The sequence below is a fragment of the Tachyglossus aculeatus genome, unplaced genomic scaffold (genome assembly GCF_015852505.1).
Source record: "Tachyglossus aculeatus isolate mTacAcu1 unplaced genomic scaffold, mTacAcu1.pri scaffold_97_arrow_ctg1, whole genome shotgun sequence".
Taxonomy (NCBI): Eukaryota; Metazoa; Chordata; class Mammalia; order Monotremata; family Tachyglossidae; genus Tachyglossus; species Tachyglossus aculeatus.
The window spans coordinates 940,924-1,013,012 of NW_024045100.1; the positions used below are offsets into that span (position 1 = coordinate 940,924).

At 43.4% G+C, this 72,089-nt stretch overlaps 1 pseudogene; it reads right to left on the reverse strand.

The window, feature by feature from the left end:
* Positions 1 to 970: 970 nt before the first annotated feature.
* Positions 971 to 32,497, reverse strand: LOC119924358 (annotated as a pseudogene).
* Positions 32,498 to 72,089: the final 39,592 nt, after the last annotated feature.

The window sequence follows — 72,089 nt, forward strand, 5'->3', positions numbered from 1 at the left end:
CTTCCCTGCCTCCCTCACCTTTGTTCCTCTCCCTCACTCTTATTTTTTCTCTCCCCCTTCCTCTCTTCCCCTCTCCCTCTTTCTCTCATCCTCTCTCTCTCCCTGCCTCCCCCTCTTTTCCTACAAGGACGAGGATGATGCCGAATGACACTTCTGGAGAGGACTTTGTCTTGGTGAGTTTCTCTGCTCAGCCCCGCTTAGAGAAGATCCTCTTCGTGGTTGTCTTGATCTTCTACGTCCGAACTCAGGTGGGCAACACCGCCATTATTTTGTTGACCCGACTGGATCTCCATCTCCATATGCCCATGTACTTCTTCCTGTCTCACCTCTCCCTCGTGGACCTCTGCTTCACCACCAGCATCGTCCCCCCGCTTCTGCGAAACCTCCGGGGGCCCTCCAAGGCCATCGCCGTGGTCGGTTGTGCAGTGCAGCTCTATGTTTTCTTGGCCCTGGGGTCGACAGAGTGCGTCCTGCTCGCCATCATGGACTTGGACTGTCACGACACTTCTGCCGACCCTTTTACTACTCCACCGTTATGCACCCGCGGCTCTGCCGGGCCCTGGTGAACTTAGCCTGGCTGGGTGGGGTGGGGGACACTGCGATTCAAGCCACCATCATCTTCCGCCTGTCTCGCTGTGGACACCAGTGACTTCCCCACTTCCTCTGTGAGATGCCTGCCAGGCTCAAGCTGGCATGTGTGGACAACCAGACCAATGAGATCCAGCTTTTCGGGGGCACTTTGAACCTGATTCTCCTGTCCTTGAGCCTGATCACGGTTTCCTATGGGTCCATCACCCGGGCTGTGCTGAGGATCAAGTCGTCTTGTGTCTGAAGGAAGGCCCTGGGCAACCGCGGGTCCCACCTCCTGGTGGTCAAATCTATTCTGGCTCAACAGCTACTTCTCTGGGACTTTGGACAAGTTTCTGACACACTTCTATGCCGTGGTCACCCCCACCCTCAACCCCCTCATCTACACCCCGAGGAACAAGGACGTGAGGGGGACGGTGAGGAAGATTCTGGGAAAAGACCAGAGTTCAGAAAAGGGCTAACATCTTGAATCGAATTGTTCTAGAGTTATTGAGAAGGTCGGGTAAGGTAGCAGCTAAAACAGACAACCTCTCCACCGAAGGAAAATAGATATATGGACAAAAATTAGATAATGAGAATAATCGTAGTATTTGTTAAGCACTTACCATGTGCCTAGAACTGAACTTAGCGCTGGGCTAGATACAAGGTAAGCAGGTCCCACATGGGGCTCACAATCTAAGGAGGAGGAAGAACAGATATTGAGGGAACTGAGGCAAATAAAAGTTAAATGAGTTGCTTAAGGTCACACTGCCAATAAGTGGCAGAGACAGGATTAGAACCCAGGTTCTCTGACTCCCAGGCCCATGTTCTCTCCACTAGTCCAGGCTGCTTCCCTAAAATACCCCCGGGGGCACACAACCAAGGAATCCAAAGCTTTGTATCTTGAATTACACTCAGAGATTATGTATCCATTGATAAGACACTCTATACAACATGATGTGTGTTAATCAACTTTCTCACCTTCACTGTGATTAGTACCTGCTTCCCCATCTAGGCTGCAAGCTTGTTGTGGACAGGAAATGTATCTGTTATATTGTATTTTTCCAAGTGCTTAGTACATTGCTTTGCACACAGTAATCATTCAATAAATGCCATTGATGGATAGACTAATGTCTGTCTCCTCCTTTGGACTGTAAACTCAGTGTGGGCAAGGAATATGTCTATCAACTCTGTTTTATTGTACTCTTCCAAGCGCTTAGTACAGAGTAAGACCTCAAGAAATATCACTGATAGATTAATTTATGTCCGTTTCTCTCTCTAAACTGTGAGCTCCTTGTATGCTGTGGACATGTCTACCATTTGTTTTTTATTGTACGCTCTCAAATGCTTAGTACAGTGCTCTGCACAAAGAAAGCGCTCAATAAATACGATTAAGAGATCGATTGATACTGATCCCAGCCCTTCAGTACTTAATGTAAATATTCTTAATACTCTACTATCTCTCCTTTCCACAATCTATTTTTATACGTGTCTTCCCCTGAAGATTCTTCCCCTGAAGGTTCCGTGGATTTAGGAGAGTTTCAGGAAGGTGCTTTGAAGATGGGAAGCCCTGTAGTCTGGTGGATATGAAGTGAGAGGGAATTCCAAGCGAGGGAAAGGTGGTGGGGTAGGGATCTGGGGGTGGGGGAATTGAGAACGAGTGCTTGGGAGCAATGGAGAATGCAGATAGGAATTTAGTAGGGTAAAATAATGCATATCAATCGATCGATCATATTTACTGAGCTCTTACTATGTGAAGACCTTGGTACAAAGCTCTTGGGAGAATACTATATAACAATATAACAGGGTAGGTAGCCACATTCCCTGGCCATGATGAGCTTACAGTCTAGAAGGGAATGTCTAAATTGAATTGCTGCAGATTTCAGATGGCTCCAAGCCCTGGCATGGGATGAAGCTCCAAACCTCAGCGCTTAACCAGAACGCTGTTATTAATCTATTAATTTTATTAACGATGTGTATATATCTATAATTATATTTATCTATTTTGATGGAATTGACGCCTGTCTACTTCCTTTGTTTTGTTGTCTGTCTCGCCGTTCTAGACTGTGAGCCTGTTGTTGGTAGGGGTTGTCTCTATCTGTTGCTGAATTGTACTTTCCAAGTGCTTACTACAGTGCTCTGCCCACAGTAAGCACTCAGTAAATATGATTGAATGAATGAATGAATCACAGAAAGGGAATGATGATTAATCTGTTGATATTATAGGAAGGAGTCACAGAGTGGGAACCACATGGGACTGGGAAGTCACTTAGGTTGTGGGGGCTGGCACCACAGGGAGCCCACAATCCCGGCCTTCCGAGATTCCTGGACAGTCATCCATCCCAGCGGAGCCTCGGGCCCGTCCTCCCGTTGGGAATCCCACAGGAAATAACTCGGCCATCGTCTGAGGGAATGGCGCAGCCAGCCAGAGAGCCGTGAGGGGAAGGGAAGATCCTGACAGCTCTCACCCCTCTCCCAGACCTTCCTGTCACCGCCACCAGCGTCCAGGACTGATGAGATGAAATACGCAGAGCTCTCTCTAAGCAGAGGTCGATGCTCCCCAGTCCAGAAGCAGGGAAATTTCAATAGGGAACAGGGATAATCAAGGTCAGAGTCAGAGTTTCTCTAAATTAAAAGCAGTGACGGTTAGTGGAAAGAGCATGGGCCCAGGAGTCAAGAGGACCTGGGTTCTAATTCATTCATTCAGTCATTTGTATTGAGCGCTTACTGTGTGCAGAACGCTGTACTAAGCGCTTGGAAAGTACAATTTGGCAACATCTAGGGACAATCCCTACCCAACAACGGGCTCGCAGTATAGAAGGGGGAGAGAGACACCAAAACAAAACAAATAGACAGGCGTCAATACCATCAAAATAGATAAATGGAATCAGATATATGCACAGCATTAATGAAATAGAATGATATATATGTACAAATAAACACAAGTGCTGTGGGAAGGGGTAGGGGTAGAGCAGAGGGAGGGAGTAGGGGCGATGGGAAGGGGAGGAGGAGCAGACGAACGGGGGGGCTAGTCTGGTAAGGCTTCCTGGAGGAGGTGGGCTCTCAGTAGGGCTGTGAAAAGGGGAAGACAGCTAGTTTGGTGGATGTGAGGAGGGGGGGCTTTCCAGACCAGAGGTAGGACGTGGGCCAGGGGTCGACAACAGGACAGGCAAGAATGAGGCACAGTTAGGAGGTTAGCGGCAGAGGAGCAGAGTGTGCGGCCTGAGTTGTAGAAGGAGAGAAGGGAAGTGAGGTAGGAGGCGGCAAGGTGATGGAGAGGTTTGAAGCCAATATTGAGGAGTTTTTGCTTCATGCGAAGGTTAATAGGCAACCACTGGAGACTTTTGAGGAGGGGAGGGACATTCCCAGAGCGTTTCTGTAGAAAGATGATCCAGGCACCAGAGTGAAGTATAGACAGAAGCGGGGAGAGAAGGAGGATGGGAGTTCAGAAAGGAGGCTGATGCAGTAATCCAAATGGGATAGGATGAGAGATTATACCAATAAGGTAGCAGTTTGGATGGAGAGGAAAGGGCGGATCTTGGCGATGTTGTGAAGGTGAGACCGGCTGGTTTTGGTGATGGATTCATTCAATCGTATTTAATGAGCGCTTACTGTGTACAGAGCACTGCACTAAACGCTTGGGAAGTACAAGTCGGAAACATATAGAGATGGTCCCTACCCTTTTGAGACACATAGGACGGTAGTGCTGTCCACAGTGACGGGAAAGTCAGGGAGAGTACAGGGTTTGGGAGGCAAGATAAGGATCTTAGTCTTGGACATACCGAGTTTTAGATGGCAGGCAGACATCCATATGGAGATGCCCTGAAGGCAGGAGGAGATAAGAGCCTGGAGGGTGGGAGAGGGAACAGGGGAGGAGATGTAGATCATCATCATCATCATCATCAATCGTATTTATTGAGCGCTTACTATGTGCAGAGCACTGTACTAAGCGCTTGGGAAGTACAAATTGGCAACATATAGAGACAGTCCCTACCCAACAGTGGGCTCACAGTCTAAAAGGGGGAGACAGAGAACAAAACCAAACATACTAACAAAATAAAATAAATAGAATAGATATGTACAAGAAAAATAAATAAATAAATAAATAGAGTAATAAATATGTACAAACATATATACATATATACAGGTGCTGTGGGGAAGGGAAGGAGGTAAGATGGGGAGGATGGAGAGGGGGACGAGAGGGAGAGGAAGGAAGGGGCTCAGTCTGGGAAGGCCTCCTGGAGGAGGTGAGCTCTCAGCAGGGCCTTGAAGGGAGGAAGAGAGCTAGCTTGGCGGATGGGCAGAGGGAGGGCATTCCAGGCCCGGGGGATGACGTGGGCCGGGGGTCGATGGCGGGACAGGCGAGAACGAGGTACGGTGAGGAGATTAGCGGCGGAGGAGCGGAGGGTGCGGGCTGGGCTGTAGAAGGAGAGAAGGGAGGTGAGGTAGGAGCGGGCGAGATGATGGAGAGCCTTGAAGCCCAGGGTGAGGAGTTTCTGCCTGATGCGCAGATTGATTGGTAGCCACTGGAGATTTTTGAGGAGGGGAGTAATATGCCCAGAGCGTTTCTGGACAAAGATAATCCGGGCAGCAGCATGAAGTATGGATTGAAGTGGAGAGAGACACGAGGATGGGAGATCAGAGAGAAGGCTGATGCAGTAGTCCAGACGGGATAGGATGAGAGCTTGAATGAGCAGGGTAGCGGTATGGATGGAGAGGAAAGGGCGGATCTTGGCAATGTTGCGGAGCTGAGAATGGCAGGTTTTGGTGACGGCTTGGATGTGAGGGGTGAATGAGAGAGCGGAGTCGAGGATGACACCAAGCTTGCGGGCTTGTGAGATGGGAAGGATGGTAGTGCCGTCACCAGAGATGGGAAGAAGCCGTGGGAGTGAATGCGTTCACCAAGGGAGTGAGGATAGATGGAGAATAGAAGGGGACCGAGAACTGACTCTTGGGCAACCCCTACAGTTAAGGGATGGGAGGGGGAAAAAGAGCCCGCGAAGAAAACTGAGAATGTATTGCCAGAGATATGAGAGGAGAGCCAGGAGAGGACGGAATCCGTGAATCCAAGGTTCAATAACGTGTTGAGGAGAAGGGGATGGTCGATAGCGTCAAAGGCAGCTGAGAGGTGGAGAAGGATTAGGATGGAGTAGGAGCCGTTGGATGTGGCAAAAAGGAGGTCATTGGTGACCTTTGAGAGGGCAGTTTCGGTGGACTGGAGGGGACGGAAGCCAGATTGGAGGGGGTCCAGGAAAGAGTTGGAGTTGAGGAATTCGAGGCAGCAAGTGTAGATGACACGCTTTAGGAGTCTGGAAAGGAAGGATAGGAGAGAGATAAGGCGATAACTGGAGGGGGCAGTGGAGCCCACTGTCTACTTGGTTTGTTTTGTTGTGTGTCTCCCCCTTCTAGACTGTGAGCCCGTAGTTAAGTAGGAACCGTCTCTATATGTTGCCGATTTGTACACAGTGCTCTGCACACAGTTAAGTGCTCAATAAATACGATTGAATGGATGAATGAATGGAGTCAAGAGAAGGTTATTTTAGGAAGGGGGAGACGTGGGCAAGTTTGAAGGCAGAGGGAAAGCACTTTATAGCACCATAAGAGACACATTCCTTGCCCCTTATAGAAGAAAAAAGAATGGAAAGATGAATATGCAATTATTGCGTGCCATTTTACAGATGACGGAACTGAGGCCCAGGGAAATGAAGCGACTTCCCCAAGGTCCTACAGCAGCAAAGGGACAAAGACAGGATTTGAATCCCAGTCCTCTGACTCCCAGTAAGCAGTGGTTGGAAGGGTACAATAGAACAGATCTGGTAGATGTGAATGCTGCCCTCAAGGAACTCACAGTCAAGAAGAAAACTTCTGGGCCCATGCATGTTCCACTAAATGAGGATGTAAATGAGTTGATTCATGCTTGTGTAGGTTTAGAGGGCTGGGAAATGAATCGGGGAAGCTGTTTGGAAGATGGGATATTGCAGCTGTGTGTAGAATTCGGGAAAGAACTGTGCTCTGATTTTGAGTGGATAAGAAAGGGAGTTTAAGTATAGGATGGAAACAGGAGAGTCGATCATGACTAACAACTAGAAAGTTGCTTTGAGAGCTGGGAAAACAAGTTGAACGATGGAAAGGGGTATGTGCAGTCATAGGGCAAAGAGCCTTCAAAGCCGATTGTGAGTTTTTTTGTTGCTTGTGAAAAGACATAACTTGTCCTGAGAGGAAGTTGAGAAGAGGAGAAGATGTAGGCTGAGTGATGCTTTAGGAAAAGACTAGATGAATGATGAGGTATGCCTGTGTTTTTGTGTGTACAGGTGTGAATGCAGATATGTGAGCAACTGGAATCATTTTGGAGTACACGTGGGTTTTTGTTGTTGTTTTGTTGTTTTATGGTATCATTAGGTATCATTAGGTGTTCATTATGTGCCAGGTACTGTAGTAATCCTAATCCTCCTCGACCTCTCAGCTGCCTTTGACACTGTGGACCACCCCCTTCTCCTCAACACGCTATCTGACCTTCGCTTCACAGACTCCGTCCTCTCCTGGTTCTCCTCTTATCTCTCCGGTCGATCTTTCTCAGTCTCTTTTGCAGGCTCCTCCTCCCCCTCCCATCCTGTTACTGTGGGGGTTCCCCAAGGTTCAGTACTTGGTCCCCTTCTGTTCTCAATCTACACGCACTCCCTTGGTGACCTCATTCGCTCCCACGGCTTCAACTATCATCTCTACGCTGATGACACCCAGATCTACATCTCTGCCCCTGCTCTCTCCCCTTCTCTCCAGGCTCGCATCTCCTCCTGCCTTCAGGACATCTCCATCTGGATGTCTGCCCGCCACCTAAAGCTCAACATGTCCAAGACTGAACTCCTTGTCTTCCCTCCCAAACCTTGTCCTCTCCCTGACTTTCCCATCTCTGTTGACGGCACTACCATCCTTCCCGTCTCACAAGCCCTCAACCTTGGTCTCATCCTCGACTCCGCTCTCTCATTCACCCCTCACATCCAAGCCGTCACCAAAACCTGCCATTCTCAGCTCCGCAACATTGCCAAGATCCGCCCTTTCCTCTCCATCCATACCGCTACCCTGCTCATTCAAGCTCTCATCCTATCCCGTCTGGACTACTGCATCAGCCTTCTCTCTGATCTCCCATCCTCGTGTCTCTCTCCACTTCAATCCATACTTCATGCTGCTGCCCGGATTATCTTTGTCCAGAAACGCTCTGGGCATATTACTCCCCTCCTCAAAAATCTCCAGTGGCTACCAATCAATCTGCGCATCAGGCAGAAACTCCTCACCCTGGGCTTCAAGGCTCTCCATCATCTCGCCCGCTCCTACCTCACCTCCCTTCTCTCCTTCTACAGCCCACCCCGCACCCTCCGCTCCTCCGCCGCTAATCTCCTCACCGTACCTCGTTCTCGCCTGTCCCGCCATCGACCCCCGGCCCACGTCATCCCCCGGGCCTGGAATGCCCTCCCTCTGCCCATCCGCCAAGCTAGCTCTCTTCCTCCCTTCAAGGCCCTGCTGAGAGCTCACCTCCTCCAGGAGGCCTTCCCAGACTGAGCCCCTTCCTTCCTCTCCCTCTCGTCCCCCTCTCCATCCTCCCCATCTTACCTCCTTCCCTTCCCCACAGCACCTGTATATATGTATATATGTTTGTACATATTTATTACTCTATTTATTTATTTATTTTACTTGTACATATCTATTCTATTTATTTTATTTTGTTAGTATGTTTGGTTTTGTTCTCTGTCTCCCCCTTTTAGACTGTGAGCCCACTGTTGGGTAGGGACTGTCTCTATATGTTGCCAATTTGTACTTCCCAAGCGCTTAGTACAGTGCTCTGCACATAGTAAGCGCTCAATGAATACGATTGATGATGATGATGGTAGTAAGCACTGAGGTGGATACAAGCTAATCAGTTTAGAAATAGTCCATGCCCCATAGGTGGCTTCCAGTTGTAATTCCCATTTTTCAGATGAGGTAACCTCTCCTCCTTCCTCCTCAAATCTCACTACCATGACAACTACCCGCCAGACTATGGTGCTCCAGCAATGTCAGCACTGTGGACAGTCAAGTTGGCCTTCAGTGGGTCCCAGAATCCCTTGCAAAGTGTAAATGACAGGCAGGGCTGAGACAGTGTGACCGGCTTTGGACCGCCACTGGTACTGTCAGCAATTCCTCCCTGTAAGGGTTTTTCCCAAATGTTGGGAGAAGACAAATAGTGGCAAAGGTTGTAATCCCTGCCCTCATGGGATTTCCAGTCTGCAGGGCTAGGTTGACACAGTATAATTTACTATCAATCAATCTTGAATCTTATTGATTGAGCGCTTATTGGGTGTCCTAAGAACTTGGAATTCACTTGAATTCATTCATTCATTCATTCATTCAATCGTATTCATTCATTCATTCATTCAATCGTATTTATTGAGCGCTTACTGCTTGCAGAGTACTGTACTAAGCGCTTGGGAAATACAAGTTGGCAACATATAGAGACAGTCCCTACCAAACAACGGGCTCACTGTCTAGAAGGGGGAGACAGACAACAAAACAAAACATATTAACAAAATAAAATAAATAGAATAGTAAATATGTGCAAATATGGAACACTTCACGAATTTGCGTGTCATCCTTGCACAATAATAATAATAGTAGTATTTGTTCAGTTCCTATGTCCCAAGCACTGTCCTAAGCGCTGGGGTAGATACAAGTTAAGCAGTTTGGATATATTCCGGTTACACATGTGGCTCACAGTCTTAACCCCCATTTTACAGATGAGGAAACTGAGGCCCAGAGAAGAGAAGTGACTTGCTCCAGGTCACACAGCAGCAAAGGGACAGAGGCAGAATTAGAACCCAAGTCCTTTCACTTCCACTAAGCTAGGCTTGGGAAATTACAATAGAACAGAGCTGGTAGATGTGCCCGCCAGGAGCTCACAGTCAAGAAGAGAACTCCTGGGTCCATGCTTTTTCCACTAAATGAGGATGGAAATGAGTTGACTCGAGCTTGAGTTAGGTGAAGTGGGTATACAGGGCTGGGAAATGAATCAGGGTAGTTGTTTGGAGGCGGGGGGATTTTAGAGTGCTCAGAATTCGGGAAAGAACTGTGCTCTCTCTGATTTTGAGTGGGTAAGAGAGGGAGTTACAGGCAAGGATGGAAACTGGAGTCAATCTCGAGTAACAACTAGAAAGTTGTTTTGAGTGATAAGAAGACGTGCTGAACTATGGAATGGGGGTGAAGTGCTGTCATTGGGCAGAAAACCTTCAAGCCGATTGTGAGTATTTTGTTGCTTGTCAAAAGACACAACTTGTCCTGAGAGGAGGTTGAGGAGAAGAGAAGATGTAGGTTGAGTGATGCTTTAGGAAAGGACTAGGTGAATGATGAGGTATGCTTGTGTTTGAGGTAGTCCAAGTGTGAATGCAGATATTGAGCAAATCAATCAATCAATCAATCAATCGTATTTATTGAGCGCTTACTATGTGCAGAGCACTGTACTAAGCGCTTGGGAAGTACAAATTGGCAACACATAGAGACAGTCCCTACCCAACAGTGGGCTCACAGTCTAAAAGGGGGAGACAGAGAACAAAACCAAACATACCAACAAAATAAAATAAATAGAATAGAAATGTACAAGTAAAATAAATAAATAAATAGAGTAATAAATATGTACAACCATAATAAATATGTACAACCATATGGAGCAAATGGAATCAGTTTGATGTATATGTGGGTTTTATTTTTGTTGTTTGTCTTATGATATCGTTAAGTGTTTATTATATGCCAGGTACTGTACTAAGCACTGGGGTGGATACAAGCTAATCAGGTTGGACACAGTCCATGCCCTACATGGTGCCTTCAATCGTAATCCGCAATTTACAGTTGAGGGAACTGAGGCACAGAGAAGGTAAGTGACTGGCCCCAGGTCATACAGCAGACAAGTGGCGGAGACAGGACTAGAATCCAGGGCCTTATGTCTAGCAGGCACATTCTCTCTCTACTAAATCTATGAATTTATGTATAAAGACACTTTTTGTTTAACTCTAAAACCACCGAAAAAATTCACAACCATCATGTTCATATCTTTATGTTCTCTGATCTCTCCAATCCGCTATTCATTTTAGTTTCAGTTTCCTCAACCAAAAATAATTCTCTTGATATTTTTTATGTGCTTACTGTGTTCCAAGCAAAGTATTAAGTGCTGGGGGAGATTGAGGACAATCTGTAGAACACGGTCTGTGTTTTACGAGGGATTCACAGACCAAATAGGAGGTGAAACGGGTATCGAATCCTCATTTTACTATTGAGAAAACTGAGGTGTAGAGAAATTAAGTCACTTTCCCATGGCTATGCAGTCGACAAGTCGTAGAGTTGGGATTAGTATCCAGATCCTCTGACACCCAGGCCTGTCTTCATCCCTATAGTATACCCTGCTTCTACACTGTTCGAAGCTTGGTGCTTCCAATAGACTGGAAGCTCCTTGTGGGCATGATCGTATGTACCAATACCGTGTCCTCTGTAGGTATTCAATAAATAGAATTGATTGACTTAATCCTATTCCTTCACCCCTAACATCACTATCTCTAAATTGAAGACTTCCCTCCCTCTTCCTGTGCAGGGAGTCAACATCCCCCAGAAATGTTCAATGTTTCAATCAATCATTCAATCAATCGTATTTATTGAGCACTTACTGTGTGCAGAGCACTGTACTAAGCGCTTGGGAAGTACAGGTTGGCAACATATAGAGACAGTCCCTACCCAACAGTGGGCTCACAGTCTAAAAGGGGGAGACAGAGAACAAAACCAAACATACTAACAAAATAAAATAAATAGAATAGATATGTACAAGTAAAATAAATAAATAAATAAATAGAGTAATAAATATGTACAAACATATATACATATATACAGGTGCTGTGGGAAGGGAAGGAGATAAGATGGGGGGATGGAGAGGGGGACGAGGGGGAGAGGAAGGAAGAGGCTCAGTCTGGGAAGGCCTCCTGGAGGAGGTGAGCTCTCAGTAGGACCTTGAGCTCTCAGTAGGGCCTACTGAGAGAAGCAGCGTGGCTCAAGTAGAAAGAACACGGGGCTTGGAGTCAGAGGTCATGGGTTTGAATCCCGGCTCCGCCACATGTCTGCTGTGTGACCTTGGGCAAGTCACTTAACTTCTCTGGGCCTCAGTGACCTCATCTGTAAAATGGTGATGAAGACTGTGAGCCCCCTGTGCGACAACCTGATCGCCTTGTAATAGCCCCAGCGCTTAGAACAGTGCTTTGCACATAGTAAGAGCTTAATAAATGCTATCATTATTACTAAGCTCTGGGTACGTACCAGTAGGCAACATACAGAGATGGTCCCTATTCAACAACGGGTTTTATGGCAGGATGAGTGGAGTCCTCTGGTGATGTGGGGTTTCGGGATCACTTAAATCTGACAACAGAGTCTTTGGGAGCCATCAGCCGAGCCAGACTGATATTCAATAAGCCTCCCTTTCCCTGTCCCCAAACTCTTTGCCTCTCTCCACCTCTTCTCACCAACCACCACCTCTTCTCTGTCGGTCCCTCGGTCTCCTTCTGTCTCCATACCCTTTTCCCACTTTTACAATCCTGCCTCTTGGAAGCGAGACTCTATCCCACTTTGGTTTTCAAGAAGTCTGAATTCCTTCCCTATTAAATTAATCTTTTTACAGCAGACCAATCAATCAATGGTATTTATTGAGCGTTGTGTGCATAGCACTGTATTAAATGCTTGGGAGAGTAAACCTCAACAGAGTAGGTAGTCACATTCCCTGCCTACAACGAGTGTACAGTCTAGGGGAGGAGACAGACATTAATATGAATAACGAAATTGCAGATATGTACATCGCTGATGTGAGGCTGAGGGCTGAGCCTGTGGTGAATACCAAGTGCTCAAAGGGAAAAGATTCAGTACAAATGCTGCCATCCTAGCAAATCCTTCAACAACTCTTAACAGCCTAATAAATTGTTCTTAAAACAATGAAAAGTAATGATATTGGTGAACAGTACTACCTTTAAAAATGTCTTGCAAGTAGGGAATTGGTAGGCAGGGTTTCTATGGGGGCAGGCATAATGATCCAAGATTAAGAGAGGGAGAGAGAAATGGAGAAAGGGGGAGAAAGAAAAAGGGGGTTGAGGAAGAAAGGAAAGGAGAGAGAAAGGAAGAGAGAGGGAGAAAGGTGATAAAGGAAATATAGAAAGAGAGGGAAAGGTAAAGGGAAAAGTGAAGAGTAGAGGAGGTAAGAAAGGGTGAAGAAGAGGCTGAGAAAGTGGAGGGAAGGAAGGTAGAGAAGTAAACATTCTCTTTTTCTCTCTTTCTTTCTCTCTCTCTCTCTCTCTCTCACACACACACATACACTCAAACGCACCTATGCTCTCATATTCATTCACTCATATGCATATGATGTCTGCCTTAACCACACACAGCCCATAAAATTCCTTTTCCCTCAGATGTTTCATGACAAATCACCAATCTTCTTCCCATATTGTCTTTCATTTTCTCCTCCCTTCATTTTTATGACCCATAGTCTACCCAAAGCATTCAGGTTGGGATGGCCTGGATGGGTGGCTTCCTGCATTCGATGGCTCAAATTATCCTTGTATTCGGCTTACCCTTCTGTGGACCCAGTGTGATTGACCACTATTTCTTTGACCTACTCCCTCAGCCTGTGAATTGTGGCTCCCTTATTTCTGAAGGCAAATTGATTTCTCCTTTTTCTTTCTTTCTTTTTTTTTGCTCTGGGAAATGACCCTCCATGGCCCTCCATGAGACCCATAGTCTCCTCAAAGCATTTTTCATTTTGATATTTTTTAAACAGTAAATGATCAGGTTCAACACGGAGGTAATGACAGTGTAGAACATAGCCACCATTTTGTTGATAGAAAACATGGTGGAGGGCTGCATGTAGATGAAGATGCGAGGTCCAAAAAACAAGATCACCACCGTGATATGGGAGCCACAGGTCGACAGGGCTCTGCGATGTCCTCTAGAACCTCATGTCTTAAGTGGAGTAAGATAGTAACATATGAAACAACCAATAACAAGAAGCTGACTACAGACAGCACCCCACCATTAACCACAATCAGCAAGCGAGTGACAAAAGTGCCCTTGCAGGCAAGTTTCAGCAGATAGAGTAGGTCACAGAAATAGTGGTCCATCACATTGGGTCCACAGAAGGGTAAGCCGAGTACGAGGATAATTTGAACCATCGAATGCAAGAAGCCACCCATCCAGGCCATACCAACCAGAAGGCCGCACACATGTCAGGTTATGAAAGTGGTATAGTGCAGGGGCTTACAGATGACAACATAGCAATTATAGGCCATCACTGTGAGGAGGAAAATCTTGGTCCCACCAAAGAAATGAATGAAGAATAGTTGAGTCATGCAATTATTCAGGGAAATCTCTTTCTTTTGAACGCCTGAAAAGAAACTTCACATTTGTGAAGTTGAAAATTCATTCGGAGCAGTTGCAGAGGAATAACAGATCTCCGCAAAGGATAGTTAGCTGAGGAAATGATACATGGGTGAGTCAAGATTCATACTGACATTAACAGTTACTACAATGAGAAGATTTCCCAGAACAGTAGCTGTGTAAAAGAGCAGAAATCCAAGAAAACATACTTTTTACACCTCCTTATTTGGAGAAAGCCCTAGAAAAACAAATTCGGTAACATTGCAACTGCCATGAACTCCATTCCACAGGTGAGTGCACAAGGGAGTTATTAGAGATGTTGACTCTGTATTGACAAAAGATTGGGGTTTTGTAGCTCAGCAACAGTTATATGCATTCTTTTCTTCATTTACATCTTCCTTGAATTCTTTCACTGCCTGAACAAGTTTGATCTTTTGCCTTTTCCTAACTCCCTTCCCTGTTAGGGGCTTGAACAACTCAATTTTCTCCAGTGGTTTTCCCATTTTTCCAATTTGCCTCTTCAGAATCTTCTCCAGAAGACATTCCCCTCTATTTCTCACTTGTTAATCTCTCCCTGGGGCCTTTGCTCCCCTGTATTCTCCCTCTCCCTTTACCCACTTATTGACCTCATTACCATCGCCATCATCAATGGTATTTATTGAGCACTTACTAAGTGCAGAGAACTTTATTAACTGCTTAGGAGAGAACAATACAACAGAGTTGGCAGACACAGTCCCTGACCACAAAGAGCTTACACCTCTTCATAAATGACTTCTAGTCTTCTGTTCATCAAAGGGGCAAATGATCAACATATTTAGCCACCCTTCCTCCCAGATATCTTCTTGCTCTTGCTCTTCACCACTAAACCCTTTCTCTATGGGCAGGAAATGTTGTTCCCTGTTTGTTGTTGCATGGTACTCTCCCAAACACTTAGCACAGTGCTTTGCACATAGTAAGTGCTCGATAAATACGATTGAATAAATGAATGAACCCTTTCTAGTTATCTCTCACCTAGGCTTGTTTCTCACTTCTTCCTATACTGACACACTACCGTGCTCTCTAAATGTTATTGTCCATAAAGACCTCCTTCATCAATTCATTCATTCACTCATTCATTCAATCATATTTATTGAGCGCTTACTGCGTGCAGAGCACTATACTAAGTGCTAGGCAAGTACAATAAAACTTCATGGAAGGCCTGTAGGGATAGATAACACATTTGTTAAATTTGTAAGTTACATCCAGCTGGGTGGACCTACCAATGTGCTGGAAACTGGAAAAAAAATTAAAACCTTGATAAATTGATAAAGTGAGACAGTAGGATAAAATCATGGATTGGAACAGTTCAAGGAAATACATTTAGAGATGAAAGCAAAGCACCACAAAACCCGGAAAGATAAAACACTGGTAAGGGACAAGTATCAAGTATTAAAATATAATTATATTTACTGAGTGCATACTGTGTGTAGAGCACTATATAAAGGGCTTAGGGAGTAAAATATAACAGAGTTGGTAAATGATTTCCCTGTCCACAATGAACTTATTGTTTAGAATGAAGTACAAAAGTAACAGATCCAGAGGGAATAACAAAGCAACAAATGTGAGTCCCTATACTAAGTGCTTAGGGGAAGTTCAATAGCAATAGAGTTACAAGACACCATCTCAACCTTTCAGGAGCTTACAGTCTGGAAGGCGAGGCAGACGTTAAAACAAATTACAGTTAAGGGAAACAGCACAGTTTAGGGATATATGTGATAGCTGTCAGCTGTGTGACTTTGGGCAAGGTACTTCACCTCTCTGGGCCTCAGTTACGTCGTCTGTAAAATGGGGATAAAGACTATGAGCCCCACGTGGGACAGCCTGATCACCTCGTATCCCCCCAGTCCTTAGAACAATGCTTCACACATAGTAAGTGCTTAACAAATGCCATTATTATTATAATTATTATTATTATAATTATTATTATTATTATTATATATTTGACCTTGAGTAAGTCACTTCACTTCTCTGTGCCTCAGTTACCTCATCTGTAAAATGGGGATTCAGACGAGCCCCATGTGGAACAGGGACTGTGTCCAACTCGATTAGCTCGTAATGCTCCCCCCACCCCATGCTTAGTACAGTTACCAGCATATCAATACTATTATTATTATTATTATCATATGTATGTGAGAGCTTTGGGGATGGGATGAGTATCAAAGTACTTAAAGGATACAGACCCAAATGTATAACCAACACAGAAAATAGGGTGACGAGGTTGGAAAAAGAGACTTCTAGGAGGAAATATCATTTTAGTAGGGCTACTTGTGGGTCTCATTACTACTTGAAAAGTCAGAATGGTACTGGAATGTGGTTCTAGGGCTATAATGTGCATGAGGTGGGGAGTAACCCTTCCTATCTACACTAACTTAGTAAGACCCTTGAAAAAGCTCTTTGAACTTAAAAAAAATAGAGGTTGAGAAAATGGAAGAGCTCTAAGAACATTTGGAAAACAAATGCTATGAAAAATAGTTCAACGAATTAGGTTGCTTCACCTGTAGAAAAGAATGCCAAGATATATTAACTGTTGGCAAGTGCGTGCAGGATCCCAGGAGGAGAAGGATGCTGATCAGCTATTTCCCATGATCTCAAAAGCACTAAAAAGTGTAGAAAAGCAGCCTGGCCTAAAAAAAAATAGAACACAGGCTTTGGAGTCAGACGGACTTGGGTCCTAATCCTGCTTCTTCCACTTGTCTGTTGTGTGATCTTGGGTGAGTCACTTAACTTCTCTGTACCTCAGTTACTTCATCTGCAAAACGGGGATTGAGACTCTGAATCCCATGTGGGACATGGATTATGACCAACCTGATTATCTTGTCTCTACCCCAGAGCTTAATACAATAGATAGTAAGGGCTTAACAAGTACCATGAAAATAAAAAAGGGGACATGGGTCTTACAGCAGGAAAGATCAATCACTCAGTCAATAGTAAGTTTATTGTCGACAAGGACTGTGTCTGTTATACTGACGTGTTGCACTCTCCCAAGCACTTAGTACAGTGGTCCGCACATGGTAAGTGTTACAAATACAATTGATTAATAGTATTGATTGAGTGCTTACTCTTTGTAGAGCAGTATACTAAGCACTTGGGAGAATGCATTACGGTAGACATTCTCTACTATCCCTAGCCTCAGGGAGATTACATCCAGATGCTGAAACAGACACTAAAATAAAAGTAGGAGAAAGTATAGACAGAAAAGATAGGTACATAAATACAGTGGTTCCCAAGTGCTTAGATGAAGCAGAATTGCGGGAGTTGTGGAGATGATTTAAGTGATTAATCATAGAAGATGTGATAGAAGGAGATAGGAAGGGTTTTGATGATAAGGAGTTTAGTAGTATGCTTTAAATGCTAAGGAGAAAGGAGTTCCGGGCCAGAAGTGAGGTTGCAAGAAAGGGTTGGCAGAGATAGAGATGAAAATAAGGCACAATAAACAAACTGGAATGAGAAGAATGAAGTTTCCAAGATGGGATGAGGGGGAAGAGGAAATACACTATTTGTGACATCTTCCTTTCTTGAGATATTGAAGCAAAAGCTAGAAATCCATCTTAGTAATAGGGACAAAACTACTCACCAATTTAGAAGCAGGGAACAAGATCAGAAAATTGATAAAGATCCCTTCCAACTCTTAAATTTTATCAATTGATTTATCTTCTTTGCACTCCAGCAGCTGACTTGCCCTAGGACAGGGAAAATTTGAACTGCCTTTCCTCTCTTCTCCATTTGTTCTTTCTTCCTCTATATCAGTGGAATATTGCTCAAGCAAAAGAAATGGAATTGGGTCCAGACTCCAAACCACCTGACTTCTAGCCTGGTCATCAATGCTGCACTTTCATTACTAAGCCTCTTAAGTTGTTGATGACAAAATAGCGGAATCCAATTTGCTTATAATTTTCCCAATAATTCTACTAAGCATTTGGGTGAAAATAAAGTAAAATACATACTCCCTGCCTTCAAGAAGCTTACCATATAATGAGAGCCAATATAATTTGTTTAATATCTCAACTTCCAGACCCAGCCCAATGTCTTTCCTTCCCAATATTCCACCTTAGTAGAAGAAAGCTGTTGGTTGGGCTCTGTGTAGATGTATCCCCGCTGAACATTGAGATGACAATAGAAATTAATCAAATCCCTTCCTGTCTCACAATCACCTGGAATTTTCTCTTTCCTGTTTCTCTCTCTCTCTCTCAATCATCCCCTTAATTTTTAAAATAGTATTTGTCACGAACAGTTCCAAGTACTAGGGTAGATACAAGCGAGTCAAGTCGGATACAGTCCCTATTCCAAAAGGTGGTCCCAATCAAGAAGGAGAGAGAACAGATTTTGAATCCCCATTTTATAGTTGAGGAAACTGAGGCCAGAGTAATTAAGTGATTTGCTCAAGGTCACACAGCTGGTAAGTGATGGAACCATGATTAGAACCCAGGTCGTCTGACAGGTCCGGGCTCTTTCCACTAGATCATGCTCTTACCCTTAAGGCATGACCATCCAAAGTTGTCCTCTCAAACTTATTCCCTCTTTATCAGTATTTCCTTCTCTCCCTTCTCAGTTTTCTATTATTTAATTTACAACCACCCACGGAAAGGGTTAGAAATGGTTTGCGCTGAGAGTGGCTGTGAAAGAGAAAAGGTAACAAACACTGTTGCAAAGGACAAGAGGTTCAAGTAAATGAGAGCAACCATTTGACTTGGCTCTTTCTATGACTCCTTTAAGTGAGAGCCCTAGGAAAATCAATATGAAAGGCAATTTTTAGGAAGGGAACGTTAGCAAAAGCCCATCCATCTTTGCACTGTATTGCATTGTACTCTCCCAAAAGCTTAGTAAAGTGTTCTGCAGCAAGCACTCAGTGAATACCTTTGGTTAATGGATCCCTAGAAAGTCGTGGCTTGCTGTGAAATCATTAAGGACCACCCTTCATTGTCATTCTGAAAAGTGGATTTTCAAAGTATTGTTCAAAAATTTAGCTACTGGTCGGCTTAGGAAACTTACTTCTTGGTTTTGTTCTCCTAACCACAGTCCCGCTGGTAGAAACAGCACAGATTGTCCACATAATGACAAGAGTTGCTCTAGAGAAAATTTCCTCTTTAGGACACACCAGGCTAAAGAGTACCTAAAATGCAGAGCGGAGCACTGAAATGTAATCTCATCTTCTCATGTCCCATGTGGGGCAACCTGATTACCGTGTACCTACCTCAGCACTTAGCACAGAGTTTGGCACATAGTAAGCACAAAGAGCATGGATTTAGGAGTCAGACGTAATGGGTTCTAATCCTGGCTCCTCCACATGCCTGCTGTGTGACGTAGGGCAAGTCATTTAACATCTCTGAGCCTCAGTTACTTCATCTGTAAAATGGGGATTAAGACTGTGATTCCCACGGGGGACAACCTGATCACCTTGTATCCCCCCCTCCCTCAGCGCTTGGAAGAGTGTTTTGCACATAGTAAGCGCTTAACAAATGCCATCATTATTAATTAATGTCACTGGTCCCTTGCTTCACATCCTCCTTCCTCCATGGGATTCCCTCCCCCATCAAAGCTGACAGATACCCCCGCACTCTCCTCATTTTCAAAGCTTTACCGGAAATCCCTTTTCTAGAGGAGGCTTTCCCTGACTAATTGCCACCCTATTCTCCCTCCTCACTGCATCACTTTATATATTTGGGCCAAAACCATCTAAGTAGTCTGATATTCACCCCAACACCTAAATGTCATATCCTTAGAGCTGGTTGCCTCTTATTACTTGTAATTATTTTGCTTGTGTGAGCAGGGAGTGCATCTGTTATATGGTACTCTCCCAACTGCACAGTACAGTGCTCTGCACACAACAGTGTAAGCCCGGTGTGGGCAGGGATAATCTCTCGTTATTGGTGAATTGTACTTTCCAAGCGCTTAGTACAGTGCCCTGAACACAGTAAGCACTCAATAAATTAGATTGAATGAATGACTGAATAATTTGTTTAAGAGGGTGGAGCACTTCTCTTTACCCCCTTCCAGGGACAAACAAATTCACCTCCTTAGTGTCCGTTCCCCACTTGGTCAAAGAACGCCTTTCTATGAGTGTAAATGAGATGGTAGCCCACCACACCAAGCCCCTCAGAGCAACTCTTTCCCTAGAGCAGGGAGCTAGTCCCAACCCACTGTGGGCCCTGCCCTCTCCCCATTTTTGAATTTTGAATCCCCATTTGAATTTTGAATGTCAGGGTTATTTTTAAACCAAACAGGAGCCCTGAGGAAGGAGTGCTGTCAATCACCCTTCGTGAGCCCTGTGAGCCCACTGTCGGTCCCAGGCAAATATCCCCTTCATTCCCAAAGTGATTCTGGGTAAACGCTTTGTTCTCAGAGGATCACTCCTCATTCCCTTTTTTTAAAAAAATGGTATTTGCTAGGGTGCTTATTATGTGCCAGACTATGAACTAAGCACTGCGGTAGGTACAAGATAATCAGTTTGGACACAGCCAATGTTCCATATAGGGATCACAGTCTTCATCCCCATTTTACAGATGAGGTAACTGAAGGAAAGAGAAGTTAAGTGATTCAAGATCACACAGCAGACAAGTGGCAGAGCTGGGGTCTCCCCCAACCCCCACCCCACAGTAGCTCACCTGAATATCAGCTGGAATATCCAGTCTAAGCAGCTTGGCTTAGTGTGAAAAGCAGGGGCTTGGGAGTCAGAGGTCATGGGTTCTAATCCTGGCTCCTCCACTTGTCAGCTGTATGACTTTGGGCAAGTCACTTAACTTTTCTGTGACTTAGTTACCTCAGTTGTAAAAATGGAAATTAAGACAATGAGCCCCCCTTGGGACAACTTGATTACCTTTTCTCTATCCCAGCACTTAGAACAGTGCTTGGCACATAGTAAGTGCTTAACAAATACCATTATTATTATTATTATTTGCGGTCCCACTGTCTTTGGGAATGGGAGGAAAATTTGGGTTCCACTTGATGGTGCCTCTCATTCACTGGATGGGGAGAAGGAAAACTGTCTTGCATACCAGAGGCCTTGTGTGGGAAGGAGAGAACAGCCAATAGCCAAAATGGGAGAAATAATTCCTTTAGAAATCAGGCAAATGGTAACCACCACATCTAGCCAGCAGGAGAGTCAGGAAGAATGGTTTCACAGCTGAGATAATGGAACTATTTAAATAAACCCGAAATTGTTATCTCATCACTCTGCTCCCTGTGGTATTTGGAACTCCCACGTTCTGACCAAACAGAAAACTCGTGTGGGTACAGCATGTTTAATTTGCTCAGGTTTGCAGCCCAGCTGAGTTTGGACCCATTTTTATGTGTTGTAGTAGAAAGCTTCCCTTGCCACAAGATCCTGAAAAATAATATCTTCAACCTGTAGTGTGACACGGAAAGAAAGGGTGTGGATTAGATTGTCGTTAGGTAGGAGTGCAGGTGATAAAAGGGATATTGGCAGAGAATAGAGATCAATATCTCCGTATTTAGTGGGGCCCCATTAAGAATGACACTGAATGTCTATGATAGACTGAAGTTTCTAGTAACTGCTTGGATAATGAGACCCATACATTCATAGGTGAATGAGAAACAGCATTTGCTAGTGGAAAAAGCACCTCAGTTCAAATCCTGCCTCCGCCACTTGCCTACTGTGTGACCCTGGCCAAGTCACTTTCACTTCTCTGTGCCTCAGTTTCCTCGTCTGCAAAATTGGGATTCAATACCTGTTCTCGCTCCTACTTAGACTGTGGGGCCTCTGTGGAACCTGATGATCTCGTACCTCTCCCAACACTTAGTACTACACTTGACACATAGAAATGACTAAAGAAATACCACAATTATTGCTATCATTATTATTATTACTGGTGAACCTGGGTGATGCAGGGTTTCTAACATTCTGGGAATTAAGACTAGGCCTCAAAATGATTTGCCCACATTTACGAATTGCCCTTTCAAAGAGGATAAAGTTCAACATCATCCAGGAAATAAGATCATTGCAGCACAATAATATGAGAAAAAGCTCAGGAAGTCAATAGTAAGATGTCCATACCATACAACAATGGCAAATATGGGCTCTGGCACCTTCTAAACAAATTTGGCTGCCCAGTATGGTGTAGTATAGTCTGGTTAGGTAAAATGGAGATGATAAATAGGCAAAGCACTTCAGTAGTTCCTTTGGATTTCTAGAGAAAATAATTCCATATTTTTTTTCTGAGGGCTAGAAGTTTATTATATATATGTGGATGTGTACATTCACGAATTTCCTATTTGAATGTAATGATTTAATGATCATCATTTAAAACAAGACAAACACTGACAGCGTTATAACTATCTTCTTAAGGATGGCCAAAGGCAGTAATAATAATTATGATAATGGTATTTGTTAAGCATTTACTGTGTGCCAAGCACTGTTTTAATGAAGTTGGACACAGTCCCTGTCCCTCATGGGGCTCACATTCTTAATCTGCATTTTACAGATGAGGTAATTAAGGCCCAGAGAACTTAGGTTTCACATCCAAGCCGTCACCAAAACCTGCCGGTCTCAGCTCCGCAACATTGCCAAGATCCGCCCTTTCCTCTCCAACCAAGCTGCTACCCTGCTAATTCAAGCTCTCATCTTATCCCGTCTGGACTACTGCACTAGCCTTCTCTCTGATCTCCCATCCTCGTGTCTCTCTCCACTTCAATCCATACTTCATGCTGCTGCCCGGATTATCTTTGTCCAGAAACGCTCTGGACATATTACTCCCCTCCTCAAAAACCTCCAATGGCTACCGATCAATCTGCGCATAAGGCAGAAACTCCTCACCCTGGGCTTCAAGGCTCTCCATCACCTCGTCCCCTCCTACCTCACCTCCCTTCTCTCCTTCTACTGCCCAGCCCGCACCCTCCGCTCCTCCACCACTAATCTCCTCACTGTACCTCGCTCTCGCCTGTCCCGCCATCGACCCCCGGCCCACATCATCCCCCGGGCCTGGAATGCCCTCCCTCTGCCCATCCGCCAAGCTAGCTCTCTTCCTCCCTTCAAGACCCTGCTGAGAGCTCACCTCCTCCAGGAGGCCTTCCCAGACTGAGCCCCTTCTTTCCTCTCCCCCTCGTCCCCCTCTCCATCCCCCCGTCTTACCTCCTTCCCTTCCCCACAGCACCTGTATATATGTATACATGGTTGTACATATTTATTACTCTATTTATTTATTGATTTATTTATTTTACTTGTACATTTCTATCCTACTTATTTTATTTTGTTGGTATGTTTGGTTCTGTTCTCTGTCTCCCCCTTTTAGACTGTGAGCCCACTGTTGGGTAGGGACTGTCTCTATGTGATGCCAATTTGTACTTCCCAAGCGCTTAGTACAGTGCTCTGCACATAGTAAGAGCTCAATAAATACGATTGATTGATTGATTAAGTGACTTGCCTAAGGTTACAAAGCAGACCTATAGTGGAGCCCAGATTAGAGCCCAGGTGCCCCTAGGCTACAGAAATGGATTTCTAGAGAATAAAATGGAGAGCAGAGACAGAAGCAGTAGCAGTGGCCTAGTGGAAAGAGCACAGGCCTGGGAATGAGAGGACCTGGGCTATAATCCTAGCTCTGCTACATGCTTGCTGTGTGACCTTGGACAGGTCACTTAACTTTCCTGTGCCTCAGGAGGGAGGGAGGGAGATCCTACTTAGAAAGTGAGCCCAGTGTGGTACAGGTACTGTGTCTGACCTATTATCTGGAATCTACCCTAGTGCTTAGTACAGTGTGGTTAAGTAAGCACTTACAAATATTGCTATTATTATTATTCTATAAAAAGCAGAACACAATAGACCCAATATGTAGACCCTAGTGTGGTCTTCAGTAAAGTTCCATGCCCAGATATGACCTCTCCATTTCAAAAGATGAATAAAAAATATATGAAGAACCAGTAGAAGAGTTACAAAGATGATTAAAGGGTTTAGCTCAATAGAGAATTTAAAGGGGGAATCAAGCCATTACTTTGGAGAAGAGAAGATAATGAATTGTTGATAGCTGGGCCCAGACTCATGAAAAGTTGTCGCAAGTGTTATGTCCTAAGACCACTGATGTCAGAATTGAAGAAAAAGTCTTTCATTTGAAATCAGAGATGCTTGATCCATCATAACGAACTATTGTTTGATAGTGAGGGTTATTCGGCTTTGGGCAGACTTTGTGCAAGAAATGAAATTGCTCTTCTTGGGAATAAGATACCGCTATTCTTGGGAATAAGATACCCAACCCTGCCTGTCTTGGGCATAGCAAAGTTTGCAGCTAGAGGGTTTTTCTATGATTTTGTGAGGTTCCTTCCAGTACTAAGAGAACTAGATTTGATAAGAATGTGATTCAGCAGTAAATTCAGCAAAGTCCACAGAGCTCACTTGAGAAATGAATCATTAACGAATGTTTTTCTATCTTCGCTAATACAGATGTAATTCATGGAATATTATCCCTAATGCTTAATATAATGACTGGTTCTAAACCATGAAAAAGAAAATTTTAATTAATCCTCTGTGCTATGAGTTTTTAAAAGCACCTTTCCTTTGTGACTTTATGACTGTAATTAGACACAGGGGATAAAGTGCAGGTAATACGGATTTAGCAAGCAGAATGGAATAAATGAAGGTTAGAGACCCTCTTTCCTAGGCTTCTAAAAGCTTTTGGCTTTATTCAAATCTCAAAGTAGCTGTTTATTGAAAGAGAACGATTTGAACGTTATTTGGAGAATGGGAAAACTTGCTCTGATAAAATAAAGACCTCTCCAACGTGTCTTCCTTTTCGACTTCATGATGACCAAGATTTTCTAGAGGTTCGATATCACTTTTAATACCTTTTTCACTAAGATATCAGAGTACAGACATTCATTTACCACTGTTTTTGGTTCTACACATGATAGGGACTCCTAAATGATGATTGATGTAGTATGTAGGATGGTGGGTGGATGTTGTGGAGGAGGAGTAAGAGGTGGAGAAAGAGGAAGGAAAGAGGAAGGAAAAGAGAAAAGGAGGAAGAAGTGGAGGAGGAGGAAGAGGAAAAGAATTAATCAATCAGTATTTATTGAGTGCTTACAGTGTGTAGAGGCTGTACTAAGCACTTGAAGAACAGGAAAGGGAAAAAAGGAGGAAGGGAGAAGAAAGACAAGGAGGACAATGAGAAGAAGGAGCGGGAAGAGGAGGAAGGGGCAGAGAAGAAGGAGGAGAAAGAGGATGCAGTAAAACAGTTCATCAGGCCACAGATCACCACACAAATTTTAAGTTTCCACTGAAACACTTTCCAAGAGTAAAATGTAGAGCACCAAACCAGGACATATTTGATTCCATTTTAAGAAAAAGGAGGAATTTGTCGAGAACTGAAAGTGAATGGGTACTTTGCTGGAACAAGTATAAGATAACCTAAATGTTAGGAAGGAAAAAAAAATTCCACAGTGAAACAAATAACTTAGAGGAAAGCAAATTTTAACAGATATAGGACACTAGTAGGGAGGATATGCTAGAAAAAAGTCAGTCCAAGAAAGCTGGTTGTTCTTCAAAGGGACGTTTTAGAAAAAGAACAAACTATATCATAGAAAAGTTGGTTACAGGATATCAAGTTGACCAAACCCAGAACCTATACTAACCACTACACAGAAGGCCAAAGAACTAGCTACCAAGCATGGGAATTAAGCTAGATCACTAAAGAGAACCATTTATTCATTCATTCAATCATATTTATTGAGCGCATACTGTGTTCTGAGCACTGTACTAAGCGCTTGGGAAGTACAAGTTGGCAACATATACAGACAGTCCCTACCTAATAGTGGGCTTACAGTCTAGAAGGGGGAGACAGAGAACAGAACAAAACATATTAACAAAATAAAATAAATAGAATAGTAAATATGTCCATGTAAAATAGAGTAATAAATATGTACAAACATATGTACAGGTGCTGTGGGGAGGGGAAGGAGGTAAGGCGGGGGGGGCGGGGAGGGGGAGGAGGGGGAGAGGAAGGAGGGGGCTCAGTCTCGGAAGACTTCCTGGAGGAAGGTGAGCTCTCAGTAGGGCTTTGAAGGGAAGAAGCGAGCTAGCTTGGCGGATGTGTGGAGGGAGGACATTCCAGGCCAAGGGGAGGATGTGGGCCGGGGGTCGATGGCGGACAGGCGAGAACGAGGCACAGTGAGGAGGTTAGCGGCAGAGGAGCGGGGGGTGCGGGCTGGGCTGTAGAAGGAAAGAAGTGAGTTGAGGTAGGAGGAGGTGAGGTGATGGAAAGCCTTGAAGCCGAGAGTGAGGAGTTTTTGCCTGATGCGTAGGTTGATTGGTAGCCACTAGAGATTTTTGAGGAGGGGAGTAACATGCCCAGAGTGTTTCTGCACAAAGATGATCCGGGTAGCAACGCGAAGTATAGATTGAAGTGGGGAGAGACAGGAGGATGGGAGATCAGAGAGGAGGCTGATGCAGTAATCCAGTCGGGATAGGATGAGAGATTGAACCAGCAGGGTAGCAGTTTGGATGGAGAGGAAAGGGCGGATCTTGGTAATGTTGCGGAGGTGAGACCAGCCGGTTATAGTGATGGATTGGATTTGAGGGGAGAACAAGAGAGCAGAATCGAGGATGACACCAAGGGTTCGGGCTTGTGAGACGGGAAGGATGGTAGTGCCATCAACAGTGATGGGAAAGTCAGGGAGAGGGCAGGGTTTGGGAGGGAAGATAAGGAGTTCAAGTCTTGGATATGTTGAATTTTAGATGGTGGGAAGACATCCAGATGGAGATGTCCTGAAGGCAGGAGAAGACCCGAACCTGAAGGGAGGGAGAGAGAGCAGGGGCAGAGCTGTAGATTTGGGTGTCATGAGCGTAGAGATGATAGTTGAAGCCATGGGAGCGAATGAGTTCACCAAGGGAGTGAGTATACATAGAGAACAGAAGGGGACCAAGAACAAGAGGAGGCTCATGAATGAACAAAATCAGAAAAGCTCAAGAAAAAAAGCCTGGCACGAGCAAAGATATATGAACTCATGTCTTAAAGTATTCATCTATATTTGGCAAAAACATGGACAAGAAAATGTTACCCCCATGGTTGACAGGAAGGGAAAGCTGATAAAAAATAACAAATGTCATTCATGGGTTTTTTTTTCCTTCTCTCTTAAAAAAAGATCAAATGGAACAGTGCATCAGGGAAGTTATGATTGAGCTATAAAATTGGAATGCTAAACTAGAGTAGGGAAATAAATAAGATATAAGAATAGCTTTCTAAAAATCTGGTGGTAGTATATACCACTTCAGCCTAATAGCATGCCCTCTTTTCCCCCGTTGAAGTGGTTGTTGTTACCACAGAGCCACTTCTCATTATTTTACAAACCCGCTGGAGAACAGAAAATGGGTCCCCCTAACCTGGAGGGGAGAAATGACACCCAAATGTAAAGAGAAAAAAAAGGTTCAGGGGAGGATACCACTGGTAATTACACGGATGTCTGGAACAACCTGGAACAACCCACGCATTTGTGGTCTTCTAAGGATAGAATCTCCCATTAGAAAGATCAGATGAATCTTGTGGTGGAAAAACAATCAATCAATCGTATTTATTGAGCGCTTAGTATGTGCAGAGCACTGTACTAAACGCTTGGGAAGTACAAGTTGGCAACATATAGAGACGGTCCCTACCCAACAGTGGGCTCACAGTCTAGAAGGGGGAGACAGAGAACAAAACCAAACATATTAACAAAATAAAATAAATAGAATAGATATGTTCAAGTAAAATAAATCAACAAATAGAGTAATAAATATGTACAAACATATATACATATATACAGGTGCTGTGGGAAAGGGAAGGAGGTAAAGCGGGGGGGATGGAGAGGGAGTGGAGGAGGAGAGAGGGGGAGAGTTCACGCTATACCTGTGCAGAGGACTTGATCATGGTGCTATTGGCTTGTGCAACACCAGCGTGACTTAATGGAAAGAATACGGGCTTGGGAGTTAGAAGTCATGGGTTCTATTCGCGGCTCTGCCACTTGTCAGCTGTGTGACCTTGGGCAAGTCACTTAACTTCTCTGTGCCTCAGTTACCTCATCTGTAAAATGGGGATGAAGACTGTAAGTCCCATATGAGATAACCTCATTACTTATATCTACCCCAGCAGTTAGAACAGTGCTTGGCACATAGAAAGTGCTTAACAAATGCCAATATAGTAATAATAATTTTTATTATTATTATTATACTGTCTCAATCCTGTCAATCAGGTTTCCTGCAGGGACTTGGATTTCAGTGAGCAAGTAGGTAGGCAGAGTAGCATCATATTGTTAAGTTCACGTGCATTCTTAATTATAATAATAATAATGATGATCATAATAATTAAGGTATTTATTAAGTGCTTCATATGTGCCAAGCGCTGTTCTAAGCACTGGGATAAATACAACTTTGTCAGGTTGGACAGAGTCCCTGTCCTGCGTGGGGTCCACGGGCTAAGGAGAAAGTAAGATTTAATCCCAATTTTACAGATGAATAGATTGAGGCACAGAGAAGTGAATGACTTGTGCGAGGTCACACAGCAGAAAAGTGACAGAGCTGGGATTAGAACCTTCAGACTTTCAGGCCCATGCTCTTCCGCTGGACCACACTGCATTTCGTGTCCACCCATGTAAGCCTTGTAAAAATCGAACTGGGACTAGAACCCAGATCTTGTGATACTCAGTTCAGGGCTCTTTCAACTGAACCAATAACAGGGCTGTAAACTCCTAGAAAAGCCCAAGATACAATCAATCAATTGTATGTATTGGGTGCTTACTGTGTGCAGAACACTGTACTATGGGATTCAGAGAGTAGAATATAACAGAGTTGGTAGACATATTCCCGGCTCCACCACTTGTCTGCTTTATGACCTTGGGCAAGTCACTTAAATTCTCCGGGCTTTAGTTACCTCCTATCTAAAATGGGGATTAAGACAGTGAGCCCCATGTGGAACATGGACTGTGTCCAACCTGATTACCTTGTAACCTCCCCAGCGCTTAGAACAGTGCTTTGCACATAGTAAGTGCTTAACAAATGTCATTATTCTTATTATTATTAGCTTTTATCGACCACAACGCTTAGAACAGTGCCTGGAGTAAAGTAAGTGCCTAACAACATAAAAATGAGCTTACAGTCTAGCGGGGAGGAAGATAATGTGAAGCAAGATGTCACTCCAGTAATATTACTCTTGGTAAAGTCTAATATGTTTGGAGAGAAGGCTTGCAATGATATTTGAACCAGGGATTCCCATAAAACACACATATACGTAACTCCTTAGTAGGTAAACCTGAACACACCAAAGTCTAATTCTCAGAAATGTTTATTACCATTAACTTTGATTCATTCGTTAATTTGTTTATTCATTCATTCATTCAATCACATTTATTGAGTGCTTACTCTGTGCAGAGCATTGTACTAAGTGCTTGGAAGAGTACAAATCAGCAATAAACAGACACATTCCCTGCCCACAGCCTACCTTTAGGCTGTGAGTTCCTTAAGGGCTAGGAACATGTCTACCGATGCTATTGTCCTCTCCCAAGAGCTTAGTACAGTGCTTTGCACACAGTAGGTGCTCAATAAATGCCACTGATTGAAAAGTACTTGGTGCTTTCACAACGTCTTAGATCATTGTGCCCAAATGGGATAAAGACTGATATCCATCTGATTATCTGTATCTACCCAAGGGCTTAGCACAGTGCTTTGACACATAATTAGCACTTAATAATACAGAAATACAGAAAGATATACAGTATCACAAATTTCAGGGAATCATGTAAGATGATTATCATCATCACCATCAAATAACATTTATTAAATCCTTATCCACTGTATTAAGGCTATTAAATGGAAGGGCTGACTGGAGCAGGAAGGAAGGAAAAACAGATAACTGGATAAATATTCAACAAGCATCATTTCCATTGAAGAAAATAGGGCACATTGTGGGGTTATAAATTCAGAAGGCATCAGGTTGTTTACAGATACTCATAGGCTGGGCCTGAAAGTTTGCACATTTGCTAAGTAATCCAGGAGGGCTACTTGGAATAGGTAGGAATTTAGGGGTAACTGAAATGAAGACAAAGAAAGCACATGAAAGAACATTCCTAGGTAACTCACATGAAACTCAAGAGCAGAACTTTATTTTATTGAACAGGCTCTAGGATCTCAAATGCATTTCTGTATACACACCTGACTTATGTGTTACATTACCTAAATGTTTTCCACCTTAGCCTATATTCGTTTTCATTTCAAAGAAATTAGCGTCACGTTACTACTTTCCTTTTAGTTTTTAAATAAAAGAGAAGTTTAAAAATCTAAGAATAAAACCATTAGTTTGACAATTCAGTATATATTACTTAAAGTTGTGAAATTTCTTGGGTTTTTTTTTTAAGTTGTGAAATTTCTTGTTTTTTTTAATGGTTGCTTTTTATTACCTCACTAGATTATAAGAGCCTCAAGAACAGGGTCCATGTCTCCTTCCTCTGTGGTACTCTTATAAGTGCTTAATTCAGTTTTCTGCACACTCCTCTAGACTATAAGCTCTTCGTGGGCAGGGAACATGTCTAACAACTCTTTTAGGTTGTAATTTCCCAAGCGCTTAGTACTGTGCTCTTTTTTAAAAAAGGTGTTTGCTAAGTGCTTACTACTTGTCAGGCACTGTACTAAGTGTTGGAGTAGATACAAGATAGGTTGGACACATTCTCTGTCCCACATGGAGCCCACAATCTTAATCCCCATTTTACGGATGAGGAACCCAAAGCACAGAGAAGCTAAGCTACTTGCCCAAGGTCACACAGCAGACAGGTGGAGGAACCCAGGTCCTCTGGCTCCCCAGCGCATGCTCTTTCCACTAGGCCAAGATGCTTCTCAACCCTTCTCAACTCAGTTCTGCACACAGTAAACCCTCAATAAATATGATTGATTGATAATAGATGACCCTTCCTCATCTTTAGAAAGTGAGAATAGAAAGAATGCTTTATATCCATCTCCAAATACCCACAAAGGTCTCTAGGATGGCTCTTTCCATAGCCACCGAACATAAATCTAATTTTTTTCCCATAAGGTACATTGGTTCCACAGCTGAACTACTTTCTTGACCACATTCTCCTCATACCATTTTTCACCTTGGCATTTCTCAGTGTGTAGATGATGGGGTTCAGCATCGGGGTAATCACCGTGCAGAAGACAGCCACAAGTTGCCCTCCGTGTAGGTGGACGAGGGCCGCGAATACAGGAAAGCGGTAGGCCCAAAGAATAGGACGACCGCGGTGATATGGGAAGTTCAGGTGGAGAAGGCTTTGCGTCGTACCTTGGCAGAACGAGATCTCAAGTTAATCAGGATAGCAACGTACGAGGAAACCAAGAGAAAGAAGGAGATTACAGAGATTAAAACGCTATTGACAAGAACTACCACCACGTTCACGGAGGTGTCCGTACAGTCTAGCTTAAAAAAGGGTTGGAGATCACAGAAATAGTGGTTGATCACATTAGGGCCACAGAAGGGGAGCATGATAACCACAGAAATTTGAACTATGGAGTGAACAAAGCGCCTGCCCATGAACTGAGAGGAGGATCCTCTCCTCAGAGCACCAGCATAGGAGCCCGGGATCCCGATCCTGAGAGGCCCGCCGGCCATCACACCGTGCGGCCCTGCTGCTCCCGGAAAGATCTTCTCCTCAGAGCACTGCCATAGGAGCCCGGGATCCCGATCGTGAGAGGCCCGCCCGCCCGACATCACACTGCGCGGCCCTGCTGCTCCCCCATCAGTTTGCTGTCAGTTCCCCTGTTCCCAACTACCCTTCCCATTCCTCACCTTCACCTTCCCCTCTCCTACCTAGCTCTTTCCCTCCCTTTGCCTCGCCCCGACCCCTCCCTCTCACCCCCTCCCAAGAATTCCTCTGTACGAGCCCCAACCCTAAACCCTCAACCCCTCCTTTCCAACCCCATTCCTCGCCTCCTCCCCGCCCCCACCCCATCGCAGTTATCCTTTTTCATCACCACCCCTCTTCCCCCTCTCCCCATCCAGGCCCTCGCCAAATCATCCCAATCCAAACCCTCCCCACCCCTCACACCTTTACCCCTCCCTCCCTTCCCTTCACAGCTGCTGCCAAGTGTGGCCTATGAAACCCCCGCTCCATTATAGGTAAGCTCCCTTTCATCCCGGACATTTTCATTTCCAGCTCTCTCCACCTCCTCTCCCTAACCGAAACATGGCTCAGTCCGGATGACAGGGTCTCCTCTGCTGCTCTCGACAGCGGTGGCCTCTCCTTCTCCCGCTCACCCATACTCACTGGAAAAGGAGGAGGTGTCGGTTTCCTTCTCGCTCCTCAATGTCACTTTCGCACTGTCCCTCCTCCCCCTTCCTTTTCCTTCCCCTCTTTTGAAGCCCAAATTATTCGCCTCTACCACCCCCTCCAGATTCGTGTAGCCATCATCTACCGCCCCACCTGCCCTACCTCCAACTATTTTCAACGATTTTGACCCTTTTCTCACCTCCTTTTTCATGTCCGCTCTGATACTCGGAGACTTCAACATCCACATGGGTGTCCCTGGTGACTCCTCTGCCGCCCTCCTTCTATCTCTCCTTGACACTGCCAAGCTCCTGCTCCACCCCACCTCGCCCACTCACCAACGTGGTCATAACCTCGACCTCATCATCTCCTATCGCTGCACTATCTCCACTCTCTCCACCCTCACCAACTCTGAAATCCCTCTCTCTGATCACAACCTTCTCACCTGCCTCCTCATCACACTCCTCCCTCCTATAAATTTATATCACTACCTCACAGAGACCTCCGCTCTCTCGACCCTGTCCATCTTTCTCAGCGCATCACACCCCACCTCGCCTCCCTATCCTCTCTACCCAATCCACGCAGCTCACTCGCTCCCCTTTCACTTCACTGCTCTCGTACCACTAACACACAACCTTGGATCACTCCCACTGTCCACCTCCTTCGCTTGATCTACTGAACGCTGCTGGTGAAAGTCTAAACACTAAGCCAATTTCGCTCACTTCAGGTTTATCCTTTACTGCCTTAACTCTGCCCTCTCATCTAAACTATTTCTCTTCCTTTATTGACAGCGTGCCCATCATCCCCGTCAGCTCTTCCATACATTTAACTCCCTTCCCAGACCCCCTGTTCCTCCCCCTCCTCCATCCTTCACCCCCAACGATCTGGCCTCCTACTTCATTAGTAAAATTAACTCCATCAGGTCTGAGGTCCCCAAAATCACTTCTCCACCTACTCCAAACCCCCACTCTCAACCCTCTCCGCTACTCTCCCATCCTTCCCAGCAGTATCTTCAGATAGGATATCCTCCCTCCTCTCAAGTGCTGCCTCAGCCACCTGTGCTTCTGACCCCATTCCTCTCATGTTATGAAAAATCTCGCCCCTTCCCTCCTTCCCACCTTAACTTCCATCTTCATCCACTCACTCTCCACTGGTTCCTTCCCCTCTGCCTTCAAACATGCCCACGTGTCCCCCATCCTAAAAAACCCACCTCCCCTTATAGTTATCGCCCTATCTCCCTCCTACCATACCTTTCCTAACTCCTAGAACGAGTCGTCTACAACTGCTGCCTCGAATTCCTGAACTCCAATGATCTCCTTGACCACCTCCAATCTGGCTTCTGTCCTCTACACTCCACCAAAACTGCCCTCTGAGAGGTCACCGATGAACTCCTTCTTGCCAAATCCAACAGCTCCTACTGTATCCTAAGCCTCCTCGACCTCTTAGCTGCCTTCAACACTGTGGACAGCCCCCTTATCCTCAATACACTATCCAACCTTGGCTTGACATTCTCCGTCCTCTCCTGGTTCTCCTCTTATCTCTCCGGCCGTTCATTCTCAGTCTCCTTTGCGGGCTCCTCCTCCCCCTCTCATCCCTTTACTGTAGGGGTTCATCAAGGGTCATTTATTGGTCCCCTTCTGTTCTCTATCTACACTCAATTCCTTGGTGAACTCATTCGCTCCCACGGCTTCAACTATCATCTCTTCGCTGATGACACTCAAATCTACATCTCTGTCCCTGCTCCCTCTCCCTCCCTTCAGGCTCGGGTCTCCTCCTGCCTTCAGGACATCTCCATCTGGATGTCTGCCTTCCATCTAAAGCTCAATATGTCCAAGACTGAACTCTTTATCGTCCCTCCCAAACCCTTCCCTCTCCCTGACTTTCCCGGCCCTGTAGACGGCACTACCATCCTTCCCGTCTCACAAGCCCGCAACCCTGATGTCATCCTCGACTGCGCTCTTTCATTCACCCCACACATCAAATCCGGCACCAAAACCTACCGGTCTCACCTCCACAACATAGCCAAGATCCGCTCTGTCCTCTCCATCCAAACTGCTACCTTGCTGGTTCAATCTCTCATCTTATTCCGACTGGATTACTGCATCAGCCTCCTCTCTGATCTCCAATCCTCCTGTCTCTCCCCACGTCAGTTTATATTTCATTCTGCTGCCCGGATTATCTTTATTCAGAAATGCTCTGGGAATGTTATTCCCCTCCTAAAAAATCTCCAGTGGCTGCCTCTCAATCTACGAATCAAGCAAAAACTCCTCAATTTCGGCTTTAAGGCTCTCCATCACCTCGATCCCTCCTACCTCACCTCCCTTCTCTCCTTCTACAGCCCAGCCCGCATTCTCCACTTTTCTCACCTGTCTCATTCTCGCCTGTCCCGCCGTCGAACCCCAGCCCACATCCTTTCCCTGGCCTAGAATGCCCTCCCTCCACACATCTGCCAAGCTAGCTCTCTTCCTCCCTTCAAAGCCCTACTGAGAGCTCACCTCCTCCAGGAGGCCTTCCCAGACTGAGTCCCCTTTTTCCTCTCCTCCTCCCCATCATTCCCCTCTGCCCTACCTCCTTTCCCTCCCCGCAGCACTTAAATATATTTGTACAGATTTATTACTCTATTTATTTTACTTGTACATATTTGCTACTCTATTTTTTAATGATGTGCACATAGCTATAATTCTATTCATTCTGATGATTTTGACACCTGTCTACATGGTTTTTTTTTGTCTGTCTCTCCCTTCTAGACTGTGATCCTGTTGTTGGGTAGGGACCATCTCTATAAGTTGCCAACTTTTACTTCGCAAGCGCTTAGTACAGTGCTTTGTACACAGTAAGCACTCAATAAATATGATTGAATGAATTAAACCTGTGATTTGGTCCAAGAAGTTCTCAGGGAATTTTTTAAAATTGATGACTCATTTGCTTTCTTTGGATTTTCTGTCCTAATTTTATTTCCCAAGAAATATTATTCATTGCTCAAATACACCTATTACATTGGATAATGTAGTGGATGAACACATTTAATTATAATAATAATGATAATTATAATTATGGCACTTGTTAAGCACTTACTATGTGGCAAGCACTGTTCTAAATATAAGGTAGTCAGCATGGACACAGTCCTTGTGCCACATAGGGCTCACACTATTAATCCCCATTTTAAATATGAGGTAATTGAGGGCCAGAGGAGTTTAGTGCCTTTCCCAAAGTCACACAGCAGGCATATGGCAGAGCCAGGATTTGAACCCATTATCCTCTGACTCCTCGGCTCATGCGCTTTCCATTAAATCATGCTGCTATCATATATTAAGAAACATTTCCCAGCATGTGACTAGGCTAAATTAGAAGCAGGGAATCCAAGAGCTGAAAAGTTATCTTTTTTCAATACTCTGCATTGGTGAAACTTGCATGTAGTTTGTCTTGGTCACCGATCTTTAAATAGGACATGGATTAGGTGTAGAGAATCCAGAGAAAATTGATAAAAAGTAGGAAGGACAGAACAAATAAAGCCTTTAAGAAGTAGCATGGATTACGTGCAAGCCCATGGGCCTGGGAGTCAGAGGTAAAGGATTCAAATCCCGGCTCTGTCAATTGTCAGCTGTGTGACTTTGGGCCAGTCACTTAACTGCTCTGTGCCCCAGTCACCTCATCTGTAAAATGGGAATGAAGACTGTAAGCACTATGTAGGACCTGGACTGTGTCCAAATTAATTAGCTTGTAATTACTCCAGAGCTTAATAATAAGAATGGCATTTGTTAAGCACTTACTATGTGCAAAGCACAGTTCTAAGGGCTGGGGAGGATACAAGGTGATCAGATTGTCCCACGTGGAGCTCACAGTCTTCATCCCCATTTTGCAGATGAAGGAACTGAGATATAGAGAAGTTAAGTGACCTGCCCAAAGTCACACAGCTGACAGTTGGCAGAGCCGGGATTTGAACCCATGACCTCAGACTCCCAAGCCCGTGCTCTTTCCATTGAACCACGCTCTGGCTGGCATATAGTAAGCACTTAGCAAGTACCAATAAAATAAAAAAATACATTGGAATTATTTATCCTAAAAGGAAAACAGATTACAGGGTGATTTACATATTTGTTTATGTATGAAAGGCTTTTATGGGGAACATGCTAATTATTACTTCTCCATGATCATAGGGTACTGATGAAATGGAAATAGACTTCAATTAACCTAAGAGAGCGCTCAGGAAGATAGAAATGATTTCTTGATGGCAAGGATGGTTCTACAATAGACAGGATACTGTGTGAGGTTGAGGGGTATCCACTTTGAGATATGTTTAAATAAACATGGGTAAACACCTGACAAATGACTTAGACCTTTTGCACTCTAATCATTTTGTTGAAAATACACTCTGCCACAGTCCCCAGCTTACAGTGATGGTTGAAAAGCAGAAGCTGCACAAAACTAATACATCAAATTGCAAACCCAAACCACTTAGAGAAGAAAGCTCCATCCAAAAACCAATGACTCTTTCATTCTCCTTGAGTCCCACCCGGTGAAGACATGATGCAAGAAGTATTGCTTATATGCCGGTACCTGGAAGTTTTTTTTCTCAACTTCATTGTTTGCAGTCTTCTTTGATGATTACAGAATCTTTCGTTGGGAATGATGGATGAACAGCAGTCCTGAGACTCCAAAGAGATTTATTATAGTACTGGTATTTTGTGTAGTGCTACTCACGTTATCTCTTTCCTGACCGATGTTTTCCCACTGGGGGAGTGAACAAGAAAGTGGTCAGAGATGCTGCACATTGTGAAATGCACTTCAAGCCCTGTCTCCGCCTCCAGACTGTCAGCTTGTTGTGGGCAGAAAGTGTGTCTACCAACTCTGTTGCATTGTACTCTCCCAAGTGCTTAGTAGAGTGGCTTTGTGTGGATAAGAACACTGGCCTGGGAATCAGAAAGATGTGGGTTCTATTTTTGGCTCTGCCACTCGTTTGCTGTGTGACCTTGGGCAAGTCACTTAATTTCTCTCTGCCTCAGTTACCTCATCTGTGAAATGGGGATTAAGACTGTGACCCTCACATGGGACACGGACCGTGTCCCGAGTAGCTTGTATCTACCCCAGAGCTTAAAACAGTGCTTGATACGTAGTAAGAACTTAACATTCATTCATTCATTCAACCATATTTATTGAGCGCTTACTGTGTGCAGAGTACTGTACTAAGAGCTTGGGAAGCACAAGTTAGCAACATATAGAGATGGTCCCTACCCAACCACGGGCTCACAGTCTACAAATGTCATCATTACTAGTGAGTGCTCAATAAATGATGGATTGATTGCTTGATTGCAGGACCCATCTAGTATTGAAGAGGGAGACTAAGTGAGGGTGGAAGGTGGCAGATTTGGGGTAATTGTACTTTCATTTGCTCAAAGGAGTCAATTTTCCACCTCTATGTCTATCTTTGCGTCACTGAAGCAAACTTCAGGGACATTGTTCAACTCTATGACATCACTGGAGATTGATCCTTGTATGTTGCTTGCTAGATAAAGGATGCTCTTTAGCTCACTGAATTTTGAAATACTCTGCTTTCTCTGAAAAATAAAATGACTAATCATCTGCACGTGTCTTTAGGGATGTCCTTCAAAGGCACAGTTTTATTCACATGAATGTGTGGCTATGGTTTGGTTGGTATAAAAGATCTAAACTTTGTAAACAGAATTGTGTTCATTAAATCCCATAGCAACAACAGGAATGGTGGGCTCAAAGCTTGAAGATGGTACTTATTAGCTCATTGCCAACGGGGAACATGTCTTCTAATTCTGTTGTACTGTACTCCCCCAAGTAGTAAGTACAGTACTGTGTATACAATGAGTGTTTAATAAATACCACTGACTGATTAAAACTAAACAAGGAAAACTGCCTCATTCAGCAGTTGGTTAGTACATGGGATTCCTTGCTAGAGGAAGTTGTGAAATCTGAAATGTGATGAGGAAGGGAAGATTAGGAATATAGAGAGAAGAGTTAGGGAAATTAGGTAGTACACGCTAAGTAATAGAGTGGATATCGTGGAGAACAGCCATTGGATTGGTTTTCTCAAGCTTCTTATGGCTACTGTTGAAGACAATATTCTCAAATGGGGAAGGAGAAGATAACTGCATGGCAAAGGGAGGACCTAGCAATAGGTATTAAGTATGGAACAAACTATCTTCACCCTTATCCCTGGCTTTCCATATAAGATCAGACTACAAAATAAAAGTTGAGCCAATACTATGAGCCCCACGTGGGACATGGGCTGCATCCAACCTGTAGCTTGCATCTACCCCAGTGCTTAGTACGGTGCCTGTAATATAGTAAGTACTTAACAAATGCCATTAAAAAAAACAACGAAAGCAACATGACCTAGTGGATAGAGCACCAGCCTGGGAGTCAGAGGTACCTGAGTTCTAATCCCAGCTCTGCCACTTGTCTGCTGTGTGACCTTGGATAAATCACTTCACTTCTCTGTGGCTCAGTTACCTCATCTGTAAAATTAGGACTGAGACTATGAGCCTCAAATGGGACAGGGATTGTGTTCAACCCAGTTTGCTCGTATCTACTCCAGCACTTAGCATAGTGCCTGGCACATGGTAAGTGCTTAGGAAATATCACAATTATTAGCAACAGCAGTGAGGAGATTCAGATGTTCATCTTGTCCCTGTTTTGGAGTTTTTTCCCCACCAAAGTCGTCACTAATATGCATGAGATCATCTAGATAAACCTCATACTCTATTAATGCTGATTTCTAATATTGGAGGACTTTTGCTGCAATAACCTGAATACAGAGCAGATTTAAATCCACTTTTCTACCCAGAATATACAGAACTCCGCACTCTTGGCTTCAAGGCTCTCCATCACCTCGCCCCCTCCTACCTCACCTCTCTCCCTGCCCACACCCTCCACTCCTCTGTCGCTAACCTCCTTACTGGGCCTCATTCTCGTCTGTCCCACCATCGACCCCTGGCCCACGTCCTTCCCCTGGCCTAGAATACCCTCCCTCCACACATCAGCGAAACTAGCTCTCTTCCTCCCTTTAAAGCCCTACTGAGAGCTCATCTCCTCAGGGAGGCCTTCCCAGACTGAATCCCCTTTTTCCTCTCCGCGTCCCCATCCCCCCCGACCTACCCCCTTCCCACAACACTTGTATATATTTGTACAGATTTGTTACTCTATTTATTTTACTTGTACATATTTACTACTCTATTTGGTTAATGATGTGCATACAGCTGTAATTCTATTTTTTCTGATGGTTTTGACACCTGTCTACATATTTTGTTTTGATGTCTGCCTCCCTCTTCTAGACTGTTGAGTCTGTTTTTGAGTAGGGGCCACCTCTGTATGTTGCCAACCTGTACTTCCAAAGCGCTTAGTAGGGTGCTCTGCACACAGTAAGTGCTCAATAAATATGATTGAATGAATGAATGAGTAATGTAGAAAAGAAGTCTGGCCAGGACCCAAATGGGAGCTGTACAGAAAACCTGGAGAACGGGACTGAAAGTGAAAACCTTGATCAGGGAAGTAGTGAAAGGGAAGAGAATAAGGTTGTTTGTATCCTGAGAATGTGCTAAATTTTCCCTTTGAGGATTGAACGCCAAGAGTCACCACTCTCCCAAGTAGCAGAATGCAGAACCATACATTACTGGACTAAACTGAGGGTGTGCAAGTTTGTGGAAACTCATGCTTCCTAGGACCTTCACAAGAAGTAGACTGAAAGGAAAGGGTAATAGAGAGAGGAAGAAGAATTGAGGGAAAGGACAGAAAGAATTAGGCTGAAAATCATGCTGGTCTCCTTCTCCCCTGAACAGCCAGCATGACCTAGTTGAAAGAGCATGGACCTGGGAGTCAGAGGACCTGGGTTCTAATTCCAGCTCTGCCACAAGTCTGCTGTATATCATTGAACAACCTCATCCAGAATATGGGAATTAGGACTTTTAGCCCTACTTGGGACAGGGGCTCTGTCCAACAAAATTACCTTGTACATACTCCAGCACTTAGTCCAGTCCCTGGAAAATGCTAAGTGCTTAACAAATGCCACTAAAAAAAGGAAAATGGTAAAGAAGGCCCAGGAGAAAAATCACACAGCCACGAAAATTACTATAACTTTTTTTTATACCAGAAACTGAGGCACAAAGAATTTCAGTGACTTTCCCTGGGTCACAAAGAAGGCGAGCACCAGAACCACTTCAATACCTTCAATATTAACTTTAGCTTCATTCATTGTCAGCCCGTCTTTGAAGACAGCCCAAGGCGATGGACAAAATGATGAGAAACTTTTTTTACCGCTTGGAGTCATGGCTTTGAGTTATTTCAGTAAGATTTTAGGTATATCCAGGACTCTGGGAAAGAATGTAAAATATGAACACGCTACTGTGAGTGAGGTGCAGTAAATCCTAATGCTAATCATGTAATCTGTGGTATATCTTCAAATTAGTGTCTAAAACTGAATTTGGTAAAATGCCACAAGAGAGCAGGCTTGTTTTGCTCTGTGGTGTCCCACTGTGATCAATACTGTTGGTTATTTCCAGGATCCAGTCTCCAGGGCCCCAAAATAAAAGATGAAAACACCTGCATTTTCCAGAAGAGCAGTATTCCGAGTCAGAGAACTGACTGAATGCTTTCCATTCAGATTTTTGTGTTTCAAGCAATGGGAATGAATGTGACTTTCACAGGATAAGGCGACCCTTTAATTCCTGTATCCAGGTAGATGGAGTGGAATCTTTGAACCTGGGACCACTGGGTCTTTCCTCCTTCTTATGCCTGAACTCACCCTGGCTCCTTCTTCCTCCTGGTAGTGGGGTGTAATGTGGGGTGAGTATGTAGTTGACATTGTTGTTGGCATTGTCTCCATGGAGAAGCCGTGAGGTCTGGTGGATAGAACAAGGGCCTAGGAGTCAGAAAGACCTGGGTTCTAATCTGTATCTACAATATGTCCACTTGTGACCTTGGACAAGTCAATTAACTTCTCTGTGCCTCAGTTACCTCATCTATAAAATGGAGGTTTATACTGTGAACCCCACGTGGGACAAGGACTGTGTAAAACCTGATTTGCTTCTAGTTGTTCAATCATATTAATTGAGCATTTACTGTGTGTATAGCACTGTATTAATCTCTTGGGGAAAGTACAATACAGCAATAAAGAGAGACAATCCCTGCCCACAACAGGCTTACAGTCTGGGGGTGGAGGGGTGGGGAGGGAGAGAAAGACATCAAAACAACTAAACAGGCAACAATATAAATAGAATATAAAATATAAATTAATAGAATATTTATAGAATATATATACTGAAGTGCTGTAGGGCAGGGAGAGGGAGAAGAACAAAGGGAGTGAGTCGAGGTGATGTGGAAGGGAGAAGTTAAGGAAAAGGGGGCTTAGTCTGGGAAAGCCTCTTGGAGGAAGTATACATTTATTAGGGTTTAGAAGGGAGGAAGAATTATTGTTTGGTGGATTTGAGGATGGAGGCGCAGAGGTACGACGTGGGCCAGGGGCCAGGGGCAAGACAGGCGAGATCAAGAAACAGTGAAAAGGTTAGCATCAGAGGAGTGGAATGTGGGTGCTGAGATGTAGAAGGAGAGAAGGGGCAAAGTGATGGAGAACTTTGAAGCCAATAGTGAGGAGTTTTTGTTTAATACGGAGGTTGATAGGCAACCACTGGAGATCTTTGAGGAGGCGGGGGGGGGGGAGGGGCGGTGACATGCCCTGAACTTTTCTGTAGAAAGTTAATCCAGGCCGTAGAGTGGGTAGAGGCAGGAGGTTGGGAGGTCAGAAAGGAGGCTGATGCAGTAATCCAGTTGGGGTAGGATGAGTGATTGTACTACCATGGTAGTATTACTTACCCCAGTACTCCTAAACCGGGCACAAAATCTGATGACTGTAAAGAAAGCCTCCATATTGACAAAGGAGTCAGGTACCATTTTTTCTTCTGAACTGTTTTATTCAGAGTCCACTGTTAAACTACAGTGCCTCAAAGACAAATGTTAAAGAGAATTAATGACTGACCAAAAGTAGGTACCAAATTGCAGTGTCACCTCACCCAGCATTTCCAGTAGGCCTGAATGTTTTTTTATGGCATTTGTTAAGTGCTTACTATGTGTCAGGCACTGTTATAAGTGCCGGGGTAAATACAAGTTCATCACGTTGGAAGGAGACACTGAGCCCATGGGGCTCAGGCTCACAGTCTATGTTGGAGGGAGGAGCATTTAATCCCTATTTTCCAGTTAAGATAAAAGAGCCATACAGAAGTTAAGTGACTTGCCCAAGGTTGTCTATTGTCCTCTCCATTTTAAGTGGGTCTCTGAGAAGCACCTTGTATCTGCCTACTAATTCTACCGGGGAAGTTGAAAGTAGAAGGGGCTTTCAAAAATTTTAGTCATTAGAGTAAATCCTAAAGAGATTTTTCCCTCTGGGATCAAGACCTTGGGAAAGTACTCAGGATTGAGGAAAGCATGCATCTGATGAGATTTCACAGAAGGCAAGTTTCCAGAAATAATTACCTCTTATCTCTGTTTCAGTTTGGTTGACACATCCTGAAATCTTCAGTATTGTTGGGTTTCATTTCCCCATCTGTTCAGGGAACAAATATCTGTTTACAGGGAAAGGATGGGAGAAGTTTCTTCCTTGAAACACCACCTCCACTAGTTTTCTTTTCTATTACTTTCAGGTGCCTTCAAAACCACGGGTTTCTTGCTTCTACTCAGTGCATCAAAACCCCTGATAATCATATTTTGATGATAAGAAGCAGCATGGCGTAGTGGATAGAACAGAGGCCTGGAAGTCATAAGGTCATGGGTTACTATTCTATTTATTTTGTTAATGATGTGCAGTTAGCTTTAATTCTATTTTTTCTGACGACTTGACACCTGTCCACATGTTTTGTTTTGTTGTCTGTCTCTCCTTTCTAGACTGTGAGCCCGTTGTTGGCTAGGAACCGTCTCTATATGTTGCCAACTTGTACTTCCCAAGCGCTTAGTACAGTGATCTGCACACATTAAACGCTCAGTAAATACGATTGAATGAATGAACGAATGGGTTGTGATCCTGGCTCAGCCACTTGTCTGCTATGTGACCTTAGGCAAGTCACTTCACTTCTCTGTGCCTTATTTCCTCAACGGGAAAATGGGGATTGAGACTGAGCCTCACATGGGACAGGAACTCTGTCCAACTCGATTTCTTTGTATCCACTCTACTATTTATAAAGTGCCCAGCACATAGCAAGCACTTAACAAATACCATCATTATCATTCTATGGCTCAAAGGCAATATGTCAAATATCATTTTCATGTTCTCTTCCTAGGGAAGGATAAGAAGTGATTCTTTGGGCATCCGTCCCTGAAGAATAAATCAGTGACTTGGTTCACCCACTTTCAAGTGTACCAGGAAAATGGAGAAGGAAAATTGCACTACGGTGACTGAATTCATTCTCCTTGGATTCTCAGATCACCCTGAACTTCAGCTCTTCCTCTTCCTGGAATTCTTAGTCATGTATGGGATCACGGTGGAGTGGAATCTGGGCATAATTGTTCTGATCAAGATGTGATCAAGCTCCCAACTTCATACACCCATGTACTTTTTCCTCTGTCATCTGCTCTTTGTGGATCTCTGCCATTCCACCACTATTGTGCCTAAGATGCTGACCAACATCTTAACACAGGACCACGCCATTTCCTACCCAGGATGTTTGGTACAGTTTTACTTGTTCTGCTCTTGTGTGGTCACTGAGATCATCTTTGGTTGGTTTTATTTTTTTAATGGTATTTATTAGGCTCTCTCTATGCACCAAGCACCGAGTTTAGAACTAGGACAAATATAACGTAATCATACCAGACACAGCAGGGTGTAGAGGATAGAGCACAGACCTGGGATGCAGAAGGTCATGGGTTCTAATCCTGACTCTGCCAGTTTTCTGCTGTGTGACCATGGGAATTTCACTTAACTTCTCTGTGTCTCAGTAACCTCATCTGTAACAGAATAATAACAATAATAATGACAACATTTATTAAGCGCTCACTATGTGCAAAGCACTGTTCTAAGCACTGGAGAGGCTACAAGGTGATCAGGTTGTCCCACGGGGGCTCACACATTTAATCCCCATTTTACAGATGAGGTAATTGAGGCACAGAGAAGTTAAGTGACTTGCCCAAAGTCACACAGCTGGCAATTGGTGGAGTCGGGATTTGAACCCATGACCTCTGACTCCAAAGCCCGTGCTCCTTCCACTGAGCCACGTTGCTTCTCTAATGAAGATTGAGATTGTGAGCCCCACGTGGGACATGGGACTGTGTCCAACCCATTTTGCTTGTACCCATCTCAGTGCTTAATACAGTGCCTGGTACATAATAAGCACTTAATAAATGACATTATTATTTTTAGTATTATTACATGGGGCTCACAGCTATGAAGAAATGATAACAGGTATTTTATCCCCACTTTACAGATGAGGGAACTGAAACTCAGAGAAGTAAAGTAACTTATCCAACTACACATAGCAGGTACGTGACACATTTAGGATGAGAATTAATCAATCAAGCATAATTTCTCAGCTCTTACCATGTGCTGAGCACCGTACTAAGTTCTTGGAAGAGTACAATATAACAGAGTTGGTCGACACGTTCCATTCATTCATTAATTCAGTTGTATTTATTGAGCACTTACAGTGTACAAAGCACTCTACTAAGCGCTTGAGAGAGTACAATATAACAATAAACAGACACATCCCCCACCCACACCAAGCTTACACTGTAGACTCTAGAACACACGTGTTCAGTTCTCTTTCTACTAAACCACGTTTTGGGTAGGTAAGCAGCCTGATGAAGTGGATAAAGCACAGGTCTGGGAGTCAGAAGGTCATGGGTACTAATCCTGGCTCTGCCACTTGTCTGCTGTATGCCCTTGGGCAAGTCACTTAACTTCCCTGTGCCTCAGTTACCTCATCTGTAAAATGGAATGGAGACTGTAAACCCCACGTTGTACAGGGGGACTGTGTCCAACCTGATCTGCTTATATATATCCCAGCACTTAGAACAGTGCCTGGCACATAGTAAGCATTTAACAAATACTATAATTATTATTCTTATTATTAGGTTTCCTGTGTGCACAGTGATGCATAGCCTTGGTTTTCTTCAGGCTAATAATCAGTCCATAGCACTGGGCCAACTCTCCAAATTGATTCTGCTTTGCGCTGATTCATAGTCTATTATTACCTTGGCCAACTGAGAAACTTTCACAATGATATTGTTTCCAGTTATAGGCGGTAGAGTTGGCGTACTGTAGCTGCTTCCTTTTAAACTGCCTCATCAAAGCCTCTGTCTGCTCACTCCTGCCCACACTGCATGTTAACACAGCATTACAAAAAAATTAGGCTTTCACCTATTAAATCAATGATACCGTGAGTAAGAGAGTAAATGCAATATTTCTAATGTCCTTGCAAATAAAAGAAAGTAAGTTTAGAGGAACAATTAGGCATTCTCAAACGGTCGAGGTTTTCTATCTCATACCTACTTGTGATCAGCATCTCAGAGAACATCAGTATCATCAGTAACGTTGAATCAATAAACAAGTCAATCTCTCGGTTGTTATTTTGCAAAACATCGTGTTTTTCCCAACCATCGCCATTAACAGGGTGCCTCTGGTTGTATTTTGGGGTCTTTTCCAGAGGAAGTCTCAGATTACAGAATGAAAAATGTCTAGAAGACATTCCCTATACTCATCATCGGGACATCATGGATGAGTCAGATCAGCATCTAGACCAAGACACCAGTTTTCGCTCCATGATTCTTCTCAGGGCATTTTTTACCTCCCTGTTCCTCAGGCTATAGATCAGAGGCTTCAACATGGGGATCACGGACACCACCGATTCCCGATCCAGCACTGAGCTGGAGCTGGGGCGCAAGTACTTGAAGATCAGCATCCAGTACAATAGAACGACGGCTGTCAGGTGGGAGGTTCAGGTGGACAAGGCTTTGCATCTGCCCTCGGCCGAGTGGATCCTCAGGATGGTTACGAGGATGAGCAAGTAAGAGAAGAAGATGGTCAAAAACGAGACTAACAATTCCAAACTCCCTAGACCAAAAATCAGGATTTCGATGACTGGGTGTCAGAGCAGGAGAGGGCTAATAGAGGAGGGATATCACAGAAGTAATGGCGGATGATGTTGGAGTGGCAGAAGGATAGCTGGAAGATAAAGGTGGAGTGGATCAGAGAACTCAGGCTCCCTCCTGAAAAGGAGCCCTCCACCGGTAGGAAGCATGTCTTCCTTGACACCATCGCTGGGTAAAGCAGAGGGTTGCAGGTGGTGATGCAATGGTCATAAGCCATGACAGCCAGGAGCAGGATATCCACTGTGGTGAAAATGATGAAGAATCACAGCTGGGTAGCACATCCACTGAGTGAAATGGTTTTCTTTTCCACTAAGAACTTCACCAGCATCTTGGGTGCGATGGTCAAGGAGTAGCAGGACCCACACAGGATAAGTTGCTGAGGAAGAAGTGCATTGTGGTGTGGAGCTGGGATTCCACTCTGACTAATCCCGTCATCCCCAGATTGCCCATTAATGTGGTGAGGTTAATGCCGAGAAATAGCGCAAAAAGTATTCTCTTCAGCATCAGGAACCCGGTGAATCACATAAGAATGAAATCCCTCACACCTGTGTGATTGTCCTCAGCCATTCAGAAGCTGCGATCTGTTGGAACAAATCTAAAGGTAATAGTAATAATTATGGTGTTTGTTAAGCGCTTACTATATGCCAAGCTCTGTTCTAAGCGCTGGGGTAGATGCAGGGTAATCAGGTTGTCCCAAGTTGGGCTCACAGTTTTAATCCCTATTTTACAGATGAAGTAACAGGCACAGAGAAGTTTAGTGACTTCCCCAAGGTCACACAGCAGAAGATTGCCACGTAGTGGAAACGTATTATATTGTTGTGTTGTACTCTTCCTAGTGCTTAGTACAGTGCCCTGCTCACAGTAAGCACTCAATAAATTCCATTAATTAATCAAAATAGAAATTGAGATTCTAGAAAGGTGAGAAAGGAGGAATGCCCCAAGGAAAAATAAAAAGAAGTGACAAAACCTCAATTTTATTTATTCGGGATTGTTATTGGTAATGATTGCCTTGTGTCAATAGCTTACTAACAAAAATGTGCTTCAACCATAAAGATGATTCTAGTGATGGTGTACTAAAAGCTGCAGGAAAGTATCATTCATTTACTTTTGAGTACCGTTTCTGCCTTCTGGTCATTTACACTTAGCATCACACTCTACTTTTTTTCCTCCCCATTACTCAGTCCACTCCTGAGTGTCCCACTCCTTGCGCTGGCCTCTCCTTCTCCACCTCCCACTCTCCCTGTCAGTGCTCATGCTTTTATACAGATTCCTACCTCTGCCGCATCCCTCCCCAAAGGTTAGCTCTTCTCTGTCAGTCGATCAATCACTGTTGTTTTATTGAGTGTTCACTGCATGAAGAGCACTGTACTAAGCACTTGGAAGTGTAAAATAGAGTTGTTAGATACAGCCCCTGCCTACAAGGAGCTTACAATCAGAACGGGAGATAGACATTAAAATAAATTTCTGATAGAGGAAGCAATAAAGAGAGTGTAAAGGCATGTAAACGAGTGTATAAGGTGTGAGATGAGTATCAAATAACTTTAGGGGTATGGAACCAAGTGCATAGGTGACACAGTAGAGAGAGAAATATGAGGTTAGTGAGGGAAGGCTTCCTGGTGGAGATATGATTTTAATGGAGTTTTGAAGATGGGAAGAGTAGCTATCTGTCAGATATGAAATGGACTGTGTTCCAGAAGAGAGGGTGTGAATAAGCAGTTGGCAGCAAGAGAGCCAGGATTGAGGCACAGTAAATAGATTGGTGTTAGAGGAGCAGAGTATGCAGGCTGGGTTTTTGAGGGAGAGGTAGGAGGAGAGAGCTGATGGAGTCTTAAAGCTGATGGCAAGGAGATGGATAATCAACCATTGGAGGTTTTTGAGGAGTGAGGAAACGGGTGCAGAATAATTTTTTAGAAAAATGATCTGGGCAGCAGTGAAGCATACCGTAATAGCAATTTGGATGGAGAGGAGAGGGGTTGATTCTATAGATGATGTAACAGTAAAATTGACAGGATGTGGTGAGTAACTGAATATGTGGGTTGAATGAGAAGGATGATTTAAGGATAATACCACGTTTGTGGGCTTGTAAGGTAGGGAGGGTGGTGGTGCTGTCAGCAGTGATGGAAACGTCAGGTGGCAGGGAGAGGAGAGGGCTTGAGTGGGAAGATGAAGAATTTCTGTTCGACATATTAGGTTTGAGGTGTCAGCAGGATATTCAAGTAAAAATTCCTAAAGGCAAGAGGAAATGTGGGATTGCAGAGGAAAGAACTTGGGGCTGGAGATGTTGATCGGGGAGTCATCCATATAGAGATGGTAGTTGAAGCCTTGGGAGCAAATGAGTTCTTCAAGGGATAGGATGGAGATAGAGAATAGAACGAGACTCAGAACTGAGCCTTGAGGGTCCCTCCCATTTAGGGGATGGGTGGAAAGCAGGGGAAGAGCCGGCAATGTGGGACAGGGACTGTGTCTGACCTGATTACCTTGTATCTACCCCAGGGCTTAGTACAGTGCTTGATGCATGATAAGTGCTTAACGAATACATAAAGAGGTACAAATATAGAAATTTATATACTATGTTTTTCTTGACATTGATCCAAGATCATTTCTCTATTTCTATTACCAATTCTGATCAAATTTGGAAAATCAGGTTGCCTGAAGGCTATTCGGTTTCTAAATCAATTCTCATTTGCCTTTATACTTCAAGGAAGCAGTGTTGTGTAATGGAAAGTGCATAGGCTGGGAGTCAGAAGAAGCTGTGTTCTAATTCCAGGTCCTCCACTTGTCTGCTGTGTGTCTTTAACAAATCATTTAATTTATCTGTGCCTCAAGTACCTCATCTGTGAAATGGGGAATAAGATTATGAGTCCCATCTGAACTATGCTCAGTTTGATGAGCTTGTATCTACCACAGTGCTTAGTACATTGGCTGGCACATAGTAAGCTATTATCAAATACAAAACAAGGAAAGACGATTCAGCTGTATTTCACAAAAGAGGGGTGGCAGATTTATTACAGAACATTAGCCTTAAGTGTCATTATGACTGTTCTACTTTTGTTTGGCCCCACAAGTCAATAGCACTTTCTATAAGTCTGGAAAGTTTTTTTAAGGTACTGATTCGATTGTAGTTTAACATCCTCTATTGAGCAACAAATGGGCATAGGTGTTCAAAGGTAATCAGAGAGGTATTCCAAAAGACATTCAAGGCATGGTTCCTGCCCTTGAGAAACTGTCTTCCGGTAGCTTTTGTTGTTTTTTAATGCAAGTGGACATATTTGACACAATAAGTGCTTAATAAATAATTTAATCTACTAGAATTCTTTAGAGTGTTTCTCAGGGGTTGGATGTCGTGGTTTCCACAATGGATGATGTTACTGGGAGGAATCAAACTCAGGTGCTATACAGGGAAATTACAAAATATTTTTCTCATAACACACCCACCTATAAAAACTAGATATAAAGATAGTCAGCCAGTGCTAAGCTTACCCCCCAGTTACAAACCAGAAATGATTGGAGGGGAGGACAGTACAACTTACTCCAAACTACAACCTCCCCAGATCCCCGAAAGAACAGGGGGGAGGTCACCACTGTGAAAAAAATGAGAACACAATGCACCTCAACTGAGTAAAAAAAGTCTTCTAATGAAGAACAGCATGATCTAGTGGATAAATCACAGGCCTGGAACTCAGATGATCTCCGTTCAAATTCTGGGCTCTATCACACGTCTGCTCTGTGGCGTTGGGCAAGTCACTTAACTGCTCTGTGCCTCAGTTTCTTCATCTTTAAAATGGGAATTCATTGCCTGTTCACCCTCCTACCGAAACTGGAGTCCTATGGGGTAAAGGAACTATGTTTGACATGACAATTTAGGATGTACCCCAACACGTAGAATAGTGCTTGACACATGGAAGCTCACTGTGGGATGAGAATGTATTTATTTATCATTATATTGAACTCTCCCAAATAACTACAATTCTATTTATCTATTTTTATGCTATTGATGCCTGTGTCCTTGTTTTGCTTTGTTGTCTGTCTCCCCCCGGCTTTTGGGAAGGGATTGTCTCTGTTGCAAAATTGTATTTTCCAAGCGCCTAGTACAGTGATCTGCACACAGTAAGTGCTCAATAATATTTACCTATTTTGATGTTATTGATGTTTCTGTTTTGTTCTCTGTCTCCCCCTTCTAGACTGTGAGCCCATTGTTGTGTAGAGATTGTCTCTATCTGTTGCCAAGTTGTACTTTCCAAGCACTTAGTGCAGTGCCCTGCACACAGTAAGCGCTCAATATATACAACTGAATGAAAAAATGTGATTGAACGAATTAATGAATGTAGTACAGTGCTTTGTACACAGTAAGCGCTCAACAAATATGATTGAATGAATAAGTGAATAGCAAGCACTTCCAGCTCTTAGAGCAGTGTTTGGCATATAGTAAGCGCTTAACAAATGCCATCATTATTCTAAACAAATACCATAATAACAATCAAGAGTGGGGAGGAAATAGGTGATACTAGAGGACTATTAGTGAAACCAAACAAAGCGAGGTGAAGTATCAGAACTGAGGAAGGAGGGAAAGAGGTAAAAGGCAAGAATAAATGCTAAGAATAAGGGAATGGATGAAAGTGGAGAATTTGAGAAATGAATAAATATCAGCAAAAGGGGAGTGACTGACAGTATCCAAAGTGCTGGGAAGCAAGGTGGCTTAGTGGAAGGAGCTTGGGCCTGGGAGTCAAAGGACATGGGTTTTAATCCTCCCCGCCTCGTGACCTTGGGCAAGTCACTTAATTTATTTTACCTCAATTTTAAAAATGGGGGTTAAATCCTACTTCCTCCTACTTCGAGTGTGAGTCCCATCTGGGATAGGGACTGTGCGCAACTTGCTTATTTACCCCAGCACTTAGTACAATGCTTGGCACATAATAAGTACTTAACAAGTACTATTTAAAAAAGTGTGCTGTTTTTTCAATTCGTCTGCCCATGCTGCTGTTGGTGTTCGAAAGGAATCAGAGAGTAAGATCCCAGGAGATCGGGTGTGGGGAAAGAGAGCAACTAGAAAAATGGATAAATAGAAGATCTAGGGTTATAAGAGCAAAAACTAGAGAGAAAGCGGAAGGAGGGAAATATATGGAGGAGAAAGATGGGTATGTGAAAAGGCAGGAAAGACTAGTGAAAATACAAAATGTTGCCAAAACATGGGAGAAATAAGTTGAGAAGAAAGGAAAATGATTTGATAAAAGAGAGAAGCAGAGGAGAAGGGTTAGTCAGATATACCTGAACACAAAGTAAAAACACTTTCAAAAAGTCCTGTCGATTTTGTGGAAGAATTTTGGTATACGCTAGTTGTGGGCAGGGATCGTCTCTCTTTATTGCTGTATAGAAGTTTCCAAAGGCTTAGTACAATGTTCTGCACACAGTAAGCACTCAGTAAATATGACTGACTGACTGAATGAATGAATTTCCCCGGTATCTAGGAAGAATTTAAAAATGCTGTAATCAAAATAGATACACATGAAAGGAAGGAGTCGATTAACAAAGACCAAAAAATAAACTCCTGCCCAGAAATCAGAATGTGTTTTTAAAGGCAGGAAAATGTAAAATGTAAAAGATAAAAAGAGGGGAGAGGCCACTAGAAGAAAAACAGGAAGAAGGGAAGGGAGAAGGAACAGGGTGAGAAAATACTATCATTTGTGTAACCCAACCATAGAACGACAGGATGTGTGTGTGTGTGTGTGTGTGTGTGTGTGTGTGTGTTTGCATGCATACTCACATTTAGGCTCATATTCCATTTTAGAATACCATCAATATCCCCATCCCCAAATGTTTAGAAGAGTACATTCAAGCGTTGGCTGTGTAGAGACAAATAATAGTGGAAACTGAGGTAGTGGAGGAACAATAATAATAATAATAATGGCATTTATTAAGTGGTTACTACGTGCAAAGCACTGTTCTAAGCTCTGGGGAGGTTACAAAGTGATCAGGTTGTCCCACGGGGGGCTCACAGTCCTAATCCTCATTTTTACAGATGAGGTAACCGAGGCACAGATAAGTTAAATGACTTGCCCAAAGTCACACAGCTGACAATTGGCAGAGCCGGGATATGTACCCATGACCGCTGACTTCAAAGCCCATGCTCTTTCCACTGAGCCACGCTGCTTTTCAATAACATACCCAACACCACACTGTAGATAAGCAGTCGCGACAAACACAAATGGGACAGTTGTTACTGCCCAGATGTGTGCATATTTCCCTACCTGATTTCCCTTTTTAGACTAACTTGATGACCACCTCTACAGTGGCCTGAAGTTTTACAATCCTTACTTCCACTCCCCTTTCTCTGCAGCCCAATTGTAACAGGGACTAACCTTAAAAAAATTCAGTCTCTAGATGCTGAAAGGCTGAATATTGTATGGATGGTGATTGGTGGATCCAATATATTTCATGGATCCAGTAGATTTCTATCATCCAGTGGGGTAAAACAACTCCAACCAGCCCAACAAGTGAAGTTCTTCAGTCATGCCTGGTTCCAACCATCCTAATTTGCAAAGTTAGGATCTCACACACCCCTAGCCTCAAGTTAATCTTCTCTTCTCTCTGATGAATTCGACAGGATTCCCAGATTTACTGAGAATTTGTTTGTTCTACTGAATTCTCAAGAGCTAAGCCATCTTTTCGTCCACAGCTCAGGAAACCACAAGAAATAAATCTGCCACTGCTAGCATGACAAAGAAACACATTCAGTTCATCTCTCTGTAAATATGAAAGAAATGCTGGAAATGCTGTATTGAAAAGGATTGAGCATAGAGCAGGAATATTTATGGGCCTTAGAGCGAGCTGGGGAATGATTCTCCAGTGGCATGTTAAACAGATTCCCTCCGAAGTGTCACAAGCCAAGAACCAGATTTCATTTCCATTCCTCCCTGGTCAGGAACAGAGCTCGAATGTTGCATCAGGTGAATTGTTTTACTTTTCTTCTCAGCTTCTCTCTAGGACTAGGCTCAGGGAGTTTTGCTACTGAATGTACAGTACAATTGCTGTAGATTATGTAGAGAAACCAGAAGCCTGCAGAAGCCAAATTCCAGATTCTCATCTGGTCATAGTAAATGTGCCCTGAATCTAGCCCCATACTTGATATTCCACTGGCCAAGCCCATTTGCACACCACCTGAATTCCATAAATGAGCGTTCCTCACAAACATACTAATGATAGACAAGGTAAATAGCCCCAGCAATTCTGTAAGCTCTTAACTGTAAACTTGTTATGGACAGGGAACGTGTCAGTTAATTCTGTTATATTGTACGCTCCCAAGCACTTAGGACAGTGCTCTGTACATAGTAAATGTGCAATAAATACAGTTGATTGATTGACTGATTGGATAACACAGGCTTCTCACATACATGAAGTACCATCAGTGTGATATTTATGGTGACCATATTTTCTAAAGGACAGTGACGTACGATCAATAAAATCATCCTTATTGAATATCCTGGGTGCTTACTGTATTAAACGCTTGAAAGTGCACATTGTAACAGAGTAGGTTGACACATACCCTGCCTTCCAAAGGAACTGAGAACAGTCTACAGAACTGGGAGTGGGGCCACTATGGTGTTTGGAGGTTTGGGGGGGGGAAGGAGAGAAGGCCCAAAAGCAGAGAGCAATTGGAAACAGTGTGACCAGAGGGAAAAAGACAGAGGGATTAGTTTTAATCTCCATTTTACAGACGGAGAAATTGAGGCAGAAAGCTGTTGGGTAATTTGCCTAAAGTTATTACACTGGTCATACAGTTAAAGAAATCTGTTTTCTGAACTCCAAATCCAATACTCCATTAACTACCTGGAAACCTTTCAGGATAAATAAAGTTGCACATAAAGGGTGATGGTGAAAGAAGCCAGAACGTACCTCTTAAAACCTGTCCACTTGTCTAGTCTTGTTCATTTATCTCACGGTTTTAAGAAAAGCCTTTAATTTTCCATGACTTCAATCCTGAAGAGGGAGGGAGACTCAGTATGTCCTACAGGAAACAGCACAGATCTGGGAGTCGGACGACCTGGGTTCTAATCCCATCTCCACCAGCATGGTTTACTGGATAGAGCATGGACCTGAAAGTCAGAAGGATATGGGTTCTAAACCAGGTCCACCACATGTCTGCTGTATGACCTTGGTTAAATCACTTCACTTCTCTGGGTTTCAGGTACTTAATCTGTGAAATGGAGATTAAGAATGTAGGACCCCAGTGCTTAGAATAGTGCTTGGCACATAGTAAAATCTTAAGAATTACCATAATTATTAAAATAATCATTTTGTGACCCCAGAAATCCGCTGACCTACCACTGCCCTCACCTTCAAGTACAGCAGTGAGGCTCATCTTGCAATTTAGCTCAGATCTCTTTAGAACTGGGCCCTGGAGTTCCAAGGGAGGAGTTAATCTCTACTCGTCCTGTGAAAAGACCTAAAGGTGCTTTAAAGCTAACTCTAGGGTTTTATTTTGGTCTGTTGTCCCCTTCCTCATCATGAAAGTTAGGACACCATGACTCCCTGGATTTACCCTGAGTAAACGCTCATTATTAATAAACATTTTTAATGTCATTTATTAAGCGCTTACTATGTGCAAAGCACTGTTCTAAACGCTGGGATAGATGCAAGGTTATTAGGTTGTCCCGCATGGGGCTCACAGCCTTTATCCCCATTTTACAGATGAGGTAACTGAGGCACAGAGAAGTTAAGTGATTTGCCCAAAGTCACACAGCTGACAAATGGAAGAGGTGGGATTAGAACCCATGATTTATGACTCCCAAGCCCGTGCTTTTAGGTGAATCGATGTCCTAGAAAGCATCTGAGCAATGTTATTAACGTTCAATGATCTGCACACAGAAGGTGCTTCCCTAAATACTGATAGCGATGAATCCTGACAATTAAAAAAAATATAAAAAAATGCATTCGTATTATCCTATCAGTGGCCTTGATCTCTGATTTTGTTTTCGGTGGAGGACTGTGACAGTGGGGTGTTGTGAAAGGAGCGAGGCCTAGTGGAAAGGCCACGGTACTGGGATCCAGAGGACCTGGATTCTAATTACTGTTTTCCAATTGTTTGTTGGGTAATCTTGGGCAAACCACTTAATCTCTCTGTGCCTCAATTTACTCAACTGTAAAATAGGGATTCCATATCTGTTCTCCCTCCTACTTAGAGTGTGACAGGGACTGTGTTCTACCGATTAACTTGTATCTGCATCAGTGCTTAGAGCAGTGTTCGGCACATAGTAAGCATTAAAAAGGAAAAACAAAGATCCTCCTGGATTTTCTGGATTGAACCATTGGCCCACATTCCAACAAATGTCAGGTTGAGGGGCAGCACTGAAGGGTGCTGGTTAGAGCTCTTGATTGAACGCAATGGACTCTTGTGTGAGCATCCTTTTCCCTCGAAAGTTCTCAGTCCTCTGGAGGGAACAATGTCATCTGGAGGGAACGATCAAGCAATCTATCAGTGGTATTTATTCAGCACTTACTGGGTGAAGAGCACTGTACTAAGGACTTGGAAGAGTACAGTATAACAGAGTTGGTGGTTGACTTGTTCCCTGCCAACACTGAACTTCCAGTCTAGAATCAATCAATCAATCAATCAATCGTATTTATTGAGTGCTTACTGTGTGCTGAGCACTGTACTAAGAGCTTGGGAAGTACAAGCTGGCAACATATAAAGACGGTCCCTACCCAACAGTGGGCTCACAGTCTAGAAGGGGGAGACAGAGAACAACACAAAACATATTAACAAAATAAAATAAATTGAATAGTTATGTACAAGTAAAATAAATAAATAAATGGAGTAATAAATACGTACAAACATATATACAAATATGCAGGGGAAAGGGAAGGAGGTAAGGCGGGGGATGGAGAGGGGGAGAAGGGGGAGAGGAAGGAGGGGGATCAGTCTGGGAAGGCCTCCTGGAAGCAGAGCTTACAGAGGCCATGAGATGAGGGTGCTCCTGGTGCAGAAGGCTAGTCCCTCCAGAGTGTAGACTCGTAGTGGGAAGGGAATGTGACTGTTCATTTTTATGTTGTAGTATCCCAAGAGCTTAACACAGAGCTCAATACTCAATAAATGCATTCAATCATATTTACTGAGCACTTACTGTGTGCAAAGCACTGTACTAAGTGCTTGGGGGAGTACAATATAACAACAAACAGACACATTCCTTACGATTGAATGAATTATTGAATGAAAACAGAGACCCCAGCTCAATATCTGCAGTGTTCAAACGCAATTGGCTCATGGTTCATTATAATAAGAATTTACAGGAATGTCTTTCTCTAACAGCTCAAACCACTTTGCCAGTCTTGAAGAGTGCTGGGACCTGGGGCACAGAGAGGAGAAGAGACAATTTAGTTTCCATCTGTTTGTGGGTTTTCTTTGTTAGTTTTTTATGGTATTTGTTAAGCATTTACTATGTCCTACTGTACTAAGTGCTGCGGTAGATAAAAGGTAATCATTTTGGACACCTATCCATGTCCCACAAGGGGCTCACAGTTATAATTTCCATTTTACAGATGCGGTAACTGAGACACAGAGAAGTAAAGTGACTTGCCAAAGGTCACATACGAGACACTGTGAATCCCTGCAGAGTTCAGGTCCTCTGATTCCCAGGTCCATACTCTATCCACCAGGTCATGCTACTTCTTCTTGTTCATTTTCAAGAAGGCTGGCCAGGGTGTGGTAAAGATGGGAGAAACAATACCTCCCCTAATGAGGGAAACCTTGTTCACACAGCAAGCACGTGGAATTCATTTCCACAGGAAGCTGGACCAGAAAACTCCAGCAGGTCCAAGCTGGGGTAGAATAAATTCAAGAACGAGAGGGAAAGTTGGCAATGTGAAGGGAAAAGTTAGGGATGTTAAATGGCCCAGCACTAAGCATTAGTATGGCTATAAAGAAGAGCGATAATTCCATGGAAACTTAAAGAACCTAGTACAGTCATAGATAGGTTTTTTATTGTTTTTTAAGTTTTCAATAGTATTTGATAAGCACTTACTCTGTGCCAAGCACTGTACTAAGCGCTAGAGTACATACAACATAATCAGGTTGGACACAGTCCAAATCCTACATGGGGCTAATAGTATTAATCTCCATTTTACAGGTGAGGTAACTGAGGCACAGAGAAGTTAAGTGACTTGCCCAAGATCTCAGAGCAGTCAAGTGGCAGAGCTAGAATTACTTCTTTACAAAAATGAGAGTATTATTATTGTGCCATTGAGTCATTTCTGATTCATACCGACTCCATAGATATACTTTCCCAGAATGTCCTGTTCTCTGCCATAATCTGCAACCTTTATAACGGTTCTTCCAGTATCATTGTTATGGTCTCTATCCATCTAGCTGCTGCTCCACCTCTTCCACATTTACCCTGGACTTTTCCTAGCATTAGTGTCTACTCCAGAGAATTAATCTTCCTGAGATTAGAATTATGATTGATACTAGGATTGAAGTTCAGGTTACGTTTAAAACCATTAGATTGTAAATTCTCTAATAATAATGGCATTTGTTAAGCGTTTAGCACTTACTATGTGCCAAGCACTGTTCTAGGTGCTGAATAGTCAGGGAATGTGTGTTTCATTCAATCATTCTCTTCCAAACACTTTGTATGATGTTTTGTATTAAGTCCTGGGAAGAGTGCAATTGATTAAGGAATTTAATCTCTAACTTAAAGGAATTCACAGTCTAGCAAGAGCAGTTGACAGACCCAAGCCATTCATATATGCTACTGCTGTTTATAAAGTTCATAAATGCAGAATGATGAATAAGTTTAAATGAATCTGAGCTGATAATATGAGGACGTAGCATGACCTAGTGGATAGATCATGGGCCTGGAATTCAGAAGGACTTGGGCCCTAATCCTGACTCTGCCACTTACCTTCTGTGTGACTTGGGCAAGTCATTTCACTTCTCTGTTCTTCAGTTAACTCGTCAATAAAATGGGAATTTAAGCCTCTGAGACCCATGTGAGACATAGATTGTGTCCAACCTTATAATCGTATATCTACCCCAGTACATAGTACAGTGCCTAGCACATAATAAGCGATTAAGAAATACCATAAAAAAGTGCAAGGATGCATAAACATAAATATTAGGGGCGACTGCTGAATGGACGCAACACGAGGAGGTGGATCTGACCCAGGGATTGATAATTACAATTTTTAAAACTGTTCATCAAAGAAGCCTTGCAGGGCATAAATCCATCGATCAATCGGTGATATATATTGAGTGCTTATTTTGTGCAAGGCACTGAACTAAGCACTTGGGAGAGTACAATATAATGGAGTTTGTAGGCACACGCCCTGCCCATAAGAAGCTTACATTCCAGAAGGGGAGACAGACACTAAAATAAATTATGGATCTGTAACTGAAGGCTTGGGGACTGAGGGTGGGGTGACTATCAAGTGCTTACAGGGTAGATTCAAGTGCTCAGATATTTGCAGAAGGAAAAGGAAGTAGATGAAATTGAGGGCTTAGTTTGGGAAAGCCTCTGGGAGAAGATATGATGATTTGGAGGGCTTTGAATGTTGGGAGAATGGTAGTCTGACATATATGCAATGGAGGGAGTGCCAGACCAGAGGGAAGATGTGGGCAAGGTATAGGCCGCAAGATAAAGAGGCAGTATGGCTCAGTGGAAAGAGCACGGGCTTTGGAGTCGGAGGTCATGGGTTCAAATTTTGGCTCTGCCAATTGTCAGATGTGTGACTTTGGGGATGTCAATTAACTTCTCTGTGCCTTACTGAGTGCTTACCGTATGCAGAGCACTATACTAAGTACTTGGGAGAGTATAATATTACCGAACTGGCAGACACATTTCCTGTCTTATTATCAATATTGTTATTAAGAGATTGAGTGGTTCTTCAATGTCACCCAGAAGCCCAACAGTCCAAGGCAGAGCTGGGACTAAAACCCAGATCTTCCACTTGCAGTCCTACGATCTTCTCACTGGCCCATGGTGACCAACAATAAATATATGCCTCTAGAGATAATATCTGTCACATGAAGAGTTTTCAGAATTCTAACGATCTGATTTCCTGTGTTTAACAAAGCCCATTAGTCACGGGATTCCTTTAAGGACCACCTCATTAGGACCAAGGAATCCCATGACAGTGTTCACGGAGATATTTTTTAAACAGACTTTGAAGATCTGCCAAAAGAGATGTGGCAGGTTAAGAAATGAGTCTGGTCTGTTTCACTTTATTTTAGAAGTAAGATTGTGATTTAAATGTTGACCAGAATTTACAATCCATGCTCAACTTTCCAAGGAGGGTCAGCCATTTGAACTTAGGTCTTTGCAATATGGCTGTTTTATATACTAAAATGACCAGGGAACTGCACAGGAAAAGTCCATGAACTAAAGCCTGAAAACCAAGAGATCGAGAGAATGCTCATGTAATAAAAAAGACAAAAAAATTAATCCTTTATTAGTCTTCCCACAGTGATGCATTTCTTTGTGCTTGGATCTGTATTTCCAATCATGGGAACCAAAAGGCTTCTTAGAGCTGCATCAGGATAGGACTCAAATCTTGATTTAAGTCCAACCTTCACAATGGATGGTGGCAGTTTCCGAGAAACTGGAAGTTCTGAATCTCGAGTCATCTCTGGTTTCCCAGGAGTTAAGTTTATTTCCTTGGGGCTGTCTGAGATGTGCAACCTCACACACGTATATCTGAGCTCAGAAGAGAAGAAAAGGAAACAACTACAAAGTTTTTCCCCCTTGACCCAGGAAGTGTTTGGTGCACAGATATCTTTGGGATAAGTTTTTATCCATCTGTCCCTGTTCTTTTTCATCCACCTGGAAATTAATCTTTGCCAATCATCCCCAATAGATTGTAAGATCTTTGAGTGCAGGGATCACATCTTATATCTCTATTGTACTCCATCAGTGGCTTAGAATTCTGTTCTGCATACAGTCAGAACTCAATAAATACTACAGATGGATTGTTTCATGAGCCAGTTACAGAAAGTAAACGCATAACCCTAACGGTCAGCCGAAGGAATAAACGTTCATTCATTCTTAACTTCGAAATATTTCATTCCACCAGTTGGCTACAGAATTAGGCAGTTACGAAAACACTGAAGGAACTCATAAAACAAAAACCAGAAAACACCACACAGAGGAACAGGTAAAGTGATAAGTAGCATAAATCCTGTGATGCTGGGCCACTATAGTCCTTAACGGGTATAGACCCAAGTGCATTGGTGTAAGCGGAGCAAGGTTTGAAGGCCAGGGTGTAGTAGGAGATCAGGATTTATGTTAGTACCCTTACACTTAATCTGTTTCTCTAAGTAATGCTTTTTGGGGTTTTTTATCTCCTTTCTATCCATCTAGATCGTATGTTCTGTGGGCAGGGATCATGTCTACCTACTTCGTTGTACTGTACAACCCCAAGTGCTTAATTCAGTGCCTTGCACACGGTAAGCACTCGATAAGTACAATAATAATAATAATGGTCTTTGTTAAGCGCTTGCTATGTGCCAGGCACTGTACTAAGCACTGGAGTGGATGCAAGCAAAGGGGATTGGACACAGTCACTGTTCCTCCTGGGGCTCCTAGATTTGATCCCCATTTTCCAGATGATGTAACTGAGGCCCAGAGAAGTAAAGTTACTTGCCCAAGGTCACACAGTAGAAAGGTGGTGGAGCTGGGATTAGAACCCAGGACCTTCTGACTCCCAGTCCCATGTTCTAGCCACTACACCATGCTGCTGCTTCCCAAGAAAAAGTGATAGGTTGAATGATAGTAAGCAGAGACACCTCCAAGCTAATTCCTGCTCAGAGCCTGCACAGGAGTGTCGGGCTCTCCTCTGCTGAGATCGGTCCGGCCCGACTCCCCTTGGCTCCTCCAGATACATCCCGGCCCGGCCCGCGCCTCCTCAGCTCTCTCGGGGCCAGGTCTGCCCTTCTCCACCGTGCTCATCTCTGTCTCTTCAGGGTGTCACCCCACACCATCTTACAGTAAGCCAGTTGGACGCTGCATCCCAATTCTCTCCTGGGATCAAAACCCAACTTGAAATCTAACCTAAATTCAATCATTCAATTCATTCAATCGTATTTATTAAGCACTTAGTGTGTGCAGAATGCTGATTTAAGTGCTTCGGAGAGTACAATATAACAATAAACATGCACATTCAAGTCATAGTGCTAACATTTGGAGATAAGTGGATAGAACGTGGGCCTGGGAGCCAGAATGACCTGGGTTCTATTCCTGCCTCCACCATTGCTGGAAATGTGTGATGCATACTATTGTCTAGACTTTTGACAGTTACATTTCCCAGTACTTATTATCCGTTCCAGTAGGTTTTCCATTTTTTTCCCATTATCAACAGCCAGCTCCCCATTCTGACTTTCTTTCTCTTTCTTTTCCTGCAAGTGCAGAAGGTACACCTAGAACACTGTCCCCTTTCCTTAAACGAAAAATATGATCTCAAATAAATCCCTTCCACTGAGCAATTCCAGGCCACCCAACATATTTACACTACCACAGCCTGGAAGTGGAAGTGGAAGTGTAGCAAAAGTTATACACCAGTAACCTGAACACAGTGAAGATAACTTTTTAAAAATGTTATTTAAGTTTCTACTATGTGCCAAGCAGAATACTAAGTGTTGGAGTAGATACAAGATAAGCAGGTTGGGCACACGGAGCTCACTGTCTCAATTCTCGTGTTACAGCTGAGGTAACTGAGGTACAGAGAAGATGTGACCTACCCAAGATCACACAGCAGCCAAGCGGCAGGAACAGGATTAGAACACAAATCCTCTGACTACTAGGCTCATGATTTTTACACTAGGCAATACTGCTTCCCATTGAAAATCCTAAATGTCTCCTCCCCTTTGTCTGAAAGGAGTTTTCAACCGCCCTCTATGCCTCACCTACCAGCAAGGAGGGATTGAGGTACTTTTATAATGATAATGGCATTTATTAAGCACCTACTATGTGCAGAGCACTGTTCTGAGCGCTGGGGAGGTTACAAAGTGACCAGGGTGTCCCACGGTCTTTATCCCCGTTTTACAGATGAGGTAACCGAGGCCCAGAGAAGTTAAGTGACTTGTCAAAAGTCACACAACTGACAACTGACAGAGCCGGGATTTGAACCCATGACCTTTGACTCCAAAGCCCATGCTCTTTCCACTAAGCTTCGCTGCTTCTCATATGAGTAGAACCCACTGAAAACCCTGCTTTGCACATAAACATACAATGGTGACTGCTAAAACCCATATCTGCCATCACTGCACAGCACACATCAAAGAAGTAATTCCTACTCCCTGAAGTTTACAATTGATTTCAACATCAACTAGAGACCATACTTAGTTTTCCAGCCCATTGAGCAGTAGTTATTCCTTTTTCTGAAAATATTTTATTTGAAAAGGCATAAGGTAATGGATGACTGTATTAAATATAGACATTGAGATGGAGGAAGAGATGTTTACACCCGGATAAATGGTTAACAATTCACATTTCCCCTGAGCCTAGAAAAAAACTCATATACATTGTACAGAAAAGAGCTGGATAGATAGAATAAGCCAAACACAAGAGGGGAAGAGATGTAGACATCTGTTTCACCTGAGTGATTTTCTCTCCAAACACAGCTTCCAACACCACATCTTTCTCATGGCTGTTTTCATTTCTCTGTTCCTCGATGTGTAGATGAGGGGGTTGAACATTGGGGCAATGGTTGTGTAAAATAGAGCAAACACTTTATCCTAGGGAAAGGTCTGGGCTGGATGGAGGTAAATGAAGATGGAGGGCAAGAAAAACAATGCCACTATAGTGATGTGGGAAGCACAGGTGGAGAGGGCTTTGCGATGGCCTTGCGAAGAACGGTCCTCAGACTGGCTAAAATGGTGACATAAGAGAAGACCAAGACTGCAAAAAGAACCTCGACAATTGTCCCTGTATTGGCGAGGACTAAAAATCCAATCATATCAGTACCTGTTCCAGGAGAAGGTTAACATCGCAGAAATAGTTATCAATCTTATTAGGGCCACAGCAGGGCAAAAAAACGGCAAGGAGCAACTGGACCGAGGAATGGAGAAGTGCTCCTCCCCAGCACACTGCAACCATTGTGGCACAACGCTGCTTGCTCATCATAACCACATAGTGCAAGGTTTAGCAGATGGCAACATAGCGATCGTAGGTCATCCTCACAAGGATAAAGATCTCCACCCCACCAAATAAGTGCATGGTGAAGAGTTACATCATGCAGTGGCTGAAAGAGATGCTTTTTGTCTCAGATAGCAAATCCCTGACCAGTTTGGGAGTCACCGTGGAAGTGTATCAGATGTCCATGAGGGACAAGTGTTCGAGGAAGAAGTACATGGCCTGTTTGATGGGAGAACTGCCTCAGTCAGGGATAAGGATGAGGAAATTCCCTAAGATGATTGTACTGTAACAGGAGAGAAACATCCCAAAGCAACATATCTGCAGATTTCTGTCACTGGACAGTCCTAAGAACACAAATTCTGTGACGTTCCTATTTTCCATCCTGAGAATGAGGAATATTTCCCTGAAATGATTGCAAAATGAAACATCATAAATCACATTTAGAAAATTTCAGTGACCAGTTCATTGGACTTATAATTACATATCACTTATATTACCATGTCGATATGTGTAAGAACACTGCAAGAGAAACTTCATATCTTTTCTGGATATACAACCCTTTCACTTCTATTGAGGTGATAATTTGTTTAATATATTAAGAGCTCACCATGTGCCAGGCATTGTGTTAAATACCAGAATGCAAGCTAATTGGATAGGAAACTGTCTTTTTTCCATATAGGGCTCACAATCTAGGAAGTAGAGAGAGGGAAAGTTTTATCCCCATTTTGCAATGGAGAAAACTGAGGCACAAGAGAAACAGCCTTGCTTCATGGAAAGAGCACAGGCCTGGGAGTCACAAGATTTGGGTTCTAATTCCAGCTCTCCCACCTGCCTGCTGTGTGACCTTGACCAACTCATTTAACATATCTGTGTCTCAGTTTACCCATCTGTAAAATGGGGATTAAATTCTACCTCCCTCCTAATTAGACTCAGTGCCCCCACTTTGTTATGTCATTTGTTAAATGCTTACTATGTGCCAGGCAGTGTTCTAAGCACTGGAATAGGTAGAAGCTAATCAGGATTGGACAGGGTCTGTGTCTCACATGTTGACACGTTGAAGCAGCCTGGCTTAGTGGAAAAAGGCCGGGGTTGGGAGTCAGAAGTCACGGGTTCTCATCCCAGCCTTGTCATGTGTCCACTGTGTGACTCTGTACAAGTTGCTTAACTTCCCTGTGCCTCAGTTACCTCAGCTGTAAAATAGGGATTAAGACTGTGAGCCACACATGGCACAACCTGATTATTTAGTACCTACCCCAGTGTTTAGAACAGTTCTCAGCACATAGTAAGTGCTTAACAAATACTGTTATTATTATTATTATTTTATTATAATGCTGTGTGATTTTCCTGAGGTCAAACAGCAGACAAGTGGCAGGGCCAGGATTAGAACCCTGGTGCTTCTGACTCCCAATCAATCAATCAATCAATCAATCATATTTATTGAGCGCTTACTGTGTGCAGAGCACTATACTAAGCGCTTGGGAAGTACAAGTCGGCAACACATAGAGACAGTCCCTACCCAACAGCGGGCTCACAGTCTAGAAGGGGAAGACAGAGAACAAAACCAAACATACTAACAAAATAAAATAAATAGAATAGATATGTACAAGTAAGATAAATAAATAAATAGAGTAGTAAATATGTACAAACATATATACATATATACAGGTGCTGTGGGGAAGGGAAGGAGGCAAGATGTGGGGGATGGAGAGGGGGAAGGAGAGGAGAGGAAGGAAGGGGCTCAGTCTGGAAAGGCCTCCTGGAGGAGGTGAGCTCTCAGTAGGGCCTTGAATGGAGGAAGAGAGCTAGCTCGGCGGATGGGCAGAGGGAGGGCATTCCAGGCCCGAGGGATGACGTGCGCTGGGGGTCGATAGCAGGACAGGCGAGAATGAGGCACTGTGAGGGGATTAGCGGCGGAGGAGCGGAGGGTGCGGGGTGGGCTGTAGAAGGAGAGAAGGGAGGTGAGGTAGGAGGGGGCAAGGTGATGGAGAGCCTTGAAGCCGAGGGTGAGGAGATTCTGCCTGATGCGCAGATTGATAGATAGCCACTGGAGATTTTTGAGGAGGGGAGTAGCATGCCCAGAACATTTCTGGACAAAGACTATCCGGGCAGCAGCATGAAGTATGCCTATGCTTTATCCAATAGGTCACACCGCTTGCCTGTACTGAGTATCTTTTATCTATCCTAATACTTAGTACAGTGCTTAGCACATAGGACTTATCAAGTGCCATAATAAAAATAATAACAAAAATAATCATCCTGAATTTATTCCTGGGTATAACACAGAGTAAATGCTTAACAAATACCATAACTATTATAAAACAAGCAATCAATCCTATTTATTGAGGGCTTACTATGTGCAGAGTACTGCACTAAGCACGTTGGTGAGTACAATATAATAGAGTTGATACACACATTTCCTAAACAGTTATTGTAAATATCATTATTAAGAGATTGAGTGGCATGTCCCAGATCACCCAGTAGTCCAGGAGCAGAGCAGGAACTAATAAGAATAAGAAGAAGAAGAATAATTGCAATACTTGTTAAGCACTTACTATGTGCCAAGCACTGTTTTAAGCTCTGGGGCAAATACAAGTTCATGAGGTTGGACATAATCTCTGTCCCACATGGGGTTCACACTCTTAATCCCCATTTTACAGATGAGGTATCTGAGGAATAGATAGTGAAGTGACTTTTCCAAGGTCGCAGAACAGCTATGTGGTGGAGCTGGGATTAGAACCCACGTTGTTTTGACTCCCAGGCCTCTGCTCAATCCACTAGACCATGCTAATTCCCACATGCAGGTCTCTCACTCCCAGTCTTATCAATCATTCAATCAATCAATCAGTCAATCGTATTTATTGAGTGCTTAGTGTGTGCACAGCACTGTACTAAGCGCTTGGGAAGTACAAGTTGGCAACATATAGAGACAGTCCCTACCCAACAGTGGGCTCATAGTCTAGAAGGGGGAGACAGAGAACACAACCAAACATATTAACAAAATAAAATAAATAGAATAGGTATGTACAAGTAAAATCAATCAATCAATCAATAAATAGAGTAATAAATATATACAAACATATATACATATATACAGGTGCTGTGGGGAAGGGAAGGAGGTAAGACGGAGGGAATGGAGAGGGGGACGAGGGGGAGAGGAAGGAGGGGGCTCAGTTTGGGAAGGCCTTCTGGAGGAGCTGAGCTCTCAGTAGGGCTTTGAAGGGAGGAAGAGAGCTTGCTTGGCGGATGGGCAGAGGGAGGGCATTCCAGGCCAGGGGGATGACGTGGGCCGGGGGTCGACGGCGGGACAGGCAAGAACGAGGCACGGTGAGGAGATTAGCGGCAGAGGAGCTGAGGGTGCGGGCTGGGCTGTAGAAGGAGAAAAGGAAGGTGAGGTAGGAGGGGGCGAGGTGATGGTGATATCATCTTTCCACTGGGCTATAGTGCCCAGCAATGAATATATACCTCTAGAGATCATAACTGTCGCATGAGGATGTTTCAGAATTCAAACAACCCGTTTTCCTTTTTCTAATAAATCCCACTCACTTTTGAATACATGCCTTATCGCGGCAGTAGAGTTTGTGTAAAATGTGAAGCTTACAGCTTAGAGTAAGAGAGCTATTCTCTCATCGGGCTTACCCATAATGGAAAGGTCTAATCCAGAGCATCACACAAAGTTGATTCACCTGTGCTGGGCAGCAGCAGAACGGGAAAGAAGGCAATGGATAAGGACTTCCATATTTTTGATCCAGAAAACTTTGTGCACTAAATACCAGAATGAGTACAGAAGAAAATGGGGTGTTCTGGAGACGACGTGTCCACGGAGTCATCATGAGTCAGAAATCAGTTAAAGGCATTCGACAACAACAATAAAGCCCATCAGTCAAGGGATTCCTTTAAGAACCACCTGATTAGAACCAAGAATTCACATGAGGGTGTCTATTCAGATATTTTTTAAACAGTCCTGGAGTTCTGACAAAAGAGAAATGGTGGGCTAAAAAACGAATTTTATCTGTCTCACGATATTTCAGAATTAAGACTGTGACTTCGGTGAAGACCAAAATTCAAAATCCATGCTCAATTTTCCAAGGAGAGTCAGCCAATTCGACCCTAGGGCCTTGTAATCTGGCTTCTTTTTTATATTAAAATGACAAAGGACCTGCACAGAAAAGTCCATGAATCAAAGAATGAGAACTGGGAAATTAAGAGAAAACTCTTGTTATAAAAAAAAACCCTAACCCATTTTTTAGTCCTCCCACAGTGGTGCATTTCTGTATGCTTGGATCTCTATGTCGAGTCACTGGAAGCAAAAGGCTTTTCAGAGCTGCATCAGCACAGAACTCAAGACTCAGTGGAAGACCAACCTTCCAGTTGGATGGAGGCAGTTTCCCAAACACTCGTATTTCTGAATCTCGAATCATCTCTGGTTTCCCGAGAGTCAAAATTATTTCCTTGGGGCTGTTTGAGACGTGCAACCTCACCCACTTATTTCTGAGCTCAGAGGGAAAAAAAAGAAAGACAACTACAAAGCTTTCCCCCTCAACCCAGCAAATGCATGGTGCAGAGCTATATTTGGAAAAACACTTTGCCTAGAAGTCCCAACCGTCAAAGCTAAACATTTTAAAGGTCCAGGGACTCTGCCAGTGCCCAAAGTCCCTGAAGATCTTCCTTATCGGAGGTGGTGGTGGAAGAAACCCAGGAACTTCTCTTCATCATGTTGAAAACAGGTTTGAGTACAGCTTCGTAGGTACTGCTATCAATTCTGTAACTTTGCCCATATTTTCATTTTTAATTTAACCATTTGTTGACTATTTTATTTTCCCCAGATTATACCCTCTCAACTACCCAGTCAGTTCATTTGCACTCACAGCCAGCCATACACCTTAGACATTATTAAAGAACTTAAAGACTCATTCAACTGTCTTTCCATTTTCTTTTTCATCAAATTGGAAATGATTCTGTACCTCTCACTGGCAATAGATTGTACGTTTCTTGAGCCCAGGGATCATGTCTTTCATCTATATTATACTCCTTTAAGGGCTTCGGTTTGCGCTCTGCATGCAGCCGATACTCAGGAAATGCTATAGATTGATTGTTTTATGAGCCAATTTCAAAAACCATACAATAACCCTAATGGTCAACAGAAAGGATAAATGTTCATTCACCTTTAAATTTCAAACTATTTCATTCTACTAGTTGGCTACAGAATTATGCAGTTATGAAAACGTTGAAGAAAATCAGAAATCATATAGCTAAGGTGTCTTGTTTAAATAGAAGTTGGTAAAAAATGCCTTTTGGAAATAATAAATTGTACATCATCCATCTGAACTGAAACTCAGGCTTACCTACATCTAAATCATGGAAGAAGACTTTGCAAATGGTCTTAAATTTTTTTCAGAATCAAAGAATCAACTGGAAATTTACTCATGGAGTTTGTGTCTCCCTCCTGAGCACAGCCCACTTCAGTATGTGGAGCGAAGAGCTGGTCATAAACACACAGACCAGCCATGAGAGGAGAAGGTCTCCTCCAAGAGGCCTTTCCATGAATAAGCTGTCTCTTCATTTATCTTCCCCACCCTTTGCTCTGCAATGACTCTGCACTTGGCTGTGTACCCCTTAAGAACTCTTGTTTTCATCCCAGCCCCCATCATTTATAGTACATCTCCTTATGCCCTAATGTTATCCCAGCTCTAATTGATTTTAATGTCTATCTCCCCGTGTAAACTGTCAGCTCATTGAGGGCAGGGGTAAAAACTACTAATTCTGTTGTATTACAGTTTCCCAAGTGATTAGCAAAGTGCTCAAGGCGCATAGTGCAGTGGTTTGCACGCAGTAAACGCTCAATACGACTGAATGAAGCCCCTTGTGGGCAGGGATTGACTCTATTGCTGTAGTGTACTTTCCAAGTGTTTAGTACAGCGCTCTACAAACAGTAAGCTCTCAATAAATATAACTGAGTGAAACGAATTAATGCTTTGCACATGTAAGTGCTCAAAAAGCACAATTGATTGATTGATTGATTAACATAATCCCCTCCTGAGCTCAAGTATTGTGGTACTATCACCCAGCATTATTTTCCCAAGGAAATACTAATAATCATTATGATACCTTTAAATGCTGACTATGTGCCAAACAGTGTTCTAAGAGCTGGGGTAGATACAATTTAATCTGGTTGGACACAGTTCCTGTTCCACATAGGACTCATGCTCTTATCCCCATTTGACAGATGAGGTTACTGAGGCACAGAGAAGTGAAGTGACTTGCCCAGGGTCACACAGCAGACACATATGGTGCAGGGATTAGAACCGAGATCCTTCTGACTCCCAGGCCCATGTTCTATCCACTAAGCCATGCTCCAGTACTCCAGGTCTCAGAGGGAAACAAAGACTTATCTCATACCTTCCCATATTCCTGTCCCTTTTGTAAAAGTTCTCTATAGTTACTGGAGATCGAAGAGAAGCAATAGTTGGAAATGTAATAAGTGCTCACTATGTGTTAAACATTGTATTTACCACAGAGGTAGAGAGAAAGTAATCAGCTAAGACACAGTCCCTGTTCCTCAAAGGACGTACAGTCAAAGTAGGAAGGAGAACAAGTATTGAATTCCAATTTTATGGACGAGGAAACTGAAACACAGAGAAGTTAAGGGACGTGCCCAAAGTCACACGGCAGGCAAGTGATCTTTATTTTTATTATCATTGTCATAGTTGTTATGTGCTTACTGTATGAATACATGCCACCCCATGCTCCTAAGAGAAGCCGGGGTTGACATTCTATTCCAGTTCTCTCTTGGGATCTAAATCCAACTTGAAATCTAGGCCAAATTCCAACCAGAGCCCTAGTTTGAATCATAGCTCTACCTCTTGCGGCCTAGCCCAGAGGATATAATAAGGGCCTGGAAATCGGTAGGAACTGGATCCTTATCCTGGGTAGGGAACGTCTCTATCTTTTGCCAAATTGTAATTTGCAAATGCTTAGTAAAGTGATCTGCACTCAGTAAGTGCTCAATAAATACGATTGAATGAATGAATGTGTTTGACCTTGAGCAAGTGACTCAACTTTTCTGTGCCTCAGTTACATCACCTGTGAAATGGGGATTAAGCCTGTTATTCCCATGCGCGACACGGACTCTGTCCAACTTGATTAGCTTGTATCTACCCCAGTGCTTAAGTACAGGGCGTGACACATAGTAAGAGCTTAACAAATACCGTTAGAAAAAAAAGAAGAAAAACTCTGACCCTACTACCATGTATCATGCTTGCAAAATTCATCTTTTTGACAGTACACTACTGATTGTCTACCTGCCAAGTGAGGGGCATATTGCCTTCCACATTATAACATAAAACTGCAACAAAGATATCTGAACATTCTTAGGGGAATAGCTCCTTACTGCTCGTCTTACTTCTACATCATATTTTTCAAACTCCATGGATATGCACGTTGTCTCAATCATTCTGAAAGCTATTTTTCCCAGTATGTATCTTCCATTCTAGTAGGTTTTCCATTTTAACTTAATTAAAGGCAGCCATCTCCCTATTCTGAATTTCTTTTTCTTTCGAGTCCTAAATCCTCACATCATGGTTTCAATTGCAGAAGAAGGTACCACTGAGAATATCGCCCCATTTCCTTCAATGAAAAATGTGATCTCAAATGAATCCCTTCCATTTAGCAATTCCAGGACTCCCCAACGTGTTTGAAATATCTCAGCCTGATGAATTAGTCCCTTACCATTATTATGCACCAATAAAATGCACTAAGGATTGTAAAGATGATTTTCTAGTCATCTTTTTTAAGTGCTTACTGTGTGCCAAGCATTGTACTAACTGCTGGGGTAGATATAAAATAATCATTTTAGACATAGTCTAGATTACACATGGGGCTCAGAGTCTCAGTTTCCATTTTACAGATGAGGTAACGGGAAGAAGTTAACTGACTTACCCAAGGTCACACAGCGGGCAGGTGGCAGAAACAGGATTAGAATCCAAATCCTCTGACTACTAGTCTTGTGGTCTTTCTAGACTGTGAGCCCACTGTTGGGTAGGGACCGTCTCTGTGCGTTGCCGACTTGTAATTCCCAAGCGCTTAGTACAGTGCTCTGCACACAGAAAGGGCTCAATAAATATGATTGATTGATTGATTGATTAGTTGATTGATTTCCACTAAGAACACTCCCTCCCATTTGAAATTATATATGCTGTCCTCCCACATCCGAAAATAGTTTTTAAACCCCCTTCTATGCCTCATTTACCAGCAAGGAGGGACTGAGGCAATTGTATGAGTAGAACCCACAGAGAACTCTGCTTTGCACAGAAGCATTTAGTAGAAACTATATCTGCTAAAACCCAAATCTGCACAGCGCACATCAAAGATGTAACTCCCTCTCCTTAGAAGCTTAGAAATAATTTTAACATCAACTGAAGGTCTTAATTAGCTTTCCATCCCATTAAGCAGGAGTTATTCCATTTCTTGAAAGTATTGTATTTGAAATGGAATAGGATAATGCATGGATGTATTAAATATAGGCATTAAGGTGGAGAAAGGGATGTTTAAACAGTAGGAATTCTCCTTTCCCCTGAAAGGAATTCTCCTTTCCAGGTTTCTCCCCAGGAGAAAACCTGGGCTGATTGTACA